At 50.8% G+C, this 55536-nt stretch overlaps 5 protein-coding genes across 18 annotated transcripts; 4 read left to right on the forward strand and 1 right to left on the reverse strand.

Moving 5' to 3' along the window:
* The first annotated feature begins 275 nt into the window (after positions 1-275).
* On the forward strand, positions 276-11153 carry Pklr (pyruvate kinase L/R). The gene is made up of 11 exons (XM_038311686.2): positions 276-360; positions 944-1126; positions 5407-5498; positions 5583-5714; positions 5837-6023; positions 6303-6573; positions 6667-6817; positions 7054-7206; positions 7291-7457; positions 8619-8800; positions 9930-11153. The coding sequence occupies exons 1-11, from the start codon at positions 354-356 to the stop codon at positions 10034-10036; spliced, it is 1632 nt and encodes a 543-aa protein (XP_038167614.1). The 5' UTR covers positions 276-353; the 3' UTR covers positions 10037-11153.
* Positions 11154-11803: 650 nt separating this feature from the next.
* Hcn3 (hyperpolarization activated cyclic nucleotide gated potassium channel 3) lies at positions 11804-25607 on the reverse strand. The gene is made up of 8 exons (XM_038311685.1): positions 25333-25607; positions 17978-18407; positions 15711-15872; positions 15105-15323; positions 14618-14764; positions 14053-14293; positions 12958-13122; positions 11804-12577 (listed from the first exon to the last, which is right to left on the reverse strand). The coding sequence occupies exons 1-8, from the start codon at positions 25605-25607 to the stop codon at positions 11877-11879; spliced, it is 2340 nt and encodes a 779-aa protein (XP_038167613.1). The 3' UTR covers positions 11804-11876.
* A 5331-nt stretch (positions 25608-30938) lies between these two features.
* On the forward strand, positions 30939-42754 carry Clk2 (CDC like kinase 2). 5 transcript variants are annotated; one of them, XM_038310806.1, is made up of 13 exons: positions 30939-31214; positions 33158-33327; positions 34630-34858; positions 35538-35625; positions 35973-36039; positions 36205-36321; positions 38727-38893; positions 39797-39891; positions 40780-40909; positions 40997-41079; positions 41243-41322; positions 41493-41583; positions 42230-42754. In XM_038310806.1, the coding sequence occupies exons 2-13, from the start codon at positions 33158-33160 to the stop codon at positions 42413-42415; spliced, it is 1503 nt and encodes a 500-aa protein (XP_038166734.1). In that variant the 5' UTR covers positions 30939-31214; the 3' UTR covers positions 42416-42754. The 5 variants fall into 5 exon arrangements, with proteins under 5 accessions (XP_038166734.1, XP_038166735.1, XP_038166736.1 ...); XM_038310807.1 differs by having other exon boundaries at positions 35541-35625; XM_038310808.1 differs by having other exon boundaries at positions 34633-34858.
* Positions 42755-43417: 663 nt separating this feature from the next.
* Positions 43418-48898, forward strand: Scamp3 (secretory carrier membrane protein 3). Of its 2 annotated transcripts, none has more exons than XM_038310810.1 (9): positions 43418-43626; positions 43961-44038; positions 45515-45643; positions 45722-45842; positions 46829-46957; positions 47275-47434; positions 47528-47629; positions 48046-48163; positions 48480-48898. In XM_038310810.1, the coding sequence occupies exons 1-9, from the start codon at positions 43561-43563 to the stop codon at positions 48624-48626; spliced, it is 1050 nt and encodes a 349-aa protein (XP_038166738.1). In that variant the 5' UTR covers positions 43418-43560; the 3' UTR covers positions 48627-48898. The 2 variants fall into 2 exon arrangements, with proteins under 2 accessions (XP_038166738.1, XP_038166739.1); XM_038310811.1 differs by having other exon boundaries at positions 43421-43626; positions 45722-45839.
* Positions 48899-49045: 147 nt separating this feature from the next.
* On the forward strand, positions 49046-55039 carry Fam189b (family with sequence similarity 189 member B). 9 transcript variants are annotated; one of them, XM_038310796.1, is made up of 12 exons: positions 49046-50116; positions 50317-50373; positions 50561-50671; positions 50778-50897; positions 50995-51150; positions 51529-51701; positions 51830-51929; positions 52505-52643; positions 52851-53396; positions 53844-53912; positions 53997-54250; positions 54343-55039. In XM_038310796.1, the coding sequence occupies exons 1-12, from the start codon at positions 49871-49873 to the stop codon at positions 54514-54516; spliced, it is 2145 nt and encodes a 714-aa protein (XP_038166724.1). In that variant the 5' UTR covers positions 49046-49870; the 3' UTR covers positions 54517-55039. The 9 variants fall into 9 exon arrangements, with proteins under 9 accessions (XP_038166724.1, XP_038166725.1, XP_038166729.1 ...); XM_038310797.1 differs by having other exon boundaries at positions 54030-54250; XM_038310801.1 differs by having other exon boundaries at positions 52574-52643.
* The last annotated feature ends 497 nt before the right edge of the window (positions 55040-55536 follow it).

The following is a 55536-nucleotide window of genomic DNA, read 5'->3' on the forward strand; positions in this document are numbered from 1 at the left end:
CGGGCCACCACTGAACACAGGGGGAACTAGGGTAGAATCAGAGTTGGTGGGGCGGAGGCCTTGGGGGAAGGATGCCCATCATGGCGTTACCTGTGTCACACACAGACCTGATCAGAGCCTTTGATCCAGGCTCTGCAGACAGGCCAAAGGGGATCCAGCAGCACGGATGCCACGGGGCACTCCCGTGGTTCCTGGACTCTGGCCCTTGGTATACAGGCTTACATCAGGAAGAGAGATGCTCTCTGATTACACTTTAACTAGTCTTCAGGGCTGATCTCATCTGAGCCAGGCCTCATGCCACTGACACAGCCCAGCATAAAGCAGTCCCACAGGCACGGCAGGTATTCAACGCCATGGCAGGTACTTCTGGACAGGATGTTCTACTGAGTTGGGCTGGGTCAAGCTGCAGGATCCCTGGGGCCTGGAGCAATGCTGAGTGGATAGAGAGTACTAGGAAGGGGGTCAGGAAGTCAGTGAATTGTTTGGAGCTGGAAGGAAGTAAACGGATCTTAGGGAAAGGAGCTGGGTGATTCTGGGGCTCGATAATGAGACGTAGGTCTGAAGTCTGGGTGGCGAGGCTGAGCGGACTGAAAGAAGTCGGAGATGGGGAAGGGTCTTTTTAGATGGGATATTAAGAACTTGAGCTTGGGGTCAGCTAGACCTAGATTTAAATCATCTTACCCGGAAGATGCATTTTCTTGGACAATGTATTTTACCATTTTGAAACCCTTTTCCTTATTTGCAAAATTGGAATAGAACATGCTTAACAGCCTGCACTATAGGACCCTTGAGACTAAACAAAGTGCCATCCATATGATATACTCCCATTGAAGGAAGGTCTCCCCCAAACTGGAGCGCTGAACGGCTGCATCATGCCCTAGCAGGAGGCGCATGGACGACAGGCAGGTGTCTGTGCCAGACCCTGAATCCCCTTTTACTGCAGGGCCAGCAGGATACCTTCGACGTGCTAGTGTGGCCCAGCTGACCCAGGAGCTGGGCACTGCTTTCTTCCAGCAACAGCAACTGCCCGCGGCTATGGCAGACACCTTCCTGGAACACCTGTGTCTCCTGGACATTGACTCCGAGCCGGTGGTTGCTCGCAGCACCGGTATCATTGCCACCATCGGTGAGACTGTCGGGCTCAAGGTTTCTCCTTATCTTTGCAATTTTTGATGTGGTCATTCATTCAACTAATATTTGTGAGGGTTTTCCTGCGGGAGGGGGTAGTTGTTTGCTTGATGTTTTTATGAGACAAGGTCTATTTCTGTAGCTCTGGCTGTTGGGCAGGATAAACTTGAACTAAGAGATCCACCTGCCTCTGCCTTCGGTGCTGGGCTGGAATTAAAGGCATCCACCACCACATCTGTTTGAAGCTGGATTTTTGAGACAGGGTCTCAGGTCACCTTGGGTGGTTTTAAGCTTATTACATAGCCCATATTGTATAGTCTTAGCCTTGAATTTCTGCTGCAGTGACATCACAAGTATGGGATATCAACCTAACTTAACAAATACGTGTTGAGTACCTAGTAGACAGGGTTTAGATTGGAAGTAGACCAGTAAATAAACAGGTAAGGGAAGTCTAGCAGGTGGGACAACAAACACTAAGCAATGATTTATTAAAATGTAGCTAATTCAAAGTCAGGTGTAGTGGTCCAAGCTTTTAATCCCAACACTCAAGAGGCAGAAGCAGGAGAATCTCTGTGAGTTTGAGGCCAGCCTGGTCTATGTAGAAAGTTCCAGGACTGCCAGGGCTACATAGGGAAACTTTGTTTCAAAAAGACAAAAAAAAAGTAGCTATTTACTTCAGTATTTATTTCAATATTTCAGTATTTCAGTGTGTTAGAAAGCTGTGAGTAAATAGAAGGTGTGGTCAGGGATATCCAGTACACATAGACACACACAGACAGACAGACAGACACAGAGACACACACACAGTCACACACTGAGACAGAGAGACACACACAGACACACACAGACACACACACACAGACACACACAGACACACACACACAGAGAGACACACAGACATACACAGAGACACACGCACACAGACACACACACACAGTCACACACTGAGACACAGAGACACACACAGACACACACAGATAGACACACACAGAGACACATACAGAGACACACACACAGAGACACACACAGACACATGCATATAGACACACAGAGACACACGCACACAGAGACACACACACAGTGACACACACAGACACACGAACACAGACACACACAGAGAGACACACAGACACACACACAGATACACACAAACACACACAGTCACACACAGACACACACCCCAGGGCAGGAGTAAGATTGTCGTCCTAAACAGGGGCCAGGGCAGCTGAGAAAAAAACCTCAACAAAAACTGCAAAAGAAGATGGGAATGATGATGGGCTCATGTTTGTAACCTCTGCTCTCTGAGTGCCCAGGTAGCAGGACTGCTGAGAGGTTGAGGCCAGATGACGCTACAACATGAGATCCTGTCACAACATCAAGAAGCAAAAATGGGACAGGGAATGTGGCCGGTCAGTAGAGTGTTTTCCTCCCCTGCGTGAAGCCCCAGCATCAGCTACTGCTGTGCAGCCTGTGTTCCCAGGCCTGGGCAGTGGAAGTAGGAGGGTCGGAAGGTCAGAGGTTCAGGCTCATCTTCAGCTACGTATTAACTTTGCGCTTAGCCTGGGCTGCATGACAGTCTGAAAATAAAAGGAAGGAAGATGGCAAGGGGAGAACCAGCTTTGCAGACCTTTGGGGAAAGAGATGTCCAGGCAAAGGGAAGTCAATGCCCAGAAACCAAGGTGCCCTGGAGCTCAGTCATTAAGATTGAGCACAACTCTTCCCAAGACCTGAGTTCAGTTCCCAAAAACTCCCACTGGGTAATTTACAGTTGCCTGGAAATGCGACAGCTTGCCTTTACTCACGGGCACGTATTTATCCTCAGACACACACAGCTTAAAAATAAATCTGAAAACAGAAAGGAAGCCTAGAGTAGCTTCATGGTCTAACCGTGAAGAGACTGGGGGAGGGGAGAACAAGGTGAGGTGCAGGGGGGAGGGTCTAGGAATTGGATTCAGGACCTCGAGAATGGTTCAAGAGGGCTCTACCATGGTTCCCATCCTTGGCTTTCTTTTTATTTTTTATTTTGATATAATCTCACTAGAGGGAGATGGCTCAGTGGTTAAGAGCACTGGCTGCTGTTCCAGAGGTCCTGAGTTCAATTCCCAGCAACCACATGGTGGCTCATAGCCATCTGTAATGAGATCTGGCGTCCTCTTCTGGCGTGCGCTCATATATGGAAGGAATGCTGTCTACATAATAAACAAATAAATATTTAAAAAATAATCTCACTAGATTGTCCTGGCTGGCCTTGACTCCTCTCTCCAGCTCAGAGAGGCTGTCACCCTGCCTTAGCTCCCTCCTGGGGTTAGAATCTCCTATCACTGATTTTTTTGTTTGTTTGTTTGTTTTGCTTTTGTTTCTGCTTTTCTGTTTGTTGATGAGGGTCTCTTGTTCTGTAGCCAAGGTTGGACTGGAATTCTTCATTGTTGTGCCTTGCCTCCCCATTGCTGAGGTGATGGAGGAACATCACCCAACACGGCTATAGGTTGAGGTGTTGAGTGAGAGCCAGCTCCTGCAGAACTGACGGTGGCTGGGGGGGAAAGGTGGTGCTCTCACTCAAAACGGATTTGTTGGAGGCCGAGCCATGGGAATTTCCTGATGGACTGATGGATTGTATGTGAGGGACACATTCAACATCCAAACACAAATGAGAGTCAGATACTCAGCCCTGAAATTGGGTGAGTGATCTGGAACTGAGATACAAAATATAAATCAGCAGCTGGTTATGATGGTGTATGCCTTCAATTCTATCATTCAGGAGGCTGAGGCCAACGAATCTCTGAGCTCAAGGTCAGCCTGATCTACAAAGCGAGTTCCAGGACAGACAGAGTTACACAGAGAACCCTTGTTATGAAAAACCAAATAAATAAATAAAATAGGAATCAGCAGAATCGGTGCAGTGGCTCATACCTAGAGTCTCCACCCTGGAGAAACTGAGATCTGGGGGTTGCTGTAAATTGAGACCCTATTTCAAAAATGAATAAGAAAGAAAGGTATATTCTGCACAGATTGTCTTCCAAGTAAGGCAGTCGGGCACATAGGAGGGAAGGTACTAACGGTGAGTGCTGATGACCAGGCAGACACGCATGCACACATGCACACACATAGCACATGTATACACAAACACACCACATATACACCACACACACACCACACATTCACACACATACCACATGTATACACATACACACCACATATACACCACACACCACACATGCACACACATACCACATGTATACACATACACACCACACACATTCTACTCACACATACACACTCACCACTCAATTCTCTCCTTCTCTTTATCACACACACACACACACACACACACACACACACACACAAGCGTGATGTCATGCTCCTGGTGTGCTCCTTTAATAGCATCCCTTGAGAGGTTGAGGCAAGAGGATCAAGTATGCAGGCCCCAGGGCCTGGTAAGATGGCTCTGGCCATGAGGCCTGATGATCTGAGTTCCAACCCTGGAACCTACGTGGTGGATTCTGACCACACACACTAAAATTAAACAAATAAATAAAACAAGAACTCAAGGCCAAGGAGAAAGGGGGTGGGTGTGTAGTTCAGAAGACAGAGGGCAAGCCTAGTGAGCACAAAGCCCATAGTTCTGTCCCTGGCATGACATAAACTGGGCATGGTACAGCAAACCCTAAATCCCAGCACAGGGAGGCTAGAACAGGAGAATCGGAAGTCCAAGGATTTCCTCAGCAGCATAGCAAGTTTAAGGCTAGCCTGGATTAGAGACCGTGTCTCAGAAGGAAGGCTATGGGGGGGGGTGGATGAAAAAGAAAGGAAGAAAAACGAAGGACAGAGCCAGCTCTGTGGTAGAGCATCCAGGAGGCCCTGGGTTCCATCTTCAGTGCAGCAAGAAAGGAGACGGGGAAGAGGAGAAAAGTGTGCATCAAATGCTGTTGTTGATTTATGATGAGGAGGGTGGAGACTTGGACAGAACTCAGCTGTCAGTGAGACACCTCCGCTTTGAAATCTCCCACTTGGCCCGTCTGGTGTTCTGACTCTTCACAGCCTAGAGTAACCAGTGAGGCACTTAATGCTAAGACGCTTGCTAATAAAGGTACCTAAGGCCTGGCTGGGGTTGGACATCCACATAAGCTGCCTTGCCAAGGTGGTGGGTGCGTGCAGGTTGGAGTGGGAAACTCCAAGAATGAAGGACTCCAAAGGTGGGGCAGTCTCTTAGAGGTCACTGATGGGTTTTGCTGGCAATCCGGTTTGGGAGGAACTTCATAGTAGGATCTCTGGTTCTAGGGCCAGCATCTCGCTCTGTGGAACGCCTCAAAGAGATGATCAAGGCGGGGATGAACATTGCACGACTCAACTTCTCCCACGGTTCCCATGAGGTGTGGGGAGATCCTGGAGGAAGGAACTGGAGGATGCCCCAGGTCCTGCCCACTTTCCCTTGACATTTTCGCTCTCACGGCTAGTACCATGCGGAGTCCATCGCGAACATCCGAGAGGCAGCTGAGAGCTTTGCAGCTTCCCCACTCAGCTACAGGCCTGTGGCCATTGCCCTGGACACCAAGGGACCAGAGATACGCACCGGGATCCTGGAGGGGGTGAGAAGCCTATGTAGGGTCTGCGCTGTGTGGGCTTGGAGGATTGTTAGAGCTCTGGGGTAGAAGAGGGGGTCAACGCTAGTCCTACCCTCCCACTCATGTCTCTCTGGCCCCGCCCCCAGGGCCCAGAGTCGGAAGTGGAGATTGTGAAGGGCTCACAGGTGCTGGTGACTGTGGACCCGAAGTTCCAGACACGGGGCACCGCAAACACAGTGTGGGTGGACTACCCCAATATCGTCCGGGTCCTTACAGTGGGGAGCCGCATCTACATTGACGACGGACTCATCTCTTTAGTAGTGCGGAAAATCGGTGCGCAAGTGCCTCCTAACACGGGACACCTTCTCTTTGGTCTTCTCTAGATTACTCACGCCTTCCCCTGGCTGTGCCTATTTCCCCAGTTGTCCTAGTGGTCCTCTGGCCTCATCACGGTTTGGGGCTGGGCATTTCATGTCTTATCTTGGTGTGTGTGGAGGAGGTGAAGGGCTCAGAAGTGCCTGGTTCCTTGAGGCTCCAAGCTTAGCGCTTCCTCTGCTGTGCCTGGAGCACGGTGTCAGCCCTGACGCCGGCCGACTCCCTCTATACCCGCAGGCCCAGAGGGGCTGGTGACCGAAGTGGAGCACGGTGGTGTCCTGGGTAGCAGGAAGGGTGTGAACTTGCCGAATGCAGAGGTGGACCTTCCTGGGCTGTCTGAGCAAGATCTCTTGGATCTGCGCTTCGGGGTGGAGCATAATGTGGACATCATCTTTGCCTCCTTTATACGGAAAGCCAGCGATGTGGCTGCAGTCCGGGCTGCCCTGGGGCCGGAAGGACAGGGCATAAAAATTATCAGCAAAATCGAGAACCATGAAGGCGTAAAAAAGTGAGACTTGGTCTTTGTTCGCATTAGCCCTCTCTTTCCTACTTCCCCGCATCCCCTGGCTCTGCCCCAGCCTGAATTCCTCCAACCTCCCAGGTTTGATGAAATTCTAGAGGTGAGCGATGGCATCATGGTGGCACGGGGCGACCTGGGCATTGAGATCCCAGCAGAGAAGGTTTTCCTGGCTCAGAAGATGATGATTGGGCGCTGCAACCTGGCGGGCAAGCCAGTCGTCTGTGCCACACAGGTAAGGAGTGAAGCCTTGAGCTATTCTTTAAAGGGGCTGAGAAACCTTAGATCTACATTTGCTGTCTAGTGTCTGGCCACAAATAACAAAGTTAGGTGAAGACGACATGAACTTTTCCGGGTCTCATGTGATCCTGGCATTCCAAGAGTGCAGGTGGAGTCATAGAAAAATAGTGTGGGAGGGATCCCCAGTCAGAATGTGACTTCTACGATTCTGACATTCGTGGTATCACCCAGATGCTGGAGAGCATGATCACTAAAGCTCGACCAACTCGGGCGGAGACAAGCGATGTGGCCAATGCGGTGCTGGATGGGGCTGACTGTATCATGTTGTCGGGAGAGACCGCCAAGGGCAGCTTCCCTGTGGAGGCTGTAAAGATGCAACACGCGGTAGGAACTTAGTCCTGAAAAGCGGCTGAACCAGGGACTCGGATCCCTCTGGGACCCGCATTGACTCTACTCTGGTGCCTGCAGATTGCCCGAGAGGCAGAGGCCGCTGTGTACCACCGCCAGTTGTTTGAGGAGCTACGACGGGCAGCGCCACTGAGCCGCGATCCCACTGAGATCACGGCTATCGGGGCCGTGGAGGCTGCCTTCAAGTGCTGTGCTGCCGCCATCATTGTGCTGACCACGAGCGGCCGGTGAGAGTCAAACCGGAAATAGGACTTTGGTCAGGGAGGGGCTGACACAGCGCGCACGTGGTGAAAAGTATTGCTTTAGGGCAAGAAAAGAGATAGCCGAGAAGGCTAGAGACCAGGATAGGCATCTCTCCGGGGCTCTGGGGGCCTGTGCCAGGGAGCCCCAGGGATTCCGCAGGTGATAGAATCTAATGTTGGCTTCAGGTCATTGGGTTCCTGGGCCTGAGAGGGTTTCCCAGTGCTGAGGTGTTCCTGAAGAGTCCGGGAAGCCTGCACTCTGAGGAGTTTCTCTTGAACTTATCAGTGAGACCCTAAGTAACTCCCTTGGGCCCCACAAGCCATCTGTCTCCATGGGTTTATGTGAGTTTGTCATTTGTTCCCCCATGGGGCTGTGAGGATTGACAAGTGACATTAGTGTCCTGTGAAGGGTAGTATGATGTAAATATACATCTTCTAGTCAGTTCCCCCTCTTTTGTTGTTTAATTTTTCTGAAATAGGGTCTTGTTAGTCCTGGCTAGTCTGAAACTTACTTAGCTAAAGCAGGCCTGAACTGAACCCTCAGCCTCCCATTCCCTAGAGCTGGGGTTATGGGCACATGTCACCATGTCCTGATGGCTAGTTTTACATTTCTATTTTTTTGAAGATTTTAAATTATTTTTAATTACATGTATGTGGGGGTATGTGCATTTGTGCACAGTATCCAAGGCCAAAAGAGGGTGTTGGATCCTCTGAAGCTACTTGATGTGGCTGCTGGGAGCCACACTCAGGGCCTCTGGAAAAGCTGTCATCTTAAAAATTGAGCTATCTCTCTACACTGGGTCTTATATTTATTTTATTATTATTTTTTAAATATGGATGGACATTTTTGCCTGCATATTTGTCTGCACCATTTGCATGTTTGGTGCCAGTGTCAGAGTTCCTGGAAATGGTCTTACAAATTGTTAGCTTATATTCGGGTGTTGAAAACCAAACACAGGTCCTCTTCAAGAGCAGCAAATGCTCTCAATGGCTGAGCCACCTCTCCAGCCGTGGTAGGTACTCTATTTAATATTTAGTGAGAATGCCAAAGGCTAGAGAAGTATAACGTACCCAGGGAAATGTGGTTTGCTAGAAATACCCGGAACCCTACTTTACACTGTTATGTTCGGTCTCCCCCTCATCCAGCTCGGCTCAGCTCCTGTCCCGGTACCGACCTAGGGCAGCTGTTATTGCTGTGACTCGTTCAGCACAGGCTGCCCGCCAGGTCCACCTGTCCCGAGGAGTCTTCCCCTTGCTCTACCGTGAGCCGCCAGAAGCCATCTGGGCAGATGATGTGGATCGAAGGGTCCAATTTGGCATTGAAAGCGGTGAGTTTAGAGACCTTGCTCATGGGCTCCCCAGTCTGGCTCCACCCTGACTCAAAGGGGAGGGAGGGGGAGCAGAAGTGTCCCCAAGAAGTCTGCTGCTATCTGTCACAACCTAATAGGACACAGGAGCAAGAAGAGGTGGGAGCAGAGAACCAGAGGAGCAGGAACTGAATTTTATTTTATAGTTAGAGCATCCACATGGGTGCAGAGGCTTAAAGCTAAGAAACAGCATCTTGTGCCCTCCCCCACCCCTACACACACACACACACACACACATCTCCATTCTCACACATCCCTCCACACACACCCCTCCTCACACACCCCTCCACACCCACCCCTCCACTCCCACACACCCCTCCACCTCCACACCCCTCCACATACACCCATCCTCACACACCCCTCCACACACACACCTCCTCACACACCCCCACCCCTCCACGCACACCCCTCCTCACACACACCCCTCCACACACCTCCTCACACCCCCCCACCCCTCCACGCACACCCCTCCTCACACACCTTCTCACACACCCCTCCACACACACACCTCCTCACACACCCCACCCCTCCATGCACACCCCTCCTCACACACACCTCCACACAAACACCCCCTCCACACACACCCCTCCACACACACACCTCACACACCCCTCTACACACCCCTCCACACACACACACCCCTCCACACACACACCCCTCCTCACACACCCCCTCCACACACACCCCTCCTCACACACCTTCTCACACACCCCTCCTCACACACACACCCCTCCACACATTCTCCACACACACCCCTTCACACACACCCCTCCACACACACACACCCCTCCACACACCACACCCCTCCACACACACACACCCCTCCACACACACACCTCCTCATACACCCCTCCACACACACACCTCCTCACACCTCTCCCCCTCCACACACACACCCCTCCACGCACACACCCCTCCTCACACCCCTCCTCACACACCCCTCCACACACACACCCCTCCTCACACACCTCTTCACACACCCCTCCACACACACCCCTCTCTGCTAGTTCGGTTCCCTTCTCTTAGAGAGGTGATGGATAGTGATGGCTGAACCAGGTTCTTCATTGACTGTCACTTTTTTCTCCCTCAGGAAAGCTCCGTGGCTTCCTCCGTGTTGGTGATCTGGTGATTGTGGTGACAGGTTGGCGACCTGGCTCTGGCTATACCAACATTATGCGGGTGCTGACCATATCCTGAAATGGCTCTCCCTCTCTGAGCTAGTTGCACCCCATCTCTTCCATCCTGCACCCCTCCCACTGTCCCACATCTGCCACCCAGCCTCAACGCCACGCTTCACACAGGCCCTGAGCGTCTGTCCCGTTATGCACTGGCCACCCAGCCCCATCAGTTGTAACCTCTGTCTCAGTCCGCTCAGCCGGATCCTAAAATGCCCTGAGCCTTTAATCCCAGCCCAGTTGTTAACTCTAGTCCTGTAGGCTCCCTAGCATTAGAATGGAGGAAGCGGAAACAGGGTGATTTCATCCAATTTCCATAGAGCCATTATTTTAAAACATGACCATTTCCTGAGCAAAATATGACCTCCTGATGGCCTCAAGTCGGGTCAGAATACTCCTTGGAGCAGTGGAGCACAAAGCCACACTCTGGGGGAAGTCAGGGTAGATGGTACTGGGGAAACTGAGCCAGGCTGCCGACAAGTTCTCACTGCATAGCTCAGCCTGGTCTCAGATTCACAGAAAATCCTCCTGTGTGACCCTCCCACGGATAGAGATTACAGGCATGAGCCACCACACCGGACTCCACAACCTTGGAGCTGAATCTACAAGCCACTTACCTGGCTATTCTCATGCCCACTGCTCTGCTGGACCAGATGATCACAGCTAACTGCCCCCCAAACCCCGGATCAGAAGCAAAAACTGGATCTCTTCTTTTTAACCTCAACAGTTTAGATGCAATTATAAAAACAACTTCCACAAGCCAAGAATCTCAGAGTCCCCCCACCCTGGAGAAATGGAGATGTGTGGTCATGGCCCCAAGTAGGAAAGGGGAACAAGTGGGTGAGCAGAGGGTAGCTCTTGTCCCTGAGAAAGCAGGTGTTTGGAGACTCCAGGCCCTCCTCTTGGGCCTTATGAGGGAAAAGAAATGTGTTGTCCTGTCAACCTGTCACCCCCTTTCCACGACCTCCATACAGAAAGTTTGAGTATTGCTCCTGATGGCATTGTGCAAGGACCACACAGATGGCCCCGTCCCCCAGCCTCCCTTCCAGGAGGTGGAGAGAACAGATAACGAAGCGAGTAACAAAAGGAATAAGGCGAATTAGCAAATGAATAAATAAAATTAATAATAAATGACTAAATAAGACAGAGGAAAGATAAAAGGAGGGTTCCGCCCCTTGCCCCCCACCTGGGGGGAACTGGGCTGGCATAGAAAAGGTGTCAAGTGTTCCTTAGCTTTGGGGCAATACCACCAAGGCAGGAGCACAGTGAAGAGCAGCTTCTAGCTTACAAAGGCAGTGCTACCACACAGGAGCTGTGGAGGGCAGGCTACCGTGGGCACATGTGTTCTCACCTGGTGTGACAAGGAGGGCCCACGGGTGGTAGAGGGGACCCTAGGCATCTGTACCCACCCAGCTATGATGAAGGGGACGGGAAGATAAGACACACTGGGCAGAACCTGCAGGGTCACTGACAGGGAAACAGCCATCTAGTTACTTGGCAGTGATGGTGGCAGCAAGTGTTTCTGCTTAGTAAAGGCAGGGCTGGGAGACCACGCCTGCACCTGGCAGGACGGTGGCCTGGGGATACCCTTGTCAGAGGGCTTGGAGTCACTTCTACTTGGCAGTGGAGACACTAGCGTACCTAGCGCAATGCCTTCCTTGACCACGGCAGGCAGTAGGCACCTATGACAAATGAGTGGATGATTAGGATTAGCAGGCTGCAGCTGCTTGAGTTGAGGACATGGGACGGCTACTCGGTAGTAAGGGGTAGTATTTTAGATCCCCATCTGCCTTCCCAAGGCGCTTCTACCCTCAGGCACACATTATTCATGCCAATAGCTAAGGCCAGTGTAAACTAGGATTTCACATGTTTGCAGACATTTGGGGACCTCTGGGGGTAACTGGCTCAGGCACTGACGGCCTGGACGGCTGGACTGTCCCTGGAGGCTTGGCCAGGAGCCCCGAGGGGGTCAGGCGCTCACTTCCAGAGCCTTTGCGCCCAGGAGAGCCATCACCTGTCGCTCGCTGAGGCAGAGAAGGTTGAGAGGCAGAGAGTGGGCGCCCCCGAGGTCCTAGCCTTCGACCACCTCCTCCTGGGGGAGGGCCCAGCAGAGACACCTGGGAACGCCCTGTCCGGGATAGGCTGGCGTGGAGGGTTCGGGCAGGTGGAGCAGGCAAGCGAGAGGTGGACGCCCAGGGTCCCCGGGCCAGCAGAGGACCTGCTCGGACCGGCACCAGCGGGGAGGCTAGGGAACCTGCTGAGCGCCTAGCAGATCTAGCAAGGAGGGCCGCTGGAGAGTCAGGGGAGAGGGGCAGAGCACCTCGCTGGTGAGTCAGGGCTATGGCCACGTTGGAGGTCACAGCAGCGGCCTGCAGAGGCGCATGCACCAGCGGTTCCCACAGCACTGGCTTTCCACTGAGCCGAGCTCCTGTGCCAGGAGCCAGGCCCCGAATACCCCGAGCCATGTCTCTGTCGTGTTGTACCAAATGCTGCTCCATGACGCCGCCGCCGCTGCCTGGACTGGGCTCAGAGCGTTTCCGCTGTAATATCGAATTCTTTTTGCCTACAAGTTGTTCCAGGACCAAGAAGTTAGGAAAGGGAAGGAATCTGAGATGGAGGAGGTTGGAAATCAGAGTGCGGGGGAGTCTGAGAGATAGGGAATGGGGAGTCAGAAGTATAGAGAGAATGTTTGGCAATGGGAACTGGAAGGTGGTATCAATCAAAAATGGTGAAGTTAAGGACTGGTACTCAGGAGGACTTGGGGAATGAAGGTCTAGGGAGACACATACCCATGGCTAAGGCTTGCTAGAGGTATTAACTGCTAAAAGGCCTGGAACTGGGTGGGTCGGGATGCAGTGCCTACACACTAGAGGGATGCTTCATACAGTGGAAATGAGATGAGGCCCAGCCCCTAACCCGAGCAGACAGAGTAGACAGGCTCACCGATGCGACGAAGCCGGTCCATGGCCACAGTCTCAAAAGCTCTTCGCATCATCGGGAACTCCTCGAGCACCGCATTGAAGTGGTCCACGCTGAGTGAGTAGAGGCGACAGTAGGTGTCAGCCCTTACACTGGCTGTTCGCCGGCCTCGAGTCAGTAGGCAGATCTCTGCGGAAAGGTAGGAGGAGCCTCAGAGCCTCCCACCAGGCCTGCAGCCACCAACCCAGCGCTCTCAGATTCGTCCCTAGACTTGGGAGAAGTTAATGATTACCTGCCGTGAGGTCCCTAACTGCTCCAAGCTCTGCTTGTCTCCAGACCTGCACATCTGGAAGGCTGCTCCCTGACTTTTTCACTCCCTCCAAACTAAGCGAACAAGCAGGTCTGCCAGCCCCAGATGCTCCCAATCACTCTACTCCACATTAACTCCAAGACCATCTTAGCGCTCTGTCCCAGAGGAGAACAGCGGGCTAAAGGGACAGAAAGTGCAACTGATGGGACACCGGCGGGCGGTGGGCGGCTAGGCGTGGGCGGCTAGGCGGCCAGCAGGAGGTATGAGCCTCAAGACACTCTGGGCATCGGCTGGCACAGGCGGGGTTCCTAGACAGCTCCACAAAGCTTAAGTCTGTGGGTCAGTTCTGCTTCATCCCTAGCTTTCCCTCATTTTGTCAGTTAATAATGCCACAGGGCCGTCGGCCCCATGACTCGCAGCCTGTCCATGCACTGGACTCTCCTGAGAAAAAATAAAATAAAAAAAATAAAAAAAAAATCAACTGCCAGATGTGGTGCACGCCTTTAATCCCAGCATTTGGGAGGCAGAAGCAGGTGGATCTCTGTGAGTTTGAGGCCAGCCTGGTCTACATATCAAGTTCCAGGACAGCCAGAGATACATAATAGAGAGAACTGTCTCAATCAATCAGTCAATCAACCAATAAAAATAAACTACGGAGCCTCAGGCCCCAGCTCAGAGACTCACTGAGGAGGTTTGGGGGAGGGTTGTTCTGTGGTTCTGCAGCACCAACAGGTGGGGCCCTGATGCTAGGGAGCACCTGCATGCTGTCCAGTGTTCATGACCCCCCACCTTCCCCGAGGCCTGCTGACCCCCAAAGTAGGATCCGTCAGTGAGGCGAGTGTCCCGGGCGCCCCGTGCCAGCACACTGAGCAGCCCGTGCTGGATGAAGTACATCTTCCTGCCCACGGAGCCCTCACGCACCACCAGGTCCCCTGGCTGGAAGACCTCAAAACGGAGCTTGGTGAGCACTGCGGTGACGAAGCTGGGGTCAGCATGGGCAAACAGCGGCATGTGGGCCACCAGGCCGCGGCAGGTGAAGTTAATAATCTCCTGAACATAGGAGGGGCCTATCAGACAGGCGTGGCCCCCTGCCGGAAGGTGCCCCCACCAAGCTCTTCTGTCTCCAGAAACCCCATCCACCCTGTGAAGAGTGGATAAGGATGGTGCAGTGGGTGTGGGGGCCTCCCTGAGGACCTGCCTTCACCACCGTGGCATCCTACCTCTCCTCTCATACAGCCTTCGCTCCCGTAAGACCTTCCACAAGAAAGCCACCTCCCTCAGAGAGTCTCCCACGGGGCCATCTGTAGACCTCGGTCCCCACCGGAAGCCCAGATCCTTGAAGAGCCCTGCCCACAAGGTCCGTCCTGGCCCCACCTCCCGAAGCGGCTCGCTCAGCTCCCCCAGGATGCTCTCTTCATCGAACATCTTGCCCTGGTAGCGGTGCTCGTAGTACTCGTGGATACGCTGCCGTGTGTCGGCCGGCAGCTTGTGGAAGGACATGTACTGCTCCACCTGCTTGTACTGAAGAGGCAATACCAGTTGCCAGTAGGAAGAAAATGTGCAGACACGGGGCCAAAATAATGGGGTGCCGGGGTGTGTAGACAGAAAGTCACAGACACAAGTTGGACCTAGAGGTGATAAACATGGTATACACAGAGCCACAAAGAACATATGGATAATAGTAGATACAGGGAAGACAGACAGCAGTTACAGAAAAACCCAAATATGGACAGAGGAAGGGTCCAAGGACAGAGACATAGGGACAGACATGGAAGTATTTCACACAGGGGTGTGGAGCATCAGAACACAGTCTCAAGCACGCTCCCATGCCCCACCCCTTCCTGCTCTTGTCCCTACTAACCTTTTCCTGGTACTGTCGCCGGGAAGAGTCCAGGGACTGGATGAGGGCAGTGGCGTGACCGATGAACATGGCATAGCATGTGGCCCCCACGATCATGCTGAGCATGGTGAGCCAGACGTCAGGCATGCCTACTGGCGCCTGCTGCCCATAGCCAATGCACAGCATGTGGCTCATGGCCTTGAACAGGGCATGAGAGTACTGGCGGCCCCACGAGTGGTTCTGGGGGACAGAGCATGTTGCAGACAGAACAGGGCATGGGCCCCTCAGAAAGTCATTCCCCACCACCCCTTTTCCCCCTTTCCGCACCTGCCTACCCCTCTCCATCAGCCCTTCCCCTCAGCAGTCACTTGTTTAGTGTGTGGAGCTCCCGAAGCAGAAGGGGCTTCCTTTGTGCGTGAACCTTTGTTTTTGTCTAGGATTCCTCCTCTGCCTGTTCCCTCCAACATACAAGTACTTCCTCTCTCCAGGTTTTTTGCCCTTCTCCTCCCTCAGCCCTAACCCCTCCTGTCATCTTTCTGGATCATCTCCTGCCTCCTGCTGCCCACGGTTATCCCTGCTGTTCAGGCAGGAGAGACCCGGGAGTCCCCGAGCCGGGGCACTTCTCACCACCATGCGGTTCATGGAGACCCAGCAGTCGGAAGGGAAGTCCTGGAGCATAGGGACCAGGAACTGCAGACAGCCATCCCAGTGACACAGCAGCAACATCATCCCAATGAGGTTGAAGATTCGAACCACCGCGCTGGCCAGGTCGTAGGTCATGTGAAAGATCTGAGGAGTCCAAGGAAGCACTGCTGTGTTTAGGAGCCCCTCTTCGCTGGTCCTCCTCCAGTCCCAGCCCTGCAGATTCCCCCAGAAACCTCATTCTCCCTTTCCCAAGTCTCTCTGAATTAAAAAAAAATGTAGCTATTAACCTGGCCTGGGGTCAAGTACTTGTAATACCAGCTACTAGAGAAATTGAGGCGGGGGGGGGGGGGGTCAGAGGTTTAAGGTCAGCCAAGGCAACTTTTTTTCTTTCAATTTTTTTTTTTGTTTTGTTTCGTTTTTCGAGACATGGTCTCTCTGTATCTTTGGTGCTTGTCCTGGAACTTGCTCTGTAGACCAGGCTGGCCTTGAACTCACAGAGATCCAACTGCCTCGGCCTCCCAAGTGCTGGGATTAAAGGTGTACAGCACTATGCCTGACTTTCTTTCGATTTTTAGAAAACTTTGGGTGAGGTATAGTGCTACATGCCTTTAATTCAAGCACTTGGGAGGCAGAAGCAGGTGAATCTCTGAGTTCAAGGCCACCTTGGTCTTAATAGTGAGCTTCAGGACAGCCAGGGCTACCTTGTTTCAAAAAACAAAAGAAAATGGGGCTGGAGAGATGGCTCAGAGGTTAAGAGCATTTCCTGCTCTTCCAAAGGTCCTGAGTTCAATTCCCAGCAACCACATGGTAGCTCACAACCATTTGTAATGGGGTCTGGTGCCCTCTTCTGACCTACAGGCATACACACAGACAGAAAATTGTATACATAATAAATAAATAAATATTTTAAAAAAACAAAAGAAAACAAAATGCTTGTGTACATGTACATGGGTGTTTTGTCTATATTTATGTCTGTGTGTCATATGCATGCCTGGTGCCCTTGGAGGCCAAAGGGTGTTGATCCCCTTGAACTAGAGTTACAGACAGTTGTGAGTCAGTATGTAAGAGTAGGAAATTGAACTTGGGTCCTCTGGAAGAGCAGCCAGTGCTCTTAACTGCTGAACCATCTCTTCGGCTTGCAGCCTGGGAACTTGGTAAGACCCTATCTCAAAATAAAAAGTAATGGCTGGAGAGATGGCTCAACTGTTTCCCAGAGGACATGGGTTTGATTCCCAGCATCCACATGGAGACTCACAATTCCAGTCTAATTCCACAGGCACCAGGCAAATATGTAGTACAGAGACATGCATATACATAACATAAATAACTCTAAAATAAATAAATAAAAAGTAAAAGGGGGACTGGGGATATGACCCGGTGGCAAAGCATTTGCCTAGCATATGTAAGGCCCTAGGTTCAAACCCCAGTGAGGTATGGAGGTTTGGAACCGTTATTTATTTGTATAGGACCTTACAACACACGGTGGCTATTTTCATCTTTCATGTAGCAAGACTAAAACCAACTCTGTGTCTAGAATTAAACAGGGCTGAGGCTGAGATTCAGATAGTTTTAGATTGCACAAGCTGCCCAGGTGCAGCCTGGGAAAACAGGAAAGTGGCATTCACAATGTAATTCCCAGGACAAGGATTAACACCAGCATCCCTCTTCCAATAGCATTAAGGATAATAGGTCGTTTCTGGAAGTGGTGGCTCACACCTGTACTCCAAGCACCTAGGAGCTGAGGCAGAAGGACTGTCAAAGACCAAGCCTAGCCTGTCTCAAAAAGCTGAAACCAAACCAAACCAAACCAAACCAAAACCCCAGCTAACGCCTAGGAATGCACTGTGTGAAGAAGCCTTTCTCTTTGCTTCACACGTACTAACTCTTACCAGTACACACAGGTATACCAACCAATGGTGGTCTGTGTGACACTATCACACTATGCAAGAGGCACTGAGATGACACAGCACACACTGAGCCACCAAACTCTGTTGCCCGAAGAAACACCACCTTTCCATACCCAATCGTCCACTCAAGAATCCACTCGTCCTCATGTTTGCCTAGCTGTAAATCTCCACTTCTCTGAATCCCTACCCTCACCTCGGACCTCACTCCCAATCCTTCTGTCCCTGTGTCTCTCCTACCAGCTTCGCAAAGAATTCCTCTCCCATCTTCCCCATCCTCAAAACCACTAGGACTCCACAGCACCTTCCCAGGGAGTCTGATAACCCCCCACTTCCCCACCCCACCTCCTCCCACTGGTGTATGTAGCGGATGAGGCGGGAGAGGCGGAGCAGCCGCAGCAGGCTAAGGATCTTGGTGAATCTGACGATGCGCAGGGCCCGTGCTGTTTTGTAGACCTCGGCATCTAGTCGTGGCTCCAGCTCCACCACCAGGAAGATGTAATCCACAGGAATGGAGGAGATCAGGTCAACCAGGAACCAGGTGCGTAGGTAGCGTGTGCGGATGGCCCTGGGCGCCAGCAGGATCTCAGCACCTTCCTCCACCACGATGCCAGTGCGGAAATTGAGCACCAGATCCAGCAGGAAGAAAGTGTCAGACAGGACGTTGAAGACAATCCAGGGTGGGGAGTTCTCCTCCTTGAAGAAAGTGATGCCCACAGGCAGGACTATGAGGTTTCCCATCAGCAGCAGCAGCATGATCAGGTCCCAGTAAAACCTAAGGTAAGTACGGGACGGAAAGCAAGATCGCGTCATACCCTATCAGCAGCTAGATGTCTGATACAGCTAAGAGTGGTCAAGATACAAAATCACAAAACGGTCATTTTAATCCACTGAGAGTGGAAACTGGAGTCACCATTTGCAAAAAGAGTTAGCAATACTTAGTAGAGTTAGATATCTGTACTCCCTGCACTCTTACAAAACACCCAATGGGAACATGCTCTCTAGGAAATATAACCAGTAATGAATGTCCACAGCAGGATTAAGCTTGGGAACAACTCAAAGGCCCACTAGTAGAAAATGGCCCGGAGATAGTTCAGCAGTTAAGAACACTGGCTGCTCTTGCTGAGGACCCGAGTTTGATTCCAGTATCCAGCAGCCCATAACCATCTGTTAACTCCAGTTCCAGGGGATCTGATCCTCTCTTCTGGCTCCAAGGGCACCAAGTAAACAGAGGGTGCACAGATGTGCATGCAGACAAAACACACAAAGAAAACATAAAGTTAAAAAATAAATGTAGGGGGCTGGAGAGATGGCTCAGTGGTTAAGAGCATTGCCTGCTCTTCCAAAGGTCCTGAGTTCAATTCCTGGCAACCACATGGTGGCTCACAACCATCTGTAAAGAGGTCTGGTGTCCTCTTCTGGTCTACAGACATGCACACAGACAGAATATTGTATACATAATAAATAAATATTTAAAAAATATAAATAAAAAATAAATGTAGGTAAGTAAGGCATAATATATAGAGGTAAACACAGCCACAGCTTGGAATGCTGCACAGTGGCATAAATAAATCTCACATTTGAGAAGAGAGAGATTTAGCTTGATTGTGTGTGTGTGTGTGTGTGTGTTCTGTTCCCACATATGTAAGTACACCATGAGCATGTTAGAAGACAGCATCAGATTCCCTGGAACTGGAGTTACACAAAGTTGTGAGCCACCATGTGGGGCTGGAAACCAAACCCAGATCCTCTATAAGGGCAGCAGGGACTTAAAAAAAACTATCTTTGCTCTCTTCCTGCCCTCCCTTGGCGTATGCACAGGCACTTCTCTCTCCCTTCCTTCCTTCTTTCTCTTCTTCTCCTCTCTCTGTTCTTTCTTTTTCTCACTCTCTCTCTCCCTCTCTCCTTTAATAAAGCTTTATGTCAAAAAACTTAAGTTTTTTATTGAAGATAGTTTTTGTTTTATACAACATATTCTGATCATGGGTTCCCCTTCCTCAACTCCTCCCAGATCCTTCTTTTTGTGGTGGTTGTCTACTGCTGATAGGTGCCCTGCCCTTAAGGGTTGTAAACCCAGTGAGACACCACTGTGGGACAGGTTTCCTTTTCTAGGGGTTGTTAAGTGGAGACAGCTTCTAGGTTAGAGATGGGTGCTGTGTCCACTTCCCTATCAATACTGTACCCCACCTGGCTTAGACCTGTGCAGGCCCTATGCACGCTGCCAGTCTCTATGAGTTCACGTAGGAGTAAGCCTGCAGGGTCCAGAGGCCTTATTCCGTGGTGTCTTCCATCCCCACTGGCTCTTCCAATCTTTCTGCCTTCTCTTTTGCATAGTTCCCTGAACCCTGAGGGAAGGGATTTGATAGAAACATCCCATTTAGGACTGAGTATTCCAAAGGCTCCCACACACTGTTCACACTGTCCAGCTGTGGTATCTGTATCTGTTCCCATATACTACAGGAGGAAGCTTTTCTGATGACTGTGGTGGTCCATACATTTAAATGCTTTGTTAAGAGGGAGTAGAATGACTTTAAAGAATTAGAAAGATTAGGAGGTGTGGCCTTCTTAGAGGAAGTGTGTCACTGGAGGTGGGCTTTGGGGTTTCAAAGCCCAGAGCAGTCTCAGCGTCTCCTTCCGTCTTTGCAGCTGTGAAGCAGGATGCAGCTCTCAGCTCCTGCTCCAGGACCATGCTCACGGCTGCGATGACAATAGCTTAAGTCCTGAAACTGTAAGCAAGCCCCCAATTAAATGCTTTCTTTTATAAAAGCTTCATTGGCCATGGTGTTGCTCTGTGGCAATACAACAGTGACTAAGACAGAGAGTGCAGCTAGTGCAGCTAGCGGTGTGAGGAGTCTATTCTATTACTAACTATGCTCATTCTAGTCTATGACTATCTACGCATTTGTTCTCCCATAGGTCCACAGCCATCCATCCAAGCCGTGTCAGGCACAGGTTCCATCTGTCACATAGTGGTTGGTCAGTCTACAGCTTCCGTGCTACTATGGCACTAGTTAACACTGCAGATCAAAGCGTTTCTGGATTGGTGTTCACCTCTCTCATCTGGTAACACTAGTCAGCATGGGTGAGCAGCCAGAACACTTAGCTACTGCCATTTCTCCAGACCTCGAATCTCTCATTTTTGACACTGGGCAAGAGAAGCAAGAGACGTAGGGTACAAATTAAATAATTTCATGTAGACAAAGTCCCCAAACAGACAAAACTAAACTAGTACATATTGGTTTGGGTGTCACAGAAGAGTGGCAAAACTGGTTTGGAAGCCTTTCTATTTTATTTATTTTTAATTTTTTAATTTTTTTGTGTATGTGTGCATAATACAGGGTGATGTAGAGGCCAGGACAGCTTTGTGAATTCCATTCTCATATCTGAGGGTTGAATTCAGATTACCAGGTTTGTGCAGTAAGCGCCTTTATTGCTCTATCTTAATGCCTTTCTATTTTATCTTTATTTTACGGTGAAATTATTTGTATTGTTTAATACTATTTTCTTTATTTACAAGTTAGACTCAAGAGACAAAAAGCAATGACCCAAATGATCAAGTAGGCAGATTACTAAAATCCCCCAAAGCTCCCAAAGAGAGAGAGAAAGGAAAAAGAAAAAGGAAAAAAAAACATAAAAAGATAATAAAAGTTAATAAAAATTTAGAAGATTCTTCTTCTTCCTTCCCCACAGACAATGAGGAAATGAAATATATTTTCTGTCTACAGTGGAGTGCCTGCGTGTGGGTGTGGGCGTGTGCATGCCACAGCACACATATGAAGAACAGAGGACAACGTGTAGAAATCAGTCTCCCTTCCATTTAGGTCCCTGGAACTGAACCTACGGTGTCAAGCTTGTTGCATGTGCAATATCCAAAAATTAGAATACAGGAATAAAGATATAATTCAGAGGTAAATTGTGTCCTTAGCATAGTTGAGGATCTCGTTTTAATTCCCTAAGAAAAGTGAGAACAGTGGATTTGAGATAGGAATGTGAGATTATATCGTGGGACTTATATTGTACTGCAGATATGGATGGACACACTCTTAAGGTGATAGTTATGACATGAACTTGCTTTATGCTACTCAGAAATGTGTGTATATCCCCTCTCTATAAGACCTCTGTAACCTGCCAGGCCTGCTTGCAGACCTGTGATCCCTAATACCAGGTACTTAAATTCTGAGGCTAGGGATCACAAGGTCAAGGTTTGTTTGGAATATAGAGAATTCAAGGCCAGCCTGGGCACTTAAGGAGACTATGTCTCAAAATAAAAAGAAGCCAGCAAGATGGCTCAGGAGACAAAGGCACATGTAGTCAAGTCTGACGGCCTGAGTTCAATCCCGCAAACCCCAAAGGGAAAGGGAACGCTAATTCCCAGCATCTGTATGGCCACAACAGCACGGCGTGTGAGGATGCACGAGCATGAGCGAGCGTGCACACACACACACTCTAAATAAATAAACAAACAGGTTTTTAGTTTAAAAATGAGCTGGGATGAAGGGTCATTATCCAAAAAAAAAAAAAAAAAAAAAAAAGCTAACTGGTACTCCTAACCAAAACAACAACAGAAAACTATGGCAGGGCTGGAGAGACGGTTCAGTCAGCAAGCACATGGTCTACTGTGCAAACATGAAGAACTGAGTTGACCCTGGCACACACATAAAAGGAGCAGTGGTGCATCTGTAACCCGGAGCTGGGGGGCAGTGGTGCATCTGTAACCCAGAGCTGGGGGGCAGTGGTGCATCTGTAACCCGGAGCTGGGGGGCAGTGGTGCATCTGTAACCCGGAGCTGGGGGGCAGTGGTGCATCTGTAACCCGGAGCTGGGGGGCAGTGGTGCATCTGTAACCCGGAGCTGGGGGGCAGTGGTGCATCTGTAACCCGGAGCTGGGGGGCAGTGGTGCATCTGTAACCCGGTGCTGGGGGGCAGTGGTGCATCTGTAACCCGGAGCTGGGGGGCAGTGGTGCATCTGTAACCCGGAGCTGGGGGGCAGTGGTGCATCTGTAACCCGGAGCTAGGGGGCAGTGGTGCATCTGTAACCCGGAGCTGGGGGGCAGTGGTGCATCTGTAACCCGGAGCTGGGGGGCAGTGGTGCATCTGTAACCCGGAGCTGGGGGGCAGTGGTGCATCTGTAACCCGGAGCTGGGGGGGCAGTGGTGCATCTGTAACCCGGAGCTGGGGGGCAGTGGTGCATCTGTAACCCGGAGCTGGGGGGCAGTGGTGCATCTGTAACCCGGAGCTGGGGGGCAGTGGTGCATCTGTAACCCGGAGCTGGGGGGCAGTGGTGCATCTGTAACCCGGAGCTGGGGGGCAGTGGTGCATCTGTAACCCGGAGCTGGGGGGCAGTGGTGCATCTGTAACCCGGAGCTGGGGGGCAGTGGTGCATCTGTAACCCGGAGCTGGGGGGCAGTGGTGCATCTGTAACCCGGTGCTGGGGGGCAGTGGTGCATCTGTAACCCGGTGCTGGGGGGCAGTGGTGCATCTGTAACCCGGAGCTGGGGGGCAGTGGTGCATCTGTAACCCAGTGTTGGGGGGCAGTGGTGCATCTGTAACCCGGAGCTGGGGGGCAGTGGTGCATCTGTAACCCGGTGCTGGGGGCAGTGGTGCATCTCTAATGCAGTACTGGGGGGGCAGGTGGGTCCCTGGAGCTCACTGACTGATCAGACAACCTAACTAAATCAATGAGCTCGAGGTTCTGTGGGGGACACTCTCAAAGAGGAAAACAAAACAGTGGCGAGCAATTGAGGGAGACGCCCATGTCACCTGTGCACAACACATGGGCACAGGTTGGAGAGTTGGCTCAGTGGCTAAAACCATCTGACGCTCTCGCAGAAGTCCCAAGTTTAGTTCTCAGCACCTACACGGGAGTTCACAACCACCTGTAATTCTTGTTCCAGATCCGTCCTCCTCTAAAGACACATAATATACAGATATGTATGCAAGCAAAACACATAAAATAAATGTAATATTTTTCAAAAAGTAAACATGCACACAGCTGTACCCAGCTACATAAATAAATACACTCAACACACACAATGGCACCAATATTGTTTTAAAAATTCTTAAAACTAAGCACCCTATGCTGCTCTCGCTGGACTGCTGGGTAGTCTCCAGAGACGATGGGCATGGAAACAGTAGCTGTTTTATGGCTCATCCTCTCCCATCTCCAGTTTTGTCTACTTGTGGTCTAGGCTGTCCTACCCTCCAGTCTTCCCCACCCCGTTCCTCTTCTCCAACACAGTTAAAACACGGATTGCTTCTCTGTGGGTGGCCAGGGTGGGACTAGGCAATCCAGCACTCATCTCAACTGCACTTTTCAGGGATGCCCACCCCTCCCCCACGACACTTCAGCCGACTCCCTAGGAGATCCGGAGGCAGCTTGGCTGGAGCTGTGCATTTCTTCCCTCCTGGGCTGCCTGTGCATGCTGAGAGTCTGGCTGAGCCGGGCCAGGGCAAGCTACATCGCTGCAGAGGAAGCTGTGTAGATAGGCCAGGAGGGAAACAGGGGACACCTTCCTTCAGAGAAAGAAATCACTGGCGCACACATGATGGTTTCCGGTATCACGCACATCTCATGGCAGCACAAGTCCCAAACACAGTCCCTTCTGATGATTGCGAAGTCAATCCTTTCTGCAGCTGAAAGCCCGGACCCACCCCGGAAGCCCCTCATACTTTCACTCAGCAACAAACCCTTGATCTTTCTCCCTCTTTTCAAAGCTGCTGAGGAGACACTGGGAGAGGAGGCAACGGTTTCCCTCGCCATGCCCTCAGAGCATCTTCACAACCTGACTCGCAGCAGTCACAAGCCCAGCGGGTGATGTGGCAGAGGACGCTGAGGGGGTTTGTCGGAGGGGAAGCTGGGGGAGGGGAGGGGAGGGGAGGAAATGAACAGACGGTAGGGGCGAGTGGAATAATAAAGCAAAGTGGACGACCGATGAGAACTGGAGGAAAAATACAGGGAGTGGGTATTTGAGGCTGGAAGACACTGTCGGGGTCTCCGATTGTTCTTCCCAGGCTCCAGAGACACACCTCATTTCTTCATCTAAAAGCTGTCCTTCAACGTCCCCAAGGACAGGGCAAGCCTTTCTCCCCTAGCGACCTTGATGTAGACGTACAGCCTGAAGGGGGTGGGGGGGGACTGTGAAAAGGCTACTCCCCAACCCTCTATCCCTTTCCTATGGGAAACACCTGGGCGGTGTCCGAGCCCCTGCTTTCCTCCTCAAGCCTCCCGAGTACCAGCCCCGCCCCGCCCATCCCGCCTTCAGCACCACGGACAGCAAGCAGGGCCGCGGACCGGACTGACCCCGGTCACTCTCCACGGTTCCCAGCTTTCCTTGTAGTTCAGGGCCCCTGATCTGCTCTGCTGAACTGGGCAAGTTCTTGGGGCGTGGGTAAAGCGTGGTAGAGAGCGGAACTAGGCTTCTCCCTCAGGTCTCCCAGCTTTGGGTAGGATATAATTTCCCACACCCCCAGAAAACAGTCGTGGAAGAGGCAAGGTTTCTAAACTCCTACAGTGTCTATGGTCCAGGTGGGTCATGGGGAAAACCGAAGTCTCTGGAGATTCTCTAACGTCTGCTGTCCCTCATGTCTCCCTAAGCTGATAAAACATAGAGGACCTTGGGGTAACCCGCCTAGGAATCCCGGGCTGGGTTGTCGGAGGTGGCTCTGCAGCTCCACCCGCCCTCCCCACTGAGCCCCCCGTACCGGAAGTCGCTGTAGGGGTGGATGATCCAGGCCCCGGCGGACTTCACCCTCTCCTGCTCGATTTCCACCGCTTTGTGGCTGCCGAAGACCCGGAGAGAGAACTTGTTGACGGTCGGCTGCAGTAGCGTCCCGAGCTGCCGCCTCTTCTGCTCGGGCGCAGACTCCGGGACCCCACCTGAGGCCGCGCGGGCCTGGGCGGGAGCCGCGGGAGACGCCTCGCGCGCAGGGGTCGCCGCTTCGCCGCGCCCCGCCGCCGGCCGCGCCTCCTCCTCCATGACCTCCCTCACTCGAAGGGCCTCCCCAACGGGTCTATGGCCATGGCGGGCGCGCTGGTCTCTGGGAGCCCAGCCTGGCACTCGAGCTTCCGACCGGCGTGCGCCCCGGGCGCAGGGGGCGTGTGCAGGCGACAGACGCGAGGGCGCTGCGCCCCCTGGTGAGGGCTGCGCCAGACCTGGCGGGGCGGGCTCCGGGCTCAACTGCAGCCCACACCCCCAGAGAGGGAGTGGCCAGGGGTGGGGTGGGGGGGCGGCTCGCTTCTGGAAGCGGGAAACTCAGCAGGGCAAATGCGACCGGTGAATCTCCAGAGGGTCTGGGAAAGAATGGAAATTTGAGATTCTTTTTCCCCCATCCTTGTCCCGGGTCTTCTGTTCTGATCAAGTCTTTTCTCAGCATTCTCCTAGGTGTCTTCCTCCTCCTGAGAGCCTCGAAACTACTTTCCGTAGTATGTTCTTCCTAATTCATCGAGCCAAACCTTTGCCGAATGCCGCTCACTAAGTGAATGCAAAAATTAGCACAGAAATCCTAGCTACTAAGGTTCATCTGCATAAACAGATCAATAAACAGAAAAATACCATACTACATACATGCAATTAAGAGCTGAGTATCTCAGTTTCTTCCCTTTGTTTCCACGTCTTACAGCCACCGCCTTAGAAAAGCCCTCAGCATCTCCAACTAAATTATTTCAGAAAGCGTATGTTTTGTTTTTGACAAAAACAGTTTGGTCTTGAACTCCTGATCTTCCTGCCTCTTCCTTTCAAGAGCTGAGATTACAAGTGTGTGCCACTATACCTGGTTTTAGAGGTTTTTAATAATCTTCAAAATCTGTTGGGCATGATGGCACACGCCTTTAATCCCAGCACTGGATGGCAGAGGCAGGTAGATCTCCGTAATTTTGAGGCTGGCCTGGGCTATATAGAAAGTCTAAGTACAGCCAGAGCTACACAGAGAGAATGCCTCCACGATGATAGATAGATAGATAGATAGATAGATAGATAGATAGATAGATAGATAGATAGATGCCTTAAACAAATTCTTCCAGACAACTTCATTTTTTTCAGTCTGCAAGTAAACTTTCTACAATCCACATGGAATGGTGCAACTTGCTTAAAGTCCTTTCAAGGCCCCCCATTTTAGAAATACTTAAGCACCAGATGGTGGTGGCACACACCTTTAATCCCAGCACTCAGGAGGCAGAGGCAGGCAGATCTCTGTGAGTTCAAGGCCAGCCTGGCCTATGGAGTTCAGGAAAAAAAAGCTACACAGAAAAACCCTGTCTTTTTTTAATGTTTGTTTGTTTGTTTATTATGTATACAATATTCTGTCTGTGTGTATGCCTGCAGGCCAGAAGAGGGCACCAGACCCCATTACAGATGGTTGTGAGCCACCATGTGATTGGTGGGAATTGAACTCAGGTCCTTTGGAAGAGCAGGCAATGCTCTTAACCTCTGAGCCATCTCTCCAGCCCTGTCATTTTTTAAGAAAAATATTTATTTACTTATTATGTATACAACATTCTGCCTCCATGTATGCCCACATGCCAGAAGAGGGTGCCAGATCTCATTACAGATGGTTATGAGCCACCATGTGATTGCTGGGTACTGAACTCACAAACTCTGAAAGAGCAGCCAGTGCTCTTAACCACTGAGTCATCTCTCCAGCCCAACCCTGTCTTTTTTCTTAAATTTTATTTTTATGAGCATTAGTGTTTTGTCTACATGTATGTCTATATGAGGGTATCAGATCTTCTGGAACTAGAGTTACAGACAGGTGTGAGCTACCATGGTTCTGCAACTTGAACCGGGGTCATTTGGAAGGGCAACCAGTGTTTTTAACTACTGAGCCATCTCTCCAGTCCTTGGCAATTTCTCTTCTCATAGTCCTTTTCTTTTCTTTTCTTTCCTTTTCTTTTTCTCTTGTTTTCTGTCTTTTCTCCTCCTCCTCCTCCTTCTCCTTTTCCTCCGCCTCTTCCTCCTCCTTCTTCTTTTCCCCAAGAGAGGGTTTCTCTGTGTAACACTCCTGGCTGTTCTGGAACTCTCTCTGTAGACCGGGCTAACCTTAAATTCACAGACTGACCTCTGCCTCCTGAGTGCTGGGGTTAAAGGCATGTGCTACCACACCTAGCAAGTCATCTTTTTCTTAAAAGCCAAGAAGCAGTTGATGGAGTATCTTCTCCCACTGTCTCTGGGCCTTTAGAAATACTTTCCTGCTTGTTATTTTCCTCCAGTTCTCTTTCCAGCAGCTGATTCCCATCACATCTCCTCACCTCCTCTGGGAAACACAATGTGTTCACATTCTTATTTTTCCCTCACACAGTCTAGGCTAGAGCTTTCTTTTTCCTTTTTTTTTAATTGTTTATTTATCTTGTATACAATACTCTGTCTGTGTGTATGCCTGCGGGCCAGAAGAGGGCATCAGACCTCATTAGAGATGGTTGTGAGCCACCATGTGGTTGCTGGGAATTGAACTCAAGACCTTCAGGAAGAGCAGGCAATGCTCTTAACCACTGAGCCATCTCTCCAGCCCTGGAACTAGCTCTTGTAGACCAGGCTGGCCTCGAACTCACAGAGATCCACCTGCCTCTGCCTCCTGAGTGCTGGGATTAAAGGGCGTGCACCACCACCTAGCTAGGCTAGAGCTTTCTGAGAGCAGATAGGGCAGTACTATTTTTTTAAATAACCTATTTATTCTTATTTTATGTACAATGGTGTTTTGCTTGCATGTATGTCTGAGTGAGGGTGTCAGGGCCCCTAGACCTGGAGTTACAGACAGTTGTGAGCTGTCAGGTGAGTGCTGGGAATTGAGCCCAGATCCTCTGGAAGGTTAGTCAGTGCTTGTAACTGCTGAGCCATCTCTCCAGCTCTGGGCAGCACGCTTTACACCAGTTCTTGTCATGTTTTGATACAGGGTCTTAGTGTACAACTTTGGCTGGCATGGAACACAAATGTAGACTAGTACGTCTGGAACTCACACAGATCCATCTGCCTCTGCTCTCATGCCCGGACTCCATTATTTATTTACAGGTCTGTGTCCTCTCCCATTCAATCCTCAGAACATCAGACTTGTGCTGGGTACAATGCTGGGCTCATAGTGAAAACCAGTAAATGCTTGGTGAAAATGACCTGGAAATGTCTCCCTGAGAAGAAAATTAAACTGCTTTTCCAAATCCGTTGCATGCGCACGCACGCGCACACACACACCTTTTCAAATAGGTCTTTTTATGTGGCCCTGGCTATCTTCGAACTCATGCAGATCATGCTAGTCTTGAACTCATGGAGATCTGCCTGCCTCTGTTTCTAGAGTGCTGGAATTAAAGGGGTGAGCCATCAGGCCTGGCTCTCTTTTTACATAGGGAATTTCTAAACTATTTCTGGCTAATTAGTCTAATCTCCAGTTGACTATTCTCTGATTTTCCTTAACTTTAATATGCTTATTAACCAAGGGTTGTTTTCCTTCAGAATTCTCCTTTCTGGCAATTTCCAAACTCCTTATATAGTGTTGTTTTTTTCCTTTCTGTTTTTAAAAACATACATATTTATTTTTTATGTGCCTGGGTATTTTGGCCTGCACATATATCTGTATACTACATGCAATGCCTGAAGAAGCCTGAAGAATGTTCAAGTACAGGAACTGGAGTTACAAGGCTGATATGAGCTACCATGTGTGTGCTGGGAAATGAACCCAGGTCTTTTAGAGAGGCAGCCAGTGCTCTTAACTGCTGAGCTATCTCTCCAGCTCCTCAGATAGATTAGATAGTTAGATAAGTAAATAGTTTGTTTTTAGACAGTCTCAAGTATCGCTAGGATAGCTTTAAACTCATTACATAGCCAAAGATAGATACCCCCCCCCCCACGCTCCCCTGAGACAGGGTTTCTCTGTAGTTTTGGAGCCTGTCCTGGAACTAGCTCTTGTAGACCAGGCTGGCCTCTGCCTCCCGAGTGCTTGGATTAAAAGAGTGCACCACTACTGCCTGGCTGCCAAAGATAACCTTGAGCCCCTGATTATCCTGCCTCTACTTCCCAAGTCCTGGGATTGATCACATGTAAACTGTCCGTGTGGCTCTCCAGCCAGGGTATCCTGGATAATAGGAACTACTCCATCAACTGATCCACACCCTGAGCTAGTTTGTTACTCAGACAATCTCACACTGGCCTTGAAATTTTTCAGATCCTCCTGCCTCAGCCTTCTAAGAGCTGGCATTATGGGCATTAGCTGCCATGCTTAACTTCTTGTTCTTTTTTAATATTTAGTAAATTGGGGCTGGAGAGATGGCTCAGTGTTTAGGAGTTCGAACTGCTTTTCTGGAGAACCTCGCACCCACATCGGACAGTTCACAACTGCCTAGAATTCCAGGTCCAGGGCATCCGATGCCCTCTTCTGACCACCATGACTACCTGCACTGACGTGCGTATACCGTTACACACAAATAATTAAAAATTTTTGTTTATTTATTATGTATACAATATTCTGTCTGTGTGTATGCCTGCAGGCCAGAAGAGGGCACCAGACCTCATTACAGATGGTTATGAGCCACCATGTAGTTACTGGGATTTGAACTCAGGACCATTGGAAAAGCAGGCAATGCTCTTCATCTCTCCAGCTCCAACAAATAATTTTTTACATAATAAATTTATTTTATTTTTTATTGATATTTATTGAGCTCTGCATTTTTCTCTGCTCCCCTCCCTGCCTCTCCCCTCCCCACTTCAATCCTCCCCCAAAGTCCCCATGCTCCCAATTTACTCAGATCTTGTATAGAGAAATAATTTAAGGTAAATCTAAAAACACAGAGAGAAGATTCAATAAATTTTCACTTAATACAAATTAGCTAAAACATCATGGTCCCCAGTTCTCCCCTTCTTTCCTGGCCACGCAACTGCCCCAAACATAAATGACTTTTGTGCAGGACAAGGCGGGACCTCTCCTTGCTGGCCTTGAGCAGCAGGAGGATGTATTTTCAAGCTATGTTTGAAGTATCTGACTTCATAAAGCCTCACGGGAGTCCTTTGCCTAAGTGATACAATGTAATTAGCATTCCTTTCCTTAAACCTCCAATATTAAATAAGCCACAAATGTCTTCAGGTGAAGAGCAAGAAGGAGGGATGGGGAAGGATGAGTACAGGGCAACAAACACGTGGCAAGCTCCTAGTGCCACCCGACCCGAAACCACAGGCGCTCCCAGAGCTTCACGGACTCGCGCGGGTGCCGGTGAAGCCGGAGGCGTACACCGAAAAGGGCCGGGTGTGCGAGGGCGGAGCCCATCAGAGCCTGGGAAGTGACGCAGGACGTGCGTGCGTACGTGCGTGCGTGCGCTCCCGCTCACGGCAGCGGTGGCGGAGCGGAGAGGCCAGAGCCGGAGACCGAGCAGGGATCGGGCCCCGGGAGGGGGCGGTGCGAGAGGCGCCGAGCGGATCCTGTGGGCGGGGACGGAGCCCGGGCGGGCGGGACTGGAGCAGAGCCCGGGAACGGGGCGGGAGGTCCCAGGGCCCCGGGTTGGGGGGTGGAGCCGCACTTCGTCGCCGCGGGGGTGCCGGGACTCCGGCCGCAGTGCCGCCGCCATCACGGACTTCCTGTGGGACAAGCGCACGGGCCTCGCCGCCAGAACGGTGAGCGCGCGGGCTGACGGACCTTGGGGCCTCTGAAAGATGGCTACCACCAGACGGGCGGCGACGGGATGAGGCAAAATTAGGAATGTTGGGCTCTGGAAGTAGCTGAGTAGTAGCGCGGTTAGAGGGAGGGAGGCCGACCGCTCCGATGTAGCGACGAGACTTATAGTAAACTTGGAGGGAGCCGTAGAAGTGATGAGGTAGGGACAGGAGCGATCCCAGACGTGCAAAAGTTGGACCAAGGGTTTAATTGGAACCAAGAAGTGTACAGGAAGAGTTTGACTCCGGGGAATTAGCCAGGGTTTTTTGCGTAAGAAAGAGGGGGAGGCAAGATTTAGGAGTTGAGAAAGTAGACTGGATTCGCTTTTCTAGGAAGGACCCAAGTGACTTTGTTGATAGGGTGTCCAAAGTGAGATGGCATTTATGTTAATTAAGTTAGTCAAGATTGAGTTACCTGGGAAAGGCTCCTGCTTCCATCTGCTTGTTTTGCCAGCCACTTTAGGCCAATGCACTGTAGGTCACCTTTCTTACTTTAAGGAGGTTGGGAGGAAGTGGCCCAGAATGGCAACCAGATGTTGGAGTTAAACCTGCAAACCTCACGTTCTTGGTCGTGGGCCAAAACTGTACCTGAGATTCATTCTATTGGGCTTGTCCTTTTCTTTTCTGGAGTGGAAGAGTGCTTTTGCTCTGGTTTTTCCCTTTGACCGAAAAATTACTTATGAACCCTAAGAGTCCAGTTTTATTTAATGGAGGCCCAGTTATTAGTTATGTTAGTTAAAAACTAGTTATTAGGCTGGGGGTGTAGCTCAGTTGATGTGACAGTTCTCACTGGCATGCTTGAAGCTCCTGGTTGATCTCCAGCTGTGTAAAACCAGACGTGCTGGGGCTGCTCTGTAAGTTTTTCTCTTGGAAGAGAAGGTAGGAGGATCAGCGTTCAAGGCCATCCTAGGTAGCACAGCAAAATTGAGGACGAGCTGGGTAGTGGTGGCAGTGGCGCACGCCTTTAATCAGTCCCAGCACTCAGGAGGCAGAGAGAGGCGGATCTCTGTGAGTTCGAGGCTAGCTTGGTCTACAATAGCTAGTTCCAGGACAAAGATACAGAGAAACCCTGTCTCAAAAAAAAAAAAAAAAAATTGAGGACAGCCTAGGATATGTTAGGTCACACTTCACACACACACACACAGGGGGGGGGGGGGAGAGAGAGGAGACAGAGAGAGACAGACAGACATTTGGGAGGCACAGGCAGGTGGCTCTCTTGAGTTCGAGGCCAGCCTGGTCCACACAGAGTTCTAGGAGGGCAAGAATTACCAAAAAACCCTGTCTTGAAATGTCAAAAGAGGGAAAACCCAGTTATTTTCTACCTATAAATACAGGGGTGGTAGGGAAGATACAAATGGACAGCCACTTTGTGGTGCTGTTCCACAGCTTTGTCAGAGATCTGGCCAGATGTGTGAGAGACATTTATAGGACCACACCCTGGTCCCTCAAACTGAATTCCTGCCCTTGTGCTACTACTAATGGAGGAATGCAGGAGGGGGTAAGGCTTGTTGTTAATAACTAAAACAGTTGTGTAAACTAAAGCTGTATTTTGTTTGCTTGTGAAGAACTCCAGAGGGCACAGCTGCATATAGATTGCAGCAGAGATGGACTGTGGCAGTATTTATCAGTCACATACTTGTCACCTGTCACGAACTGTGGCTCAGACCTGAAGGTCTTCATGGAGTCACACTTGAGGTAGAGCGATTGAATTTGACTTTCTCGACTTTTCAGCCAGAATTTGTAGGTGGTTGTGTAGTCTGTAAAGGAAAGTTGTAGACACAAAGAAATCTGTGTACTAGAAAGCATAAGAAGACAGCTTTGTATCTCCAGAAGTCTGCAGTCCCAGAGAATGTTTCTGAACACTCAGATTGGTCCTTATCATTCTGCTTTTTCTTCCCTCCCAGATGCCTCATCCCCGAAGGTACCATTCCTCGGAGCGCGGTAGCCGGGGGAGTTACCATGAACACTATCGGAGCCGAAAGCATAAGCGAAGAAGAAGTCGCTCCTGGTCAAGTAGCAGCGACCGGACAAGGCGGCAGCGGAGGGAGGACAGCTATCACGTTCGGTCCCGAAGGTGAGCCCTTGGGAAGAGAGACTGGTTCCAGGTCACAGGTTTTTTCATTTATTCAATAAATGTTGACTGGTTATATGCTGAAGCCAGTGGGCTAAGCAGCTGGCCAAAAGTGACATGGGGCTAGGTATGTACTTCTGTGGTAGACCATGTACCTAACACGCATTTGGTCCTTGGTTCACTTCCTGGCATATACATATACATATACATATATATATATATATATATATGTTATATAGTTATTATATATATTTATATTATATTTTTTTCCAGTACTTGGGATAATAAGGCAGGATCAGTTCAAGTCTTCTTTGGACTTCATACCGAGTTTGAAGCCAGTGAAACAGTCAAAAAAAAAATTTTTTTTTGACAGATGGAAAGGAAGTACTTAGGGAGGGAAGCTGCACCCACCAGGTTTCGTTGGAATGGTCTGGATGTGTGTAATTAAGACAAAACTTACTTTTTCCCCTTCTTAAATTTTATGTGAGTGAGTGTTTTGCCTCCGTATCTGTCTTACATTACATGCGTCCCTGGTGCCCTCAGCACCAGAAGAAGGAAGTTAAGGAATCCCCTGGAACTGAAGTTACAGATGGTTGTGAACTTCCCTGTGGGCGATAGAAATCGAACCCAGGTCCTCTGAAAGAGCTATCTCTTTAGCCCGTTTCCCACTGTTCTGAGACAGGGTATCACTGTGTAGCCCTGTCTGGCCTAAAACTCTCACAGATATGCCTGCCTCCCCCGCTGGAGCCCTAGGATTAGTGATGTGTGCCACCATGCCTGATTCACAGAGAGCCTTGTGAGAAAGGGACACCTAAGCTGGCCTAGTGGGACAAATGAGAATCAGTGGTCGAAATGTCTTCAGTGGCAAGAAGTGCATGCCATATACTAATAGCTAAAGTGAGGTCTGTGGGGTTGAATAATTCAGTGGTGGGACTGGAGAGATAGCTCAGTGCTTAAGAGCACTGACTGTTCTTCAGTGGACCCATGTTCAATTCCCAGCACCCACAGAGACATTCATGCAGGCAAAACTCCAATGCACATAAAATAAAAATAAATTAAAAAAATAAAATAATTCCGTGGTATGGAGAGGAGTGGATTGGATTAGAGCAAGGCCACATTTCATCCGGAAACGTTAGAGAGCAAGCGGGTTCTTGGTTCTGTTTCGTTAGACAGGAGGAGCCCCCAGAGGATGTCTGCAGGTGCTTCCTCATGTTATTCCTATGGTTCTTCTTTTAAGATAGGACCTTGTTGCATGGTGTGACAGGAAATGTGGCCTGGACCTTACGGGTGTTTGTTACCCAACAGCAGCTATGATGATCACTCATCTGACCGGCGGGTTTATGATCGTCGGTACTGCGGCAGCTACAGACACAATGACTATAGCCGGGATCGAGCAGAGGCCTACTATGACACAGACTTTAGGCATTCCTATGAGTACCATCGGGAGAACAGCAGTTACCGAAGCCAGCGCAGCAGCCGGAGGAAGCACAGACGGCGGAGGAAACGTAGCCGCACATTCAGCCGTTCATCTTCAGTGAGTGCCAGCCCAGACCTTAACTCTCTATTCTTTTTCAGTCCCTCAGGGACTCTGGTAATTAAAAAGTCCCCTTATTCTCATTCATGCTTTGAAGCATGAACATTGAAGTGTGTACTGAGTGTGCCTATCCTCTTGGGAGCTCTCTGACTCTCGAGGGGCCCCAGATCTACTTTGGAGAGAGAAGGGCATGAGGCATTTATGCCTAAGTGATAAGCTGGGCTTGTGTTGGGAGCAGCTACTTTGCCCAGAGGCCTCTATTTTTTTTATGAGGACCTTGCTTTTTTAAGGCCTATATCTCCCAAGCCCTGTGCTCTGTGGCCCCTCAGCAGGCGAGTTTGGGTTGGGGGGCAGGGGAAGACTGCATATGCCTAGAAGGGTGTTTCATAGAGCATGGGATTGTGGGTAACACTGGCAACATCATCAACGTTTTCTGCTCTACCCATGCCTTCTCCCTGTCCTGATTTGGGTTTGGGGACTTGGGATTATGCGCCGCTCTCTCTTCTCACACCAATCCGCCTTACCGCATCTGACGTGTTCCCTTCCACTGTCCCCCATCATCGTCTGTCCCCCCTGGCTGGGCGCCTGTGACCGGTGACCCCTCTACCACCCACCCTGACTCCCTTCGGCCCCCGATCCGACACCTGGCTTGCTCCGACCCCCCCCACCCCCCCGACAGCAGCACAGCAGCCGGAGAGCCAAGAGTGTAGAGGACGACGCTGAGGGCCACCTCATCTACCACGTCGGGGACTGGCTACAAGAGCGATGTACAAGCCAAATCGTAACATTCCTATAGCCTGTAATGGTCCCATAGTCATCCTAATGTCCCATGCCAACCCAAGTCACAGCCTCTTTTGCCTTTTCTCAGTGGTGTTGCTCATCTGGGTGGTTTGAGTTGCTGTTGAGAATTGACTGTTGCCCGCTCCCAGCTCTCATGGCCCCTGGGTTAAAGGTGGTGGGAGTCACACAGGGGTTTTCTTCCCCTGCAGCCATCTGTGTCTGTTCCCCTTCCTTCATCTCCTCACCCCAGGCTGCTCTGCCCTATTTCCTTCCAGCTCATCTCATTCCCCCTTTTCTCCCTCCCTCTCCCCGACCCTGCTTTCTTTCGTTTCAGATGAAATTGTAAGCACCTTAGGAGAAGGGACCTTTGGCCGCGTCGTGCAGTGTGTGGACCATCGCAGGTAACCGCTGGCCTGCTGCTTACTCCACATCTGTTAGGCATGGAAGATTATGAGGGCGTCAAATTGTTGGTAGCTTAGACAGACAGAATTTCTTAGTACTTACACTGACCTAGTCAGTCTGAGATGTTCTTGAACCCAACAAACGCCTCCCCTATTGACCTACAGGGGCGGAGCAAGAGTTGCCCTGAAGATCATTAAGAATGTGGAGAAGTACAAGGAAGCAGCCCGACTAGAAATCAACGTGCTAGAGAAAATCAATGAGAAAGACCCCGACAATAAGAAGTAAGCAAGCAAAGGCGTGTGTGTGTGGAGCTAAGGGCTCCACCTCCTGAAGGAAGGAAGACTCCAGACAGGGCTAGGCAGGCAGGAGAATATAGACCTTCATGTTCATTCTTTTTTCCTTCCTTCTTTTCTTTTCTTTTCCTCCCTTCCTTCTTTCCTTCCTTCCTCCCTCCCTCCCTCCCTCCCTCCCTCCCTCCCTCCCTCCCTCCCTCCCTTCCTTCCTTCCTTCCTTCCTTCCTTTCTTTTGTAGACATGGTTTTTCTGTGTGGTTCTTGCTGGCCTCAAACCTCCTTACAGACCAGGCTGGTCTTGAGCTTACAGAAATCCTCCTGCCTCTGCTTCCTGAGTGCTGAGATTAAAGCCGTCTGCCACCACACCCAACCCATTCAGTTTTTGATCATATAAGAGTAGGAGACCAGTAGGATGGGCCTGTGGCACTTTAATCACCCCGCTTGTCTTTATCACATTTAGATTGCTCTGCAGTCTGGGCGTGCCCCCGGCAGTGATGAACATCACCACTGGTGGAGCAGGCTTCTAATCCTAGCCACTGGGAGAGGAAAAGACAGATTGGGAGCGCAAAGCCTGGCTGGGCTACAGAGCAAGCCTGAGAATTTAGTAACCCTTTTCCCACAAATGAAAAAGGTGCTGGGGATGTATCCCAGGGATGGAGTGCCAGCCAACTGTCTTACAAAGTCCTAGATTCAAACCCCAATACAACATACAGACACAAAATTTGTTCGGGAAACTGAGGCAGGAGGCTCAGATGTTTGAGACTAGGGCTAGAGAGGTCACTCAGTAGTTAAGAGTATATACTGCCGTTGGGTAGGACCCGAGTTTAGTTTCCAGTGCCCATATAGAAACTCACAATAACTTTACAGGAGCCAGGCAGTGGTGGCACATGATTTAATCCCAGCAGAGACAAAGGCTGGCGGATCTCTCAGTTCACAGCCAGCCTGGCCTACAGAGTGAGTTCCAGGACAGCCAAGGCCATGCAGAGAAGCCCTGTCTCAAAAAACAAAACAAAACATAGCTCTCAAGAAATCTAGCATCTCTGGTCTCCTCAGAAATCTGCAGTCTCATGTCCATAACTCACACCTAATTACAAATAACATTTTTAAATGCAGTGGGCTGGTAGTAGCAGACCCTTAGTGGTCTTGAGTGCTAACTGAAGAGTAGCAGGCTCTAGACCTTTGCTGAGACTGTGGGCATCTATGTGGTCCACACAGTTCATAGACTAAGCATTGCATAAACTTGTGATGCAAAGGCTTGGTTGTTTTGTTTGTTTTTTGGGCAGTATCTCATTGTAGCCCAGGCTAGTTTCTACTCAGTTTTGTAGCCAAAGGCAAGGATAGACTTGAATTCTTAATCCTCTAGCCTTCACCTAGGATTATAGAAGTGTACCACCACACCTAGTTTTATGTGGTATCAAGTATTAAACTTCTGTACATGCTAGGCAAGTACTTTACCAACTGAGTTGTGTTCCCAGCCCAAATAAGATTTAACAAAACAGTAAATATAAACTATTATATAAATATTACTAATATTAATATATAAATATTACTGTCAGCGCAGTGACTGATAGTAAATTTCTGGCATTAGAGCTGGGATATAGTGGCTTATTAATTTGAGACCAGGGTGGGCTACATATAAATTTCTAGGTCAGACTGGGCTACAGTGAGATCCAGACTTAACTGAGAACCCAGATTGTTTGGAATTTGGTGTTAATAGCTCTTCAACAAGTAGGGGTGGGGGAGCTCGTTTGTTTATTTGACACAGGGTCTTACTACGTACCCCAAGCTGTCTTCAAATTCATGGTGATCCTCCTGCCTCTGAGTTCCTGAGTGCTCTGACTGTAGGAGTGCATCACCACACCTCGTTTAAAAAATAGTTTTTTTTTTTCCCTTGAGGGTTGGGATTGACCATGAGTTCTTGCATAACAGGCAAGTGCTGTCTTCTGAATTTCAGCCCCAGTCCAGCCAAGAAGTTTTGAACTACTCAAAATGATACAAAAATATGTTTGGGAGTTTGGCAGGTAGAGGTTTTTGTTTTGTTTTGTTTTGTTTTAAGTGACAGGGCATCACTTAAAAATGTGCAGGCAAACCTCAAACTCATGCAGTTGAGGGTGACCTTGATCTTATGATTCTCCTGCCTCCACCTCCCCAGGGCTGAAATTGCAGGTTCATGTCAACATAACTATTAAGTATAATGCTGCAGGTGGAACCTTGGGCCTTGTGCATGCCAAGTAGGTGCTTTACCAAGTAAGCGACATTCCTAGCCTTTGTTAGTGATATTAACTGGCATGTTTTTATACAGCTGGAATCAACAACTGTGCAGTCCTTCCTTTTGGTGGGGTGGTGGGCTATTGGGAGCATATTAGATATCCAACTTCCCCTATCTTTTCCCAGCCTCTGTGTCCAGATGTTTGACTGGTTTGACTACCATGGCCACATGTGTATCTCCTTTGAGCTTCTGGGCCTTAGCACCTTCGATTTCCTCAAAGACAACAACTACCTGCCCTACCCCATCCACCAAGTGCGCCACATGGCCTTCCAGCTCTGCCAGGCCGTCAAGTGTGAGTGGGGTGGGCTGAGGCGGACTCTGGGGCAGCACTTCCTTCTATCAGACTTGGTCTGTATACTTGTGTGCTAGGCAGCCCCTAACCAGTCAGTGTACCTGCACACCTGAGACTGACATCTGACGGAACTCCTTGACTGATGCCTTGCCCATCACTGGTTCTCTCACTCCACACTCACAGCACAGCCCTTAGTGTCTTTCCCTCCTCCCTTCTTTCTTGGAGAAGTGCTGGACAGCAAGCACAAAAACACACAAGTCCTCTTGCTGGAGTCTTAGGTTTGTGTAATGGCGCTCTTCACTCTCACAAAGCACACGGAAGAAGACTGAATCGTTCATCTGAGGTACCAGCCTCGGAATGCAGAGTAATTGTTCCTCTGCGTCTTCACAGTGATACAGTTTGGGTTTGTTTGTTTGGTTGGTTTTTTTTTGTTGTTTTGTTTTTTTGTTTGTTTGTTTGTTTGTTTGGTTTTGGTTTTTCGAGACAGGATTTCTCTGTTAACTTTGGAGCCTGTCCTAGAACTAGCTGTTGTAGACCAGGCTGTCCTCAAACATAGAGATCCGCCTTTCTCTGCCTCCCGAGTGCTGGGATTAAAGGCGTGCACTGCCACCGCCCGGCAGTGATGCAGAGAATTGAGTTTGCAGTGTCTGATAGATCAAAATCAAGACCAAATAAAAACTCCCACTTTTAGCGCACGCTGCTTTTCCATCAGATGAACTATATATTTTATATTACTCAGGATAGAGCTCAGACCAGGCATATCATTTAGTTGCAGAGCAGAAAGTAATCCCAGTGAAGTCTGGGCCTGCCTCCAGCTTTGTCCTTGGTACTCAGTCAGGGGTCAGCTGCTGCAGTTAGCACTAGCCACCTGGATCAAGCCTGATCTAGCCTTCTCCCCTGCAGTCCTCCATGATAACAAGTTGACACACACGGACCTCAAACCTGAAAATATTCTGTTTGTGAATTCAGACTACGAACTCACCTACAACCTAGAGAAGGTAAGATGGCCAAGGGCCGCCCTCTGGCCAAAGGGGCAGGCAACTGGGCCAGTTGGCTTCTGGTTAGCTGTGTTCTCCCTTTGACCAGTTTCTCCCTGTCTGGCTTCAACTGGGTAAAACCAGTGTACCCCAATAAATTGAAAGGGAACAGTTTAAGGAGACTTAAATTGAAAGACAATTTGGAACGTTTTCTGATAGGATGGAAGTGTCCATGCTCTCTTTTTCAGATGTGTGTTTCTGTGTAATAGGAAAGAAACTTGCTGGACAGCTTGAGTCTCAGTGCTAAAGGGCCTCCTCACTGGTTTTTGTTTTTGTTTTTGTTTTGTTTTTTGGTAGATTTTATTATGTATATAGTGTTCTGCCTGCAGGTAGACATTCCGGCCAGAAGAGGGCACCAGATCTCATAAATGGTTGTGAGCTGCCATGTGGTTGCTGGGAATTGAACTCAGGACCTCTGGAAGCGCAGCCAGTGCTCTTACCCACTGAACCAACTCTCTAGCCCCCCTCCTTACTTTCTGCTACATATTACAGATTTCCAAAACAGTCCACCAGACACTTTAGTCGTTGAGGACTTAGAGACGTCTATATTATTTCATAATCATTTCTTAGTCTTCTTCCTTTCCTATTCTAAAGTACTGCTGTAACAGCTGGTGTGGTGGCACAAGCCTGTAGTCCCAGCACTTGGGAGGCTCTGAGGCAGGAGGATTGCTGCAGGTTCAAACCCTGACATGGCACATAGTGAAATCTTGTTTTCAACATACAATAACAAAATACCAGTAGCCAGATTTCCATGGGCATATGGGAAAGGCTACATTTTTCAGACTCCAAAGCTCCTCAGTCTGTGAATCTCGGTCTGACAGAGATTCATCCCATCTGCTTTGCTCCTAGAAGCGAGACGAGCGCAGTGTGAAGAGCACAGCTGTGCGGGTGGTAGACTTCGGCAGTGCCACCTTTGACCATGAGCACCATAGCACCATTGTCTCCACCCGCCATTACCGGGCCCCAGAGGTCATCCTTGGTAAGGGAGCTCAGGGCTGCCCAGTGTGAGGTGATGTAGGGTAGAGTGTCCTAAGCATCTTAATACCTCTTGCTCCTCACCTCACAGAGTTGGGCTGGGCACAGCCATGTGATGTGTGGAGCATAGGCTGTATCATCTTTGAGTACTACGTTGGCTTCACCCTCTTCCAGGTAAGTGGTGGGGATATCACTGGGCCACCTGGCATTCTTCTGCCCATTTTCTTGATCTGCTGAGGACATACATAGGCAGTCCTCTCTCCACATTGCCCATCTGGCAACTAGTCCCCAGCATTCCTTCCTGAGTGCCATAATTAGATCTATCTTTGTTTCCCAGACCCATGACAACAGAGAACATCTAGCCATGATGGAAAGGATCTTGGGTCCTATCCCTTCTCGGATGATCCGAAAGACAAGGTGAACCTTGAGCAGGAGGGGCTTGCCCTTCTCTCCATGGAGTTTGTCTGTTGCACATCATTTTCTTTCCTTGATATCCCCGCGCCCCCACTTTCTTTCACATGGTTAAACGGGAAAGCATTTTATAAAATGGGAACCTTCTGATGCAATAACTTCCCCTTCCCCTCTAGAAAACAGAAATATTTTTATCGGGGCCGCCTGGATTGGGATGAGAACACATCAGCTGGGCGCTACGTGCGTGAGAACTGCAAACCACTGCGGGTGAGCCCTGATAGGGGTATATGTTGTCCACACTCTGAAGGTTGCTTCCTTCTGAGGGTAGTCTGCCCCTCGAATGCATTTTATAAGCAGGAGGTTAGGACAGGGAGTATGGAAAACTGAAAGAAAACTTGATCAACAATGGACAGAGAAGAGAGGATGGTTTCGCAGAGGCAAAAGAGGTTAGATAGCCTAATCTTGAGACAACCACAAGCCAAATCAAGGTCAGACAGAAAAGAATAAGCCAACTTTGAAGAGCTTATGCTTTCATGTGGAACTAAGGAAGACTCATGAAGTTAACAAGGATATACAAGTAAAACTTTGAATGAATGTGAAGGAGTCACTGTGCTAGTATGAGTGTAGGTTGGTCACAATGTGGTTGTGGTAAGGTAGCATTCAAATCACATGCAAACCGAGTCTTGGTTCTTTTTCCCAAAAGGAAAGGTAGGGCTGTGGGGGAGGCAGAGAGCTAGGGATGGTGGCACAGACTTACAGTTCCAGCACTTGGGGTGCTGAGGCAGCTGCAGTGCATAGTTCCACAACAGCTGGGCTCTGTAGAGATCTTATCTTAGAAGGAGAATGAAAAGGAAAGAAAGATAATAAAAGTTTGTCAGGCAGCCCGGTTTACCTTCTTCCTGCCCTCCACCAGCGCTATTTGACCTCAGAGGCAGAGGAACACCACCAGCTCTTCGATCTGATTGAAAGCATGCTAGAGTATGAACCTGCTAAGCGGCTGACCTTAGGTGAAGCCCTCCAGCACCCTTTCTTCGCCTGCCTTCGGACTGAGCCACCCAACACCAAGTTGTGGGACTCCAGTCGGGATATCAGTCGGTGACAATCAGGCTTTGGACCCTCCTGCTGTTTGTGTAGCAGTGGGTGTCCAGTCCAGGATACTGGTGCTTTTTTATACATGAAAACAGAGCCAGAACTCAGCCCTCTCCTGCCCTTGGCTCCTTTATACCTGTAAATATGTGAAATAGTGTATATAATGACAGAACTTGTACCTGTCACTTCAACTCCTGCCTTGTATAGACTGCTCTTTACACTTCCAACCGCATCTGCCTCTCATGTGGAGTTGATGTGGGCAGAGTGAGGTAACCAGGTGGTGTCTACCCCATGTTTTATAAGGGATTTTGTACAGTCTTTGTGAAATAAATGCTTCATCTGACCCCCATCCCTGGAATTTGAAGATCAAGGGTGTTGGGGTGAAGGGGTGAAACAATTGGTAGCTATTCTGAATTTGGGTACAAAGGCAGAGCTTCTTTGTCTTCCCAAATTAGAGCCAAGACTATGAATTTAAATACACTTTCTTTTCGAAGATAGTAAAGATTAAAACAGATGCGATCAGGTAGAAGTTGTGTGATCTGGAGTAGTTACTGTTGGGAAATAGCTTTGACCCTGTAAATAAGTGGGCATGTGACTGTAGCCATGAAGCTGTCCCCTCAAGTAGATCCAGAAACCCATATAGAAAACAACCTCCCGCTGGCGGTGGTAGCCCACGCCTTTAATCCCAGCACAGAGGAAGGCAGATCTCTGTGAGGCCAGCCTGGTCTACAAGAGCTAGTTCCAGGACAGGCGCCAAAGCTACCGAGAAACCCTGTTTCGAAAAACAAAAAAGAAAACAGTCTCCAGCCACTTTCCAGTGCAAAAGTTTCCTGTGTTCCGTTCCTTTACGTGAGGTCACCTGGGATGAGAAGTTCTTTCCTGCTAGGCAGTCACGTGGAGGAAGTGCGGCGCTAGACTGCGGAGACTGGTTCAGGGTTATCACGTGAGGTGCTTCCCGCTTAAGTTTTTTTACTAAGGCGCAAGCGCAGTTTGCTGCTGCTGCGGGAATCTTAGCGACTCTTCCGGTTGCTTTAACCAATTGGAACACAGAGAAGCGGGTAGACCGAGCGCACCGAGCGAGTTCTCAGGGCCGCCGGCGCCGTACTTCCACGGCAGGGGCGTGGAGGGCAGGGGCGGCCGGCCTCACTTGCAAACATGGCTCAGAACAGAGACATCAGGAGCCCGTTCTCCGACTCCGGCGAGCTTGACAATCCCTTTCAGGTGACTTGCGCCGGCCTCCTTTGGGCAGAATTTCCCCCAGTCTGTGGGGTCGTACTGCTATTCCCATTCGTGACATTTGACCCAGGGAAGGAGTGTCTCTACGTGGAGGTTACGGCAGCTCCAGACCAGTGAGCACTGGGGGGGCTAATGGAAAGTGGGCTCTGCCCGTGTAATGAGTGGGTTCTAGCAATATAGGGTGATGGAGTTGAAGACAAATGTTGGGAACAACGGCGTATCACCGAGTCTCAGTACTTAGAGCTACCAGCGGCTTGGGGAAGTTCCTAGGAATTCCCTTGGCATCGAGTGCCCCCTGAACCTAAGTCTCTGCTCTCAGGACCCAGCTGTGATCCAGCATCGACCCAGCCAGCAGTATGCCACGCTTGATGTGTACAACCCTTTTGAGAACCGAGAGGTGAGCAATTAGAAGGAACACAGAAGAGCAGGGGAAGGGGAGTGTGTGATAAGCTCCGTCTGTGCGTACTGGGGCTTTAAGTACTGTGTATTTCGTCTGTCAGTACTGGGGCTTTAAGTGTTGTGTATTTTAGCTCTCTGAGAGACAACATACAATCAGGGCAAGCCTAGCCCAGGGCAACGGAGTCATCTAGTTTGGAGTTAGAAAAGTCAGTCCAGGGAGGACCATCGGTCTGTGGAAAGGCTTACTTGAAGAGAATCGAGGTTGGGGCTTGTCAGGGTTGAGAAACCTGCTTAGGTCTGCAGTCAGAGTGCAGACGATGAGGAGGACTAGTAGACATTTGAGAGTAGAGGAGTTAAGGGGAGCACAGGGGCTGTAGCTCAGTTGGAGAGGGCTTAATCCCCAACCCGCAGCACTACATAAACAGGATGGGGACACTTGAGAGGTACAGGCAGGAGTAATCAAAGTCCAGGTCATCCTTGGCTATTAGCAAGTTGGAGGCCAGAGTGGGATTATGAGACCCTGTCTCAGGAAGGGCGGAAAAGCCAGGTAGCTCAGGTGCTAAAGTCTCAGCCTGAGTTCAGTCCCAGGACCAGTGTGATGGCAGAACAGAGCAAGCTCCCACAAGTTGTCCTCTGACCTCCACAGCCACACCATGATTTGAGAGCACACACACACACACACCAACTCACACATATGAGTAAATAAATGTAATTTTAAAAAATTTAAAAAGTTGGGGGCTGGAGAGATGGCTCAGAGGTTAAAAGCATTGACTGCTCTTCCAAAGGTCCTGAGTTCAATCCCCAGCAACCACATGGTGGCTCACAACCATCTGTAATGGGGTCTGGTGCCCTCTTCTGGTCTGCAGGCATACACACAGACAGAATATTGTATACATAATAAATAAATAAATATTTAAAAAAATTTTAAAAGTTAAGGAGGGACTGGAGAGAGGGCTCAACAGATGAGAGCACTGGCTGCTCTTCCAGAGGACCCAGGTTCAATTCCCAGCACCCACATGGCAGCTCGCAACTGTCTGTAACTCCAGTTCTAGGTCATCTGACACCCTCACACATACATGCAGGTAAAACAGCAATGCACATGAAATAAATAAATAAATCTTTAAAAAAAAGTTAAGGAGACAGTATGTGGATAAATGCTTCGTGTATTACTGAAGCATTGGATAAGAGGCGTGGCCAGGACTACTACACGTCCTGAAAGAGGTGTCCAACTTAAACTCACACAAGAAGTAGCTTCCTATTGGGCACATGACACAGGACTATCCAGTGCTTAGAATAAGGCAGGAATATTGCAAGTTCTAGACTAGCCCAAGTGCCTGTTGTCTCGAAAACAAAGCAAACAACAAGGAGGTTCCTGATTGGTCGGAGAAGAGCTGCTGATGTGGCAGATAAGGCACGCAGACGAGATCTCCGTATTACCAGGGAGTAGCTGACCTCTGAGGCTTGTTTTCAACAGCCCCCGCCAGCCTATGAGCCTCCTGCCCCAGCCCCAGCCCCTTTGCCGCCACCCTCAGCTCCCACTGTACAGTCCTCAAGAAAGCTCAGCCCTACGGAGCCCAAGAACTACGGCTCCTACAGCACTCAGGTAAGTGGGGTGCAGGTGGTAAGGAAAGCAGGCAGCGCTGCTCTGCAGCTCACAACTGCCTCTGCTCCTGTTGTATAGGCTTCTGCTGCAGCTGCCACTGCGGAGCTGCTCAAGAAGCAGGAGGAGCTCAACCGGAAGGCAGAAGAGTTGGACCGCCGGGAGCGAGAGCTGCAGCATGCTGGCCTGGGTGGCACAGGTAGTAAGTAGGTCTTGGTAGGGTGAGAAAGAATGCTTGGTAGTTTGGAAGGAGCTGCGAAAGCATCTTAGATCATGTTCGTCAGTCAGGTTATTAGAACTGAGGTAGAGTTAGAGTTGGCACTGCTTCTTAGCCATGGGATCTTACGCAGTTACATAATGGGTTTGTTTTTTAAAGATTTATAATATTTTTATTTTGTGCATTTGATTGTTTTGCCTGCATGTATGCAAATGCATCCATATGTGTGCTGTGTCCATGGAGGCCAGAAGAGAACAACAGACCCCCCCAGAGCTGGAGTTACAGGCTGTTGTAAACCCTTATGTGGGTGCGGGAACCAAACGCTGCACCTTTGCCAGAGTCATCGCTCCAGCCCTGGGCTGGTGGTCTTAGAAATCCCACCACTGAACCGGGCAGTGGTGGCGCACGCCTTTAATCCCAGCACTCAAAAAACCACCACCAACAACAAAATCCCACCACTGAAGTTTCTTGCTTTTTTTTTTTTTCCGAGACAGAGTTTTTTGTCTGTAGCTTTGGAGCCTTCCCTGGAACTTGCTCTGTAGACCAGGCTGGCCTCAAACTCACAGAGAGCTGCCTGCCTCTGCCTCCTGAGTGCTGGGACTAAAGGTGTGCACCACCGCCCCAGCCAGTTTCCCGTTTTCTAAAATGTTCTCATTTTACAAAGTAGGAAATCGTAAGGGTTAAATAAATTCACCTATGCAGAGTTTTTGACATGATCCACAAATACTGCAAATTTGCTTACTCCTCTTTTTCTGTTCTTTGTTTTGTCTTGGAAGGGTGAGCTGGAACTTTCTGTCCTCCTGCCTCAGCCTCCTCAGTGTGGGATAATAGGTGCGCTCTGCCATGCCTCCTGTTTCCCACTTTTCGTTTCTTTGGACTCATAACTGAGAAGACAGGAGTGGAGGGAGGGGAGTGTCCCTTGCTGATTTACACTCCTTTGTGAGGCCTTCCTCCTGCTTTTTGCCTTACAGCTCGACAGAACAACTGGCCTCCCCTACCATCTTTCTGCCCAGTCCAGCCTTGCTTTTTCCAGGACATCTCCGTAGATATCCCACAAGAATTTCAGAAGACAGTGTCCACCATGTACTACCTCTGGTTGTGTGAGTGTGAGAAGTCTTTTTGGGAGACCTTGCAGATAACCTGTGAAATGCCCCCAGAGCACACTCTGAAAGCGAGGCCCTTTAGGGTTACTCTCTGTCATGGTGTGTGTGTTCTTAGCCCACCCTGCCTCTGTCACCACACATAAATGGATTCTGAATTATTGCAAATTTTTTAAGGAGATTATGCCTGATCTGTGGGGTTCATTCTCTAGGGCATGGGGTGCCATCTTTTCATGCTGCTGCCACACTGGGAAGGCATCTGTGGCAGGCTTCACTGCATTCCAGACAGCCCCTCATCCTGTCCCTCTGCCCCTCAGGCAGCACTTTGACTCTTGTGCTGAATTTCCTGGCCTGCCTGGCCAGGTTCTGTGTGGACACCAGCAGTGGGTCCGGCTTTGGGCTATCCATGCTCTGGCTCCTCCTCTTCACCCCCTGCTCCTTCGTCTGCTGGTACCGCCCGATGTATAAGGCTTTCCGGTATGTGAGGGCCAGGCGGGGGTCTGCAGGGGGTCCCATAGCTGCTTCTCCAACCCCAGTCTTAATTCCCCCACCCTTTTTTTCTCTTTGCAGGAGTGATAGTTCATTCAATTTCTTCGTTTTTTTCTTCATTTTCTTCGTCCAGGATGTGTTCTTTGTCCTCCAGGCCATTGGCATCCCAGGGTGGGGCTTCAGGTGTGTGAGTTGCCACTTCTCCTCCCACTGTAGCAGTTCAGTTTCAGGGTAGAGTTGTCCAGTAGGGGACATGTGGGCTTCCCCAAGAGGCTGATGTAACAAGTCAAGATACCTAGCTAGAGAGCCCAGGGAGCTCTAGACAGGAGCAGAAGTCTTCCTGGGGAAGGCATGTCACCACAGTTGAGAGAAGGGAGCACCCTCTAGTGAGAAGATCCTGTTCTGAGTGCGGACGCCAGGAGAGCTAGGAGCTAACACTTCAGAGACGAGTTAAGTGGGACTGGTTCGTGGAAGGCCGCCATATTGGTGACCACTGATGGGCGTGTTACGTATTCACAGCATACCCAGTGAAGGCTGGGAAAACAGCCCCTGCCAACACCTGCTAAACAGCCCTCCTCACCAACACCTCTTCCCCACAGTGGCTGGGTATTCGCAATTGTGGCGGTGGGCACCAACCCAGCCGTGGCCGTGCTCATGCTGCTGGTTGCTCTGCTCTTCACTGGCATCGCCGTGCTGGGGATTGTGATGCTGAAGCGGGTAAGGGGCACGGCGGGAGTGGGAGTGAGGGGGACAAGGCGGGAGTGGGGGTGAGGGGGTGAGGGGCACAGCGGGAGTGGGGGTGAGAGGGTGAGATCACGGGTCCCTAGGGGTGCAGAGTGGAACAGTGAGAAGGAACCAGGGCAGGGCTAGCAGAGGGGCGGGTTCTCAACTAATGGACTTTGGTGCAGGGAGGGAGGGAGTGTCATCCCGGAAGGAAAGGTAAGAGCAGCAGCCGGTGAGTGGTGGTGGTGTCAGCTTGGGGTGGGTGGGAGAGACTTGCCTATGTAGTGATGTGTCTGCTATCATCTTGCAGATCCACTCCTTGTACCGCCGAACAGGTGCCAGCTTTCAGAAAGCCCAGCAGGAGTTTGCTGCTGGTGTCTTCTCCAACCCTGCAGTTCGGACTGCTGCTGCCAATGCAGCTGCGGGGGCTGCTGAAAATGCCTTCAGGGCCCCATGATGTCCCCTGGGATGTCCTGTCCCTGTCCCTGGAGTCTCAGGGGCTCAGGGAGGCATTGCTACTTAATAACTTCTATGGGGCTCTTAATTCCACAGCCAGGAATCTAAACCTGACGTGGAGGTTTGGGGAGCCCACTGTGACTCAGTCATTACTTGCCTTTATCCCCCATCTGGAGACACTGCTGCCACCTCTCACATACCCCAAACCCAGATTCCCTCTGCTGTGCCAAGGATATCTCTTCCGTTATTTAAATTAAAAAAGAAAAAAAAGTATGACTAAAACTCACCATTTCCTGGATCTTTACTGGAGATCAAGCCATTTAACAGAGTGTTGGGGGAGGGGCTGGAGCGAAGCAGAGTGTCTACAGGAGAAGCTGTTCTTGACAAACCGGGTGAGGTGGTAGGAGGCCCGAGATGTGGGGAGCCCCAGCCCAGTCTATTTGCCACCACTTTCCTTAAATGATGGACAGTCAGCCACCCCTGCTGAGAACTGTGCATCCCAGGAACCTGAAGTATTAGGTAGGGCGGGAAATGGGCACAGGAATGGTCCTTAAGGAGCTAGGCTTCAGGGCGTGGCTGAGGTTGGAGGAGGGCCTCTCCCTATCTCTTCCCCTCCCCAGGGTTGCTTTCGGACTACAGCTCCCGGAATGCATTGCACCAGCCGCCACACCCCTCCGTACCACCATCAGCCCCCCTCCCCCCGCCTCTAGAGCCTGCCCTGCTGCAGCTGGAGGAGCTAAGGGAGCAGAGCGTGGTGGGGAGGGGAGCGGGACCGCGACCCTGAAGCCAGTTTCCGCGGCCTCTCCCCACCAGGCGGCCCTGGATCACCAAAGGCACCTCTAGTCCCTGCATGCAGACCTTTCTCCTCTTCTGTAGACTTCCTTGCATTCCTCTCGCCTTTGCCCTCCCCACCCTTCCCTGGGCTCCGGAACGCTACTCTTATCTTCAGTCTAGGATCAGCCCTTCTCGGCACCTCTCTTCATTAAGGAAATGCAATGAGCCGGTGCTCTCGCGTCCTCATCGCTGCCCCGGGCACGGTACCCGTCTGGTGGTGGGGTGGGAGCCCCTCACTGTCCCTTCGTGACACCCCTCCTTTGGGCCTTCCTCCAGCTGGTGTCCCTGGGGGATGCCCCAGAGGACCTAGCCAGGAGGTGGGCTTTACAGCAAGGGCGCTGGAAAGGATAAAGAACGGGGCCTTGGGCGCCTCTGAGATGCTCCCAAGTATCAAGGGGAACCGAGCGAGGTATGGGCAACCAGGCGGCAGGCATGATGCCCTCGCCCAGTGACTCCAGCCGCTCGCTGACCAGCCGGCCCAGTACCCGGGGCCTTACCCACCTCCGCCTCCACCGACCCTGGCTGCAGGCCCTGCTTACGTTGGGGCTAGCCCAGGTACTCTTGGGCATCCTGGTGGTAACCTTCAGCATGGTGGCCTCCTCTGTCACCACCACCGAGAGCATCAAAAGGTCCTGCCCGTCTTGGGCTGGGTTCTCGGTGAGTTGGGTAAAGAGTGCACAGTAGTGGGGTGGGAGAAGCTTCTCAGGCTCCACCCCTCCTCACCTTCAAGCCCACAAGCTTGTCTTTCCTTCCTCCCCGGTCCTCTCCCTCCTTGTAGGGCTGGGTGCATCCTGTGGCGAGGGGCTCACTCAGGTGCTTCCCCTGCCAGGCTGAGCCTGTGCCCACTCTGTCCCTAGCTGGCGTTCTCCGGGTTGGTTGGCATTGTGTCCTGGAAGCGTCCATTCACTCTAGTGGTAGGTGCCAAGGCCCAATGCCCACTGGGAGGCAGGTGCCCAACACCAGAGGGGATACCCTTTATGCCACCTTTATGCCCTCAGGAAGGGGAACTGGCTTTCCAGTTGATGCCAGGCTGTCAGAAAGTGTGTTAGGAAGAGGGTGACTGGGAAGGTCCCAGTCTGAGGTGACATCCTCTCCCCCCAGATCTCTTTCTTCTCCTTGCTTTCGGTGCTCTGTGTCATGCTCAGCATGGCTGGCTCGGTTCTCTCCTGTAAGAATGCCCAGCTGGCTCAGGACTTCCGAGAATGCTCCATGGTGAGATTTGAGGTGGGAGAGCTGGAATCAACTGGTTAGGGGAAGCGTGAGGGACCCTTGAGTTTGCTCTGATCCTGGCTGCCTTGCCCTTCCCACTCCCATACAGGAAGGGAAGGTCTGTGTGTGCTGCCCCCCTATTCCTCTACACAGACCCTGTCCAGAGTGGGGCCAGGAGCTGAAAGTTGCCCTTAACTCCACCTGCGATGAAGCCCGCGGGGCCCTCAAGGTGAACATGCTGTCCCCAATGCCTTCTCCTTGCATACGTGGGGTTTACCCCTCCCAAGCCCCGTACTCCTCTCCTCTACTTGTCTTTCCTTCTCCAGAACCTCCTCTTCAGTGTCTGTGGGCTCACCATTTGTGCCGCAATAATCTGTACCCTCTCTGCTATTGTCTGCTGTGTGCAGATCTTCTCCCTGGACCTGGTGCACATGGTGAGAAGGGAGCGAGGCCCAAGCAGAGAGGTCCAGTGGAAGCATGGAGTGCGTAGGTGGTGGAACTGGACTTGCAAAGTAGTAGCTACAGGTCTGGGTTCTGAGCCTGGGGCTCTGGGCCACCTGAGGAGTTTTATTACAGGGATGTTTAGGACCAAAGGGAGTGAAGAAGACTGGTTGGATGGGCTGAAGCCAAGACAGCCTAGGTGGGAGCAGGGATAAAGATGGACAGTGGTGGCAGGGAAAAGGTGCTGTGGACAGATGTGAAACGGAAAGAGATTTGTGGGTAGGCAAATTGTATGCTGTAGGCATAGATTGAAGGAACTGGGTGTGGTTCAGAAGGATTGGAACTGCATCTTGGAGAAGGTAGGGCCATAAAAATAGCAAAAAGGAAAGAAATTTGAAACCAGACTTGCTCCCCAGCAGCTGGCCCCTGAACGCTCAGTCTCAGGCCCCCTAGGGCCCCTGGCTTGTACATCTTCGCCTCCAGCTCCTCTCCTCCACACCATGCTGGACTTGGAGGAATTTGTCCCTCCCGTGCCCCCACCACCCTACTATCCTCCAGAGTATACCTGCAGCTCAGAAACGGACGCACAAAGGTGAGGCTGGGTGAGGTCCTGCTGGGGAACCTGAGGAAGAGGATGGGGCTGGGTCCAGCATGGTGGGGAGGCAGAGTTGTGGAGCAGGAGCTGTTTCCCAGGCCCTGATCCTCTCCTCATCCCGCCAGCATCACGTACAATGGCTCCATGGATAGCCCAGTGCCCTTGTACCCTACTGATTGCCCTCCTTCTTACGAGGCCGTTATGGGGCTACGAAGAGACAGCCAGGTGAGGAGGGCTCGGTGCAGCCGGGAGCTGTGGATAAGCTGTTTGATAAAGATATCAATAGTCCTCGTGATCTCTATAGCAACCCCCCTGTGGGCTTTCATCTTCCCTAGAGCTGCTGAGGTGGGTGGGAGATGAACTAGTACGTCTCTAGTATAAAGATGTGCCGCTGCGTGTGATGGTTCACTCCTGTAATCCCAGCGCTGGGGAGGCAGAGGCAGGCAGATCTCTGAGTTTGAAACCAGCCTGGTGGTGCCTACAAGAGCTAGTTCCAGGACAGGCTCCAAAGCTACAGAGGGTTTCTGTGTCGAACAAAACAAAAAACAAAAAAACAGCAATGCCCAACCAAGGCTTCAGTGACCTTGTCTTAAAAGATCTTAAAAGATGGAAACTAATACCCTCATAAGTGATTTATACAAAGCCACCTGTAGTGGCAAGTCTAGAAACAGCACTTGGGAAGCGGAGGCAGCAGGATTAGGAGTTTAAAGGCTAGCCTAGGTTATACCCAGTAAACCCTGTCTCAAACCCAGCTAACTTACAGAGAGTGACAAAGCTGGTCTGGAATCTCTGCTCTTCAGTCTTTCCAGTGCATGGGAGTGGTCATGCCAGTGCGAAGGGCTGGACATTTGACCCTGTGTCTTCTGCAGGCCACTCTGTTTGATCCTCAGCTTCATGATGGCTCCTGTGTCTGTGAGCGGGTGGCCTCCATTGTAGATGGTGAGCGGATTGGGGTCGGAACGGACAGGGCAGGGTGGGGCCATAGGGAGGGAAAAACAAGGCTGAGCTCAGCTAGGGTTTGGAGGTGAAGGACTGTGACTTCGTAGAACCCTGGGATTATCTGTCTGCTTGAAGATAAAGCTGGAGTCAGAGTGGCAACTGCCCTCCTGCTATCCTACCTAGCGCTCCCTCCCTTGCCACCCACAGTGTCCATGGACAGCGGGTCCCTGGTGTTGTCAGCCATTGGCGACCTCCCTGGGGGCTCTAGCCCATCAGAAGACTCATGCCTGCTGGAACTCCAGGGCTCTGTGCGCTCCGTCGATTATGTGCTCTTCCGCTCCATCCAGCGCAGCCGAGCAGGCTACTGCCTTAGCCTGGACTGCGGCCTGCGGGGCCCCTTTGAAGACAGCCCCTTGCCCAGGCGGCCCCCTCGGGCTGCCCGCTCCTATTCCTGTTCAGCCCCTGAAGCCCCACCCCCATTGGGTGCCCCCACAGCTGCTCGCAGTTGCCACCGATTGGAGGGCTGGCCGCCCTGGGTGGGACCTTGCTTCCCCGAGCTGAGACGGCGGGTTCCCAGAGGAGGCAGCCGCTCAGCTGCACCCCCTCCTACCCGAGCTCCAGCTCGACGCTTCAGCGATAGCTCAGGTTCCCTCACCCCGCCCGGGCACCGGCCTCCTCACCAGACACCTCCTCCACCACTGCTGCTGCCAAGGTCTCACAGCGACCCAGGCATCACCACCTCCAGCGATACTGGTGAGCCATACCGTCCCCTGGTTCAGGGAAGGGTAACCACTAGAACTGGGACCCTGCCCTGAGGGACAGAGGCTTCTGGAGTACTTGGTTCTTGAAACCATTTCCACAGCGCCTAAGGCTGGGCTACATAACAGGTTACTTGGTTATAGAGACAGATCAGCCAGAAGTCTCTGCTTCTTACTGAGAAAAGATATAAAGCGAAATAGTTCACAGCCACACAGGAGGAGTCCGAAATCTCATCTGGGGATCCTAAGCAGAGCTAGGGAGACTACCGCAGTGAAGGAGAGCACTGGAGATCCCATCTTCCTACATTAGATCATCTGCTTGTAGGCAGAGGTGATGGAGTGTGAGAACCAGGAAATCCCATTGAGCCTGGGCTCTCCGGACGGTGGACAGCGGGAGAGGTGTGGTCATATAGCGCTTACACTATCCTTTTTCTCTGCCCAGCTGACTTCAGGGACCTCTATACCAAAGTGCTTGACGAAGAAGCCGCCACTCTCTCCTCTGCAGACACAGGTCCGTACACAGGTGGTAGGCCGCTGGAGGGTGTAGGGCCACTGTGTGGCCGACACACATGGGCTACACGCTCTTTCTCTGCAGGGCTCTGTTCTGAAGCCTGCCTTTTCCGCCTAGCCCGCCGCCCTTCCCCCAAGCTGCTACGTGCCCGCTCAGCTGAGAAACGCCGCCCAGTGCCCACTTTCCAGAAGGTGCCTCTGCCTTCAGGTCCTGCACCTGCCCGCTCTCTAGGGGATCTGAAAGGAAGCTGGCCAGGCCGAGGTCTAGTCACTCGTTTCCTCCAGCTGTCCAGGAAGTCCCCAGATCCCGCAGGAACTGCAGCCCATGGACATAAGCAGGTAAGCGTTAGGGGAGCCGGGAAAACATCACTGGGAAAGCTTGGCGCTTTAGGTTGGCCCATACCAATACCCTCTCCTGTGTCCCCTTCCAGGTGCGCAGGAGCCCATGGGGACGATCAGGTCGGGAGAGCCTCCACCTACGTAGCTGTGGTGATTTGAGTTCTGGCTCCTCCCTAAGGCGACTCCTGTCCAGCCGCCGGCTAGAACATGGTGTGCGCCCACACAGCCTCAGCCTCAATGGAGGCAGCCGAGAGACTGGGCTCTGATTTGGGCTTGTACCAGTGAACAGATCCAGACAAATGCTGGAGCCACAGGCATTGGCTGGTTGGGACCTGCAGCCCTGTGTACCCGCTGGCTCAAAAAGAAACCTGCTGTATCCCCTCCAAGGCCTTCCTTTCCTGCCTGCCTGTGGGGGCTCCTGCTGCTTGCCTCTGTCCCTATGGGAAGCAGAGCTTCCGTCCTGTGCTGCATGGGTGTTCTAGCTGTGGGAGGAGATGCCGCTGCTTACAGCATTGATGGAGGAAACTTAGTAATGGTCCCCAGCATGAGAATGCCTCTTCCTGATAGTAGCTGAGTGTTGGCGATCAGGTAAATTTGTGCCTTGCTATGTGGTGGCAAGGACGGGCTAGAAGAGACATGAATCTAGGTGGCTTCTCAGCTCTGCCACCTCTAGCTGCATGACCTCGGGCAAGTTATTTAATCTTAATTGCCTGACCTGTGAAACATTGTGAACATGAATGTTTGTAACACTGAGTAAGCCTTCAATAAATTTCAGGTTTCTCCCTTCTCGTTTGGACTGTTCTGTTGTTGTTTAAGCACAGTTGAAGTTTATTAAAGACATTTTTAACATAGGCTTAGTTTGTTTTTTTTTTTTTGGTTTTTCGAGACAGGGTTTCTCTGTGGCTTTGGAGCCTGTCCTGGAACTAGCTCTTGTAGACCAGGCTGGTCTCGAACTCACAGAGATCCGCCTGCCTCTGCCTCCCGAGTGCTGGGATTAAAGGCGTGCGCCACCACCGCCCGGCTTAGTTTGTTTTTTTAAGACAGGGTTTTTCTCTGTGTAGCCCTGGCTATCCTGAAACTCCATCTGTAGACCAGGCTGGCCTCGAACTCAGAGATCTGCCTGCCTCTGCCTCCCAAGTGCTGGGACTAAAGATATGCACCACCACTGCCTGTCTCTTTAAAGGCTACCTTTATGAGTATTTTGCCTTATGTAAGTATGTGTACCACGCCTGGTACCCAAGGAAACGAGAAAGGGCATGAAGTCCCCTAGGAATGGATGGTCAGTA

This window comes from Arvicola amphibius, chromosome 14, assembly GCF_903992535.2.
Source record: "Arvicola amphibius chromosome 14, mArvAmp1.2, whole genome shotgun sequence".
NCBI lineage: Eukaryota > Metazoa > Chordata > Mammalia > Rodentia > Cricetidae > Arvicola > Arvicola amphibius.

Excerpts from the sequence above, each read along its gene's own strand:
- Pklr (XM_038311686.2), top strand. Across the intron at positions 5,715-5,836 it reads GCACCGGGATCCTGGAGGGG|GGCCCAGAGTCGGAAGTGGA; the intron begins GTGAGAAGCCTA and ends CCCCGCCCCCAG. Across the intron at positions 6,818-7,053 it reads CAGTCGTCTGTGCCACACAG|ATGCTGGAGAGCATGATCAC; the intron begins GTAAGGAGTGAA and ends GGTATCACCCAG.
- Hcn3 (XM_038311685.1), bottom strand. The coding sequence starts at position 25,607 with ATGGAGGAGGAGGCGCGGCCGGCGGCGGGGCGCGGCGAAGCGGCGACC. Across the intron at positions 15,324-15,710 it reads TCTCCATGAACCGCATGGTG|AACCACTCGTGGGGCCGCCA; the intron begins GTGAGAAGTGCC and ends TCTGTCCCCCAG. Across the intron at positions 13,123-14,052 it reads TGACGGATCCTACTTTGGGG|AGATCTGCCTACTGACTCGA; the intron begins GTCAGCAGGCCT and ends ACCTTTCCGCAG.
- Clk2 (XM_038310806.1), top strand. The coding sequence starts at position 33,158 with ATGCCTCATCCCCGAAGGTACCATTCCTCGGAGCGCGGTAGCCGGGGG. Across the intron at positions 36,040-36,204 it reads CAGTGTGTGGACCATCGCAG|GGGCGGAGCAAGAGTTGCCC; the intron begins GTAACCGCTGGC and ends ATTGACCTACAG. Across the intron at positions 40,910-40,996 it reads GGCCCCAGAGGTCATCCTTG|AGTTGGGCTGGGCACAGCCA; the intron begins GTAAGGGAGCTC and ends CTCACCTCACAG.
- Scamp3 (XM_038310810.1), top strand. The coding sequence starts at position 43,561 with ATGGCTCAGAACAGAGACATCAGGAGCCCGTTCTCCGACTCCGGCGAG. Across the intron at positions 47,435-47,527 it reads CCGATGTATAAGGCTTTCCG|GAGTGATAGTTCATTCAATT; the intron begins GTATGTGAGGGC and ends TTCTCTTTGCAG. Across the intron at positions 47,630-48,045 it reads ATCCCAGGGTGGGGCTTCAG|TGGCTGGGTATTCGCAATTG; the intron begins GTGTGTGAGTTG and ends TCTTCCCCACAG.
- Fam189b (XM_038310796.1), top strand. The coding sequence starts at position 49,871 with ATGGGCAACCAGGCGGCAGGCATGATGCCCTCGCCCAGTGACTCCAGC. Across the intron at positions 51,151-51,528 it reads AGGTCCAGTGGAAGCATGGA|CTGGCCCCTGAACGCTCAGT; the intron begins GTGCGTAGGTGG and ends GCTCCCCAGCAG. Across the intron at positions 54,251-54,342 it reads CAGCCCATGGACATAAGCAG|GTGCGCAGGAGCCCATGGGG; the intron begins GTAAGCGTTAGG and ends GTCCCCTTCCAG.